This window comes from Nicotiana sylvestris, chromosome 10, assembly GCF_000393655.2.
Source record: "Nicotiana sylvestris chromosome 10, ASM39365v2, whole genome shotgun sequence".
NCBI classification, from domain to species: Eukaryota; Viridiplantae; Streptophyta; class Magnoliopsida; order Solanales; family Solanaceae; genus Nicotiana; species Nicotiana sylvestris.
Genome location: NC_091066.1, coordinates 16,150,423 through 16,222,511, shown reverse-complemented (window position 1 = coordinate 16,222,511; position 72,089 = coordinate 16,150,423). Strand labels below are relative to the sequence as shown.

The window sequence follows — 72,089 nt, the reverse complement described above, 5'->3', positions numbered from 1 at the left end:
TCTTTGAAGTTGCCAGTGCTGCCGCACTACACTTTGGTGTGAGATAATGTGAGGACTCTCTGAAGTTTGCCACCGCGGCTGCATCACATTTCGTGCGGACCGCGGTGGACCTCTGCGTCCGCGGTCTGTTTTGTGCGGATCGTAGAGGTTGCCTTCTCAGTCTTTTTCTAAATAAAACCCAGCGGACCGCGGTCCAGTTTGTGCGGCCGCGCTGGTAGGTGAGTATGGTCCTAGTAGTTTTTCAATAAATAGACCCCAGGGACCCCTGTTTACACTTTTCGCAAATTTTACACTCATAGAGACTAAACACTGTTCATCTTGAGCCTTGACCATGATTGCTTGTTTTCATTGCCTTGTTTACATTCTTCTTACAACCTGGTACATTAACTTTCCCCTTTGCTTGTTAATTTTGTTTATTATAGTTAATCCTTCAATTTTTTTCTTTTCTTAGCATGTATTTCTTCCATCTCTCGTATCCTCTTCACTAGATTAGTTAGATTAGTTAATTGCTAATTTAATTAGGCTTAGATAGTACAAAATGGACTAGGTAAACATATGGAAACATCAATTAGGGACAAATTTAGGCTTAAAAGCAAAAATCTTGAACCCTAACTCAGTTCCATATTTGGGCACCCTCTGCGAACTGCGGTCGAGTTTGTGCGGTCCGTGGTGCCCTAGTACGGTCCGCATTACCACTTTGTGCTGACCGCGGTGATGAACTTATGCAAGGTGACCTTAAGCTCAGTGCCACTGCATTTTATGCGGTCCGCACTGGCCCACCGCGGCTACGGTACTACTTTGTGCGGTCCGCGGTGGTCAGATTCTGAGGAGGGTATTCTAAGTCCCACCCCTGTGCGGACCGCGGTTGTTTCTGTGCAATCTGCGGTGGTCTTAGTGCGGCCACACTCCTTTTTGTGCGGTCCGCACAGGCCATGTTCTGCAACTATTTCTGCAATTGTGTTATTCTGTTCTACAATTCTTACTGCACTAATATCTCACTGTCTCTGCTGATACTAACAAAGTTAGATGCTTTTGCTTGCAAACAATGGTTACTCAAAAAGGAAGAGGCTCAAAACAACCCGGGATAGGTGAATCCTCCCGGAGAGGCAAGGGCCAGAAGATGATCCAATGCACTTCCCAAGTGAGAGAAAGTATTAAAAAGTTGCGGAAAGCTATAAAAGCTACTGATAGAGCTTGTGACTAGTCGGGGAGTGAGTAAATACCTTCCCAGGATTTTTCCTCGGATTCTGTGCCCGAATATGTCCCTGATTGGCCCAGGAGAATGAGATTGACTGATGATACTCCTCCACACACACCCACTGCCCAAACAGCAGATCATGTCTCCACTGAGTCATCTGAGGGCTCAGCAGCCGGCAGTGGCGAGTACTCCACCTCCCCCACAGCTTCATTATCCGGGGAGAGTGTAGGAGGATGTGATGAGGGAGATGAGGAGGTACTTAAGGGGGTGAACCTCAGGTTGGGGGGATTGCCTGTACTAGGAAACTTGAAGTGTGGGAAGACAGGTTTGTAAGCCAAGTAGAATACCACAAATTGAGGGAGTGGTGGCCGGTGCGAAAACAGATTTTGGAGAGAAGTTTCATAGATAGAGATATTCTACCCCTAAACCCCGATGTGCATAGACAGTTTAGAACAAGAGTGAGGTGGGAGCACTTTATAGATGACTGCGGGGATGCAAATGAACACTTGGTCAATGGGTTTTAATGTAATGTGGCCCACATCGTCAAGGGCTCCAAAGTGACTAAGGTTCGAAACAAAAAGGTGTTGTTCGACGGGAAGTCTCTGAATGAATATTTGGGCTTCAATGAGGAACATGAGTCTCTCTATATGGAAAAGCTGGAGATGGGCAAGGAGGTCCGTCCATGGTTAGCTCAGTACCTGGCAATCCCAGGTACCTTTCCGGAGTGGTTGACTATTGGGGTAAAGATACTACGGAAGACTCTTAACTTTGAGGCGAGGGGTTGGGAGATGTTTATATGCAGCCGATTGGACCCCACTACCCATGATCAGACTCTACCTCTCCACCGGGCTGTCCTAGTTGCTTCCATCATGGCAGGGTACCCCATCAATGTGGGGAATGTGATGTACCGCATCATCTCTCTTGTGGGTACTCAGACTGACAAGAACTACCCTTTCCCCAACACCTTGACCATGTACTTCAGAGATTTGAAGGTAGAAAAAAGGCGGTTTGACATCAAGGTAAAGGCTACAACCCCATTCTCATGGTATAGTCTGAGGGGACCAGACAACCCCAAGGACAAGAGCTACAAGGCACCCGCTTCTGCCCCAATTGGCCAGTCTGAAGAGCCAGTTGTGGTAGAGGCCCCCATTGAGCCTGCCTCCACCTCTATTGAGATGCCTCCCGGACCATCCACTTCATATATTCCTCCAGGCCCTTCCACATTAGCGGGCCCAGAGATTCCATCTACTTGGGCCCATCCTATCACTACCCACCGGCTGAGCCAGGCGCTTCAGAGTTTAAACAACTAGATGTATACTACGTCATCCAAGTTGTCTACCTTGACCTTTACCATTGCAACTCAGTCAACCTCTCAGCCAGCACAAGTCCCACAGTCTATAGAGGATGCCTTGAAGAAGATAATTGAAAACCAGGAGAAGATCCTCAGTACCCAGGCTGATTTGGCAAAGGTAGTGGATTCACATGGCAAGGCTCTGAAGGAGCTTGCCAAGGAGCACAAGAAGGTGCGCAAGACATGGGCTTCCAAGGAGTTCGTGAAAGAGCTAAGGGCGGATGTGGATAGACTGAAGGCAGGCCAGCTGCCTTTAGACTTATTGTTTGAGGACCCAGCTCTAGCAGCAATGCCAGCAGTAGAGCCACAGCAGGAGCAGGAGCAGCGACCTCCGAAGAGGAGGAGGATGATCCCGAGCGCAGATGATGCCATCATCTAGTTGGCGGACCCACCAGAAGCTTCCTCCAGTCAGCCACATGATGTATCTGATACACAGCCTGCCCAGGTCCAAGCCTAGGTCCCAGCAGCTGAGCAGCAAGATACCGGGATCCAGTCTAAGGTTCTCGAACATACAGAGGACCCAGGGACCACCCATGATCTGATACAGGCGGACACGGATTAGGGAGTCTTCATATCCTTCCTCTATTTTATTTTTGGTGCTTAGTTGATTTAGTTGGCATTGAGGACAATGCTAGCTTTTATTTGAGGGGGTGCGCCCTTTATCTTTGGATAACTGTATATATATTGATTTAGTTTATGCTTTCTTGATTTTCATTTGGACTGTATATAATCTTACACTTAGTTATTTTTATCGCACTTTTTATTTTTCATTTGGTCTGTATATAAAGTTACATCATTGTATATATTCATTCCCCATTGTATATTCATATCCCGTATTGTATATATTCTTTCTATTTTCGCAAAATTTTTCATTTTGTTTCGTTTTTGGTGCTTTCAATAAACCTTTGGTTTTCTTAAAGCCACGATTCTTTCCAAAGGTGGAGTATTGTGTGAACCGAGTGACTCTTCCCGATGATGGATGGCGTGACAATCTTCTTATGGATTTGAGTCTGTTTTGTTTTTGTTTTTGGTAGTTTATAGTTAAGGGTACCTCAAGCAAAGCATCACTTGGGCCTAACATAATTGGCTTTGATCCCATGGTCAAAGACAAAATGTTGTGTTTAGGATGGTGAAAGTCATGACCTTGAGACTCTTATGTTAACCAACAATCATCAAGCCGTCTTTCGGGACCATTGTGTGCTCAAATCGTATCTAAGGTTGTTGTGGGCCTCCGACTATATGTCTTTAGCAATCATTTAGCTCGTGTGGTGAAAAATCGAATTGCGAGTCCAAGTCCCGAGTCATTGGTCTAGAACTTGCCTTGAATGTTTGTTGAGGTGAAATCTTAGGTGAAATATGACTTGAGAAGTGATTATAGGCTCTCCTTGATCCAAATGATAGTTGAACAATTCTATAGCCTACCAATGATATGATCCCTAGTAAACCCTTTTGAGCCTTAAACCTTTTTCTTTCAGAAACCATGATACAAGCCTATACCCTTTCTAAAAGATACCCTCTCTTGGAACCCGATCTTTCCTTGAGCACATGGCAAAAATATAAGTTTGGGGAGAGATACGAGGAAGGGAACGAAGTGGTAAAAGTAACAAAAGCGAAGAAAAGGAAAGGCAATGAAAAAGAAAGAAAAGAAAAAGACAAAAAGAAAGCCCAATATGAAAAAGAAAAAAAAGGGATTCAAGAAAAGCAAAAGAGAAAAAGGTGTGAAAAGTTGAAAAAGGAGAAACGTTTTGAATTGCATGAGAAAGAGTGACAGTGTGTCTCTATAACCCCTTAGAAAGAAGTAAGATGACTCAAAGAGTCAAGAGAATTGTGCCAAATGAATCAAAAGAAGTGCTTAAGGGAAGATGGAACCCACTTAGATCTAAACATGTCCTACCCTGAACCAAAAGGATTCACAATGACTCCACAAAAGCCCTATATGATCTTGAGTTGAATGAAGCTTGCATTAGTGGATACTTACATGAGGGGCAAGCATATGGTACTTAGAGCTGGACTTGTGACCTTTCCTTGAGAGAGATGAGTGAATTCCCATTGACCTCGGTTTGTGTGCTAATACTCTAAAAGGTGAGGTTTGCTTAGGGAGAGTTGAGGATATGTGAGTTTGGATTCCACAATGACCGAAGTAATTGAGAGAGTTTTTTGATGTAATAAGTCAACTCTTGATGTTCTTGTGTCACACTTGATCCATGGTTTATCAAAGGTTAAATGTTGTTAATGATTCATTCGCATTGAGGGCAATTGTTAGTCCAAAGTGATGCTTGTTGAGGTTACTTTAGGATAGCTGAAAATACTTGGATTTTTCCTTAAGGGGTGGGTCTTATTTTGTTTGCTTGAGGACAAGCAAAAGCTTAAGTTTGGGGGAGTTGATAACTAGGTATTTTGACGTGTTTTATGCTCTTTCCTACTTACGCTTTAATTATAAATTCTTACAAAATAGTCCCAAAAGGCTAATAAGTTGTGCTTGATTGCAAGTTTGATCGACAAAGTGACGAAATGTCAAAGATCGACTCAAAAGGAGTGAAACCTTCTCAAGTACCAAAGACTAGGCAAACTTAGGACAAAAAGGCCTAGCGCGGCCGCACTAGGCCTTGTGCGGTCCGCACTAGGGGATTCAAAGAACTGGCAAATTAAGCTTCAAGGCAGTGCAACCGCATTCAATCTTGCGCGGTCCACACTGAAGGCTCCGCGGCCGCACTACCATTTTGTGCGGTCCGCGGAGGAGAAAATCAGAGAAATGTCCAGTGCCAACTTCAAACCCATACGGTCTGCGGTCATGTTTGTGCGAACCGCGCTAGTTTCCTCCGCGGCCGCAGCCCATTCTACGCGGTCCACAGAGCCTGAGTTCAGAGAGCCAACACTTCAAGTCCAAGAGCCTAGTGCGGCCGCGGTCTATTTTGTGCGGTCCGCACTGACCCCGCAGGGGCATTTTTGTCCAGTTTTTCTAACTTAGTATAAATAGAACATTTTTCCTTTTTTAGGGTATTAGTTATTTCCAGAACAAAGCTGCGCTCGTGAGAAGCTATTGTGTAGCCATTTTTGGCATCTTAACTTAGATTTAACGATAGATTCTCTATATTTACATTAGCTTTTAATTAATATGTCTTGTTCTTCATCTATTTCTCTATTTTCTTCTTCAAGCATGAGTAGCTAAACCCACTAGCTAGGGTTGTGACTCAACCCTAGTGTGGGTAATTGATGGGTGTTGTGATTTAAGGTTAGATTGACTATGGGTGTTTGTTATTTGAGTCAATTTTATGGTTTAATCTATGAATTGGTGGTTGCCAACACTAGTTTATGCTAAGTTGACTTGGCTCTTCTTGAGAAAGAGAGCCTAAGTCTCCAAAATTGACACAACAAGGAATTGGGATAGACTCAAGAGAATTAATATTCCCAATTAAAGGGTTAAACCTCGAGAGAGTAATTACCCGACTTGAACCCTAGTTGCTTGAGCTAATTTGCCTACCCATTTAGTCTCGAGAGAGTCAATTGGGCAAAATCACTCTCTCTACCGAGAGGTGTGAGAGTGGGTAAAATTGTGCAATGGTTATAGTATATTTCCCCAATCATGTAATCGAGCCTTAGAAGCATTTACCCGTCAATTAGACACCTAGGTGAAAGTCACTACCCTAGTGCCTTTCTACCTATTAGATACAACTCTAGCAATTTTCTCATTAGCATAATTTAGTTCTAATTAGTAATTGATAATATTAGTTTGTTAAAGAAAAATCAAAAGATGTTTGGAAGTGACATTTGGAATAATTACACAATCCCAATCTAAATAGATACTCGACTCCATTCCTAGCTCCCTGTGGAAATCGATCCCGACCCACAAATCGAGTAAAAGCTATTGAGACCCTCTCTTCCTACTTTTTAGTAGTGCGGAGTAGGTAGCGATCAGGCACTGCCTAATACGATTTGAGCACATGGGCTTTGACAGCCCGAGCCATCTGAGTTTGCCTTGGACGATAGTCCCTGAGTGGGGTTGATCTTTTGGATTCGGACAGAGTTGGCCCATGGGCCCGATGTCCTTAAGGAACAAAATGCAGTAGTTTTTAAAAGACAAAATATGTATATGCAAGGTAGGAACTTTCTTTTATTTCTGTGCACAATATACCAAATTGCAAATGTGTACAAGCTTCATGTTATGGCTTAAGTGTTCTATGTGGGGATGGTTCATTTGACCGTTTGGCCCTTACAATAAATCCTACCCATCAAACCCAGACTGTTCAAACACAGAGTTCCCTTCCATGCTAAAATCATTATCCGAGGGTGATGGACCCCCAATATTTGAGGCCGATCATAGAAAGGGCTCAGTTTCTGTTGATGTGATCCTTGGCTCCGGTTCATAGCCGGTCTTCAATTCTAAGTTAGCACGATCCACTGTTGCCTCGTTAAAATCTTTTATAGAAAACTCATTTGGGATAAAACCGGTTCAAGGAAAAAAGAGTAAGACGCGTGCTTTTAGGCCTAAAAGTCGCATCATTCCTTGAACGTTACCTGCAAGTGTCAGTCTAATTCGTAATATATGTAAATAAAAGAAATGAATGGGGTCGTACTTAGTAGTACTATCATTTTAAGTGGGTTATGTTCCAGTTGTTTGGTAGCCGCTCACCATTCACTGCTTCGAGTTTGTATGATCCTTTGCTGGTGATTTCGATAATTCGATCTGGACCTTCCCAGTTTGGTCCAGTTTCCCTTCGTTCGGGTTCCGGGTGCTCAGTGTCACCTTTCTTAGCACCAAGTCCCTGACATTGAAGTGTCGAAGGGTGGATCTCCGATTGTAATACCTTTCGATCTGTTGTTTTTGGGTGGCCAACCGGATGAGGGAGACCTCACGCCTCTCGTCCAACAGTTCTAGGCTCGTACTTAAGGCTTCGTTGTTTGACTCTTCAGTTGCATATTGGAACGTAAGGCTCGGTTCTCCTACTTCGATTGGTATTAGTGCTTCGGCACTGTCGGCCAACGAGAACGTAGTGTCCTTGGTATTGAATCTCGAGGTCGTACGATATGCCCATAGGGCTTTGAGCAAAATTTCCTTCCATTTTCCTTTGGCGTCGTTCAACTACTTCTTAAGGTTTTGGAGTATGGTTTTATTCGTAGATACCGCCTGGCTGTTCCTACCAGGGTGATAAAGTGTTGACAATATCCTTTTGATCTCATGGTCCTCGAAAAATTTGCTCACCTTATTGCCAATGAACTATTTCCCATTGTCGCACACGATCTCGGTCGGCATTCCGAACATGCATATTATGTGGTTCAAAATGAAATCAATAACTTTTTTCTCCCTGACTATCTCAAATGTCTAGGCTTCCACCCACTTAGAAAAATAGTAAATCATAAATAATATAAATTAAGCATTATTAGGCGCCCATGGTAGGGGACCAACGATTTCCATTGCCCATTTCATAAATGGCCAGGGTGACAAAACCGAATGTAGTAGCTCCCCTGGCTGGTGAACCATCGGTGCATGCCTTTGACATCCATCACATTTTTGTACAAACTCCATTGCATCTTTTTCCATGTTGATCCAATAGTAGCCGACTCTGATTACCTTACGAACCAACGATTTGGCACCCGAATGGTTCATGTAAGTGCCTTCGTGGACTTCTCTCAAAATATATTCGGTATCTCCCGGTCATAGACATATGACGAGTGAACCATCAAACGTTCTTCTGAATAAGGTATTATCTTCGGATAGGCTGAACCTGGTCGCCTTTGTGCGCAAAGCTCTTGATTCTTTAGGATCCGAGGGCAACTTCCCAGTCTTTAGGTAATCTATATACTTGTTTCTCCAATCCCAGGTTAATATTGTTGAGTTTATCTCGGCGTGGCCTTCTTCCACTACCGATTTTATGAGTTGTACGACCGTTCTTGAGTTGAATTCATCATCATCCACCGACTATCCCAAGTTAGGAAGAGCATCGGCTTCACTGTTTTGATCCCGAGATACATGTTGCAAAGTACACTCTTTGAACCGATGTAACCAGCTATGGCCACTAGAAGCCGGAGACGCAACCGTGGTCGCGGTAGGGGTAGAGGTGTGGCCCTCACAGCAGCTAGGACTGCACCTGCAGATCCACCAGCCGCCCCAGTTCAGGATCAGGTCCCAGTTGTGGACGCTCCAGTAGCACCAGCTCAGGCACCAGCTATGCCCATTGTGATTCTGGGTCTTCAGGAGGCCTTGGCGTAGATTCTATCAGTTTGCATTGGCCTAGCTCAGGCGGTCTCAATTACTACAGTCGAAGCTACTTCTCAGGCCGGGGGAGGCACTCAGACTCCTGCCACTAGCACAACTGAGCAGGTCGTGCACGGACTTCAAACACCGGGGGCACATCCAGCCTAGTCAGTTGCAGCTGCTCAAGACTATGTAGTTCCTGCCATGCCAGAGGACGAGCAACATAGGTTGGAGAGGTTTGGTAGACTTCAACCTCCGACCTTCAGTGGTGCAGAGGGCGAGGATGCCTAGGGTTTCTTGGATAAGTGTTAGAGGATTCTTCATATAGCAGGTATTATTGAGACCAGTAGGGTCGCTTTCACTGCTTATCAATTTTCTGGAGCTGCCTTCACTTGGTGGAGTCTTTTGAGAGGCGTAGGACTGTTGGTGCCGCACCCCTTACCTAGAAGCAGTTCTCCGTTCTCTTTCTGGATAAGTATGTACTATAGTCTCGCAGAGAGGAGCTGCGCAGGCAGTTTGAGTGGTTGCGTCAGGGAGAGATGACTGTGACACAGTATGAGATGAGAATCTTCGAGTTAGTTCATCATGCTATTTGGTTGGTTCCGACAGATAGAGAGAGGATTAGAAGGTTTGTTGATGGCCTCACTTATCAGCTTCATATTCTCATGGCCAGGAAGAGGGTGACTGGTGCGACTTTTGAGGAGGTTGTATACATTGCTCTTGAGATTGAGCTAGTTCGTTGCTAGGAGTGAGAGGAGATAGAGGCCAAGAGGCCTCGAGGATCTGGTAGTTATAGTGGTGCTCCTTCGAGAGATCAGTTTCAGCACGACAAAGGCCATCCCTTCAGGCATGTTCAACCAGCTTGCCTAGGTTATCGTGGGGCATCATCGGGTCATGGTTCTCACAGTTCTCATCATGGCTAGTTATCACTTAGTGCCCTTCCATCTTAGAGTCCGTCCTGTGCTCCATCAGTTCAGGGCTCTTCTATGCCAGGTGCATCTGCTAGTCATTCCGGTGCTAGGGGTTCCCTTCAGTCCCCTTCTTCAGCACCCGGGAGTTGCTATGAGTGTGGAGAGATGGGTCATATATGGAGTCAGTGTCCTTGTCATCTCGTGGGTCCATCTCAGCAGAGCGGTCAATCATCGGCTTCAGCGCTAGTTACTTCATTATCACCCACCCAGCCAGCTAGGGGTGGAGGTCAGGCAACTAGAGGCCGTCCCAGAGGGGGAGTTCGATTAAGTGGAGGTCAAACCCGTTTCTATGCACTTCCAGCTAGACCCAATGCTATTGCTTTCGATGCTGTCATTAAAAGTATTGTCTTAGTTTGCCACAGAGATGCCTCTGTATTATTTGATCCCGGTTCCACCTTTTCTTATGTGTCATCATACTTTGCTCGTTATTTGGGTACGCCTCGTGAGTCTCTTGTTTCACTTGTTCATGTATCTACTCCGGTGGGCGATAATGTTATTATAGACCGTGTGTACCGATCGTGTGTGGTGATTATTGGGGGTTTGGAGACCCGAGTTGATCTTTTATTATTATGTATGGTGGATTTCGATGCTATTTTAGGCATGGATTGGCTATCTCCGTGTCGTGCTATTCTGGACTGTCATGCCAAGACAGTGACATTAGCTATACCGGGTGTGCCACAGATTGAGTGGCGAGGTCTGACTAATTATGTTCTCAGTAGGGTAATCTCATTCTTGAAGGCCCAGCGTATGGTTTGGAAGGGTTGTTTTTCGTATCTAGCCTTTGTGAGGGATGTCGGTGCAGAGACTCCCAATATTGATTCTGTTCTAGTTGTGAGGGATTTTCCCGATGTGTTTCCTGCAGACCTGTCGGGCATGCCACCGGATAGGGATATTGATTTTGGTATTGACCTGGTGCTGGGCACTCATTCCATTTCTGTTTCGCCGTATCGTATGGCACTAGCAGAGGTGAAGGAGTTAAAGGAGCAGCTTTAGGAACTCTTTGATAAGGGGTTCATTCGACCTAGTGTGTCACCTTGAGGTGCGCCGGTTCTATTTGTGAAGAAGAAAGATGGCAGGATGTGCATTGATTATAGGCAATTGAACAAAGTAACAGTTAAGAACAAGTATCCTTTGCCTCACATTGATGATTTATTCGACCAGCTTCAGGAAACGAGAGTGTTCTCCAAGATTGATCTCCATTCAGGTTATCACCGGTTGAAGATCAGGGACTCGGATATTCTTAAGACAGCTTTCAAGATCTGATATGGTCATTATGAGTTCTTAGTGATGTTTTTTGGGCTGACTAATGCCCCAACAACATTCATGCATTTAATGAACAGCGTGTTCCAGCCTTATCTCAACTCCTTTGTCATAGTCTTCATTGATGATATTCTGGTGTATTCGCGTAGTCAGGAGGAGCACACAGAGCATTTGAGAGTTGTGTTGTAGAGATTTAGGGAGGAGAAGCTTTATGCAAAATTCTCCAAGTGTGAGTTTTGGCTCAGTTCAGTGGCTTTCTTGGGGTACGTGGTGTCTAATGAGGGTATTTAGGTTGATCCGAAAAAGATAGAGGCGGTTCAGAGTTGCCCCAGACCATCCTCAGCCACAGAGATTCACATCTTTCTTGGTTTGGCGAGTTATTATTGCTGGTTTGTTTAGGGATTCTCATTTATCGCATCACCCTTGACCAAGTTAACTGAGAAGGGTGCCTCATTTGTATGGTCGGATGAGTGTGAGGAGAGCTTTCAGAAGCTCAAGACAGCCTTGACCATAACTTCAGTGTTAGTTTTTCCATCAACTTGAGGTTCATATACCGTGTATTGTGATGCTTCAAGAGTTGATATTGGTTGTGTATTGATGCAGGAGGGTAGAGTTATTGCTTATTTTTCTCATCAGTTGAAGCCCTATGAGAAGAACTACCCCGTTCATGATTTGGAGTTGGCTACCATTGTTCACGCATTGAAGATTTGGAGGCATTACTTGTATGGTGTGTCTTGTGAGGTGTTTACTGATCATCGTAGCCTCCAACACTTGTTCAAGTAGAAGGATCTTAATTTGAGGCAGCAGAGGTGGTTGGAGTTGCTAAAGGATTATGATATTACTATATTGTACCATCCGAGGAAGGCTAATGTGGTGGCCGATGCTTTGAGCTGAAAGGCGCTGAGTATGGGGAGTTTGGCATATATTCCAGTTGGGGAGATACCTCTTGCAGTTGATGTTCAGGCCTTGGCCAATCGCTTCGTGAGGTTAGATATTTCGGAGCCTAGTCAGGTATTGGCTTGTGTGGTTTCTCATTCTTCCTTATATGATCGCATCAGAGAGCGCCGGTATGATGATCTGCATTTGCTTGTCCTTAAGGACAGAGTCAGCACAATGATGCCAGAGATGTGACTATTGGTGATGATGGGGTGTTGAATATGCATGGCCGGATTTGTGTGCCCAATATGGATGGGCTTCGAGAGTTGATTCCGGAGGATGCCCATAGCTTGCGGTATTCCATTCACCCGGGTGCCATAAAAATGTATCAGGATTTAAGATAAAATTATTGGTGGAGGAGAATGAAGAAAGACATTGTGGGATTTGTAGCTCGGTGTCTCAACTGTCAGCATGTGAAATATGAGCATCAGAGACCAGGTGGCTTGCTTCAGTGGATGGATATTCCAGAGTGGAAGTGGGAGAGGATCACTATGGACTTTGTAGTTGGACTTCCACGGACTTTGAAGAAGTTCGATGCTATTTGGATGATTGTGGATCGGTTGACCAAGTCCGCGCACTTCATTCTTGTGTGTACTACCTATTCTTCAGAGCGGTTGGCAGAGATCTATATCCGGGAGATTGTTCGTTTGCTTGGTGTCCTAGTATCCATCATTTTAGATAGGGGCACTTAGTTCACTTCGCAGTTTTGGAGGTCGGTGCAACGAAAGTTGGCTACTCAGGTTGAGTTGAGCACAACTTTTCACCCTTAGATGGATGAGCAGTCCGAGCGCACTATTTAGATATTGGAGGACATGTTGTGTGCTTTTGTAATTGATTTTGGAGGGTCATAGAATCAGTTTCTACCGCTTGTAGAGTTTGCTTATAACAATAACTACCAGTCGAGTATTCAGATGGCTCCATATGAGGCTTTATATGAGAGGCAGTACAGATCTCCAGTTGGTTGGTTTGAGCCGGGTGAGGCTAGGCTATTGGGAACAGACTTGGTGCAGGATGCTTTAGAAAAGGTGAAGGTAATTCAGGAGAGGCTTTGTACAATGCAGTCGAGGCAAAAGAGTTATGCTGATAAGAAGGTTCGGGATGTGTCCTACATGGTTGGTGAGAAGGTTTTGTTGAAGGTTTCCGCCATAAAGGGTGTTATGAGATTTGGAAAGAAGGGTAAATTGAGTCCTCAGTTCTTTGGGCCTTTTAAGGTGCTTCGGAGGATTTTGGAGGTGGATTATGAGCTTGCTTTGCCACCCAGCTTGTCGAGTGTGCATCCGGTATTTCATGTTTCTATGCTCCGTAAATATATTGGGGATCCGTCTCATGTTATGGATTTCAGCACGGTTCAGTTGGATGGAGATTTGACTTATGATGTGGAGCCAACAACTATTTTGGAGCGTCAGGTTCAAAAGTTGAGGTCAAAGGATATAGCTTCAGTGAAAGTGTAGTGGAGAGGTTGGCCCGTGGAAGAGGCTACCTGGGAGACCGAGCGGGAAATATGGAGCAGATATCATCACTTGTTTGAGGCTTCAGGTATGTTTCTTGACTCGTTCGAGGACGAACGTTTGTTTAAGAGGGGGAGAATGTGACGACCCAGCCAGTCGTCTCATGAGTTACTGCTCCATTTTCTCTATTTCTTCTTTTTATTGCTTTGTGTATCGGTTCTATATGTGATCGGGTTGGTTGGCTCGAGTTCGGAAAGTATTTGGTAAGGTTTGGGATACTTAGTCTCTTTTGAGGAAGCTTAAATTGGAAAAGTCAACTGGATGTTGAATTATGTGTTAGAGGTCTCAAATGTGAATTCTGATGGTTCGGATAGCTTCGGGAGGTGATTTGGGACTTAGGAGCGTGATCGGAATGTGTTTTGGAGGTTCGGAGTAGATTTAGGTTTGAATTGGCGAAAGTGGATTTTGGCGTTTTTCGGTTGATAGGTGAGATTTGATATAGGGGTCGGAATGGAATTCTGAGAGTTGTAGTAGCTCCGTTGTGCCATTTGGGATGTGCGTGCAAAGTTTCAGGTCATTCAGACGTGGTTTGGTTGGGTTTTTGATCAAAAGCGTAATTTAGAAAATTTTAGAAACTTAGGCTTGAATACGATGTATTTTGGTTGATTCGATGTTGTTTGAGGCATTTTGAAGATTTGTACGAGTTTGAATAAAGGTATGGGATATGTTTGCGCTTTTGGTTGCGGTCCCGGGGGCCTCGGGGTCATTTCGGATGGTTGACGGAGAGTTTGGAATTTTTGGTGAACCTATAGATTTTCTGGTTCTATTGTTTCCACACCTGTGGATTAGGGACCACAGGTGCGATGCCGCAGATGCGAAGAAGAACGCCTCACAAGAGGAAAGGGCCTAGGAAGGCTGGAGCAGCAGAAGCAGTTAGGGAGCCGCACCTCGCAGGTGCGGGCAATGTATCGCAAATGCGATTTTGGGTGACTTAAGTGAAAACCGCAGAAGCAGGAATTGGGCCGCATATGCGAAATCCTTGGGCTAGAAGGTATAAATTGTCTCCTTCGCAATTTTTGAGTTATTCCACCATTTCTACGTCGGTTTTGGAGCATTTTTGGCGATTTTGAAGAGAGAATTCAAGGGAACTTCGTTGAGGTAAGGATTTTGGACCTAAAACTCATTCCTATGGTATTATTTCACGGATTAGAGCTATAATTAATGGAATTTAAAGGTTAAAATTGGGGAAACTAGGGTTTGGTATTGGAGACCTAGACTTGAGGATTTGAGGGACCATTTGTGGTCGGATTTTGGTACTTTTGATATGTATGAACTCGTGGGGAGATAAAGAATCTATTGATGTAACATTTATCGAATTCCGAGACGTGGGCCCGAGGGTCGGGTTTTGGTAATTTTGGGATTTATGCTGTAAATTGATTATTTTCGCTTGGGCTTCGTTCCCTTAACATATTTTGACGTCGTGATTCTAAATTTTGGATAGATCCGACCCGAGTGGAGGCCTATTCGAGGCATCGCGGGCTAGAGTTTAGACCGGATTTGAGGTGAGTAATGATTGTAAATGTTGTCCTGAGGGTATGAAACCCCAGATTTCACATTATTGTGCTATAATGAGGTGATGCACACGCTAGATGGCGAGCGTGGGGTCGTGCACTATTGGCGATTGTGACTTAGTTCATCACGAATGATTGTTTTACCGCGTATTTGATTGAAAACTGTTTGTTATTATCATGTTTTGGGCTGAATGCCATATTTGGGGCCTCGTGCCAACTATTTGAACCCTTAGGAGATTTTTACTAATATTTCCTCGTTGTTTTAGTTTTATACTTGAACTCAGTTATGCTATAGTCTACTGTTTTCATAACTCAGCCATGTTTACTCTGTTTTAGCACTTAAATGATATTCTGGGTTGAGCACCATATTTTACTATGCCTGAGTGGCTTGTGAGATTTTGACTGAGTAAGGCCGAGGGCCTATGTTGTGAGGAAATATTGATTATGATTATGAGGTCAAGGGCCTGAGATTTGTACGCCACGGGGTGGCTTGTTGATATGAGGCTGAGAGCCTAGTGATGATGCCACGAGATGGCTTGATATTGCGCTTGGGCCGTAAGGGGCCCCTCCAGAAGTCTGCACACCCCTAGTGAGCGCGAGTACCTATTGTGATGTGAGATATAGCCCGAGGGGCTGGTGTTGTTCTATGATATTGCCCGAGGGGCGATCCTTTATGTGTTCATCTTTCCTAATTGCCTGTCATTTACCTGCTTAATTGTAAAAAAGGCATTTCATGAAGTTTAAACTGAACTAATATGACTTTATATATCTTCACTGATTCACTGTTTTTACTAGCTTTTACTGCTTCATTATAGCCTGTAATGTGCCTTACGTGATTTCATATTTCTCAGTCTTTATTTATGATTATTACTCACTAAGTTGGAGTACTCACTTTACTCCCTGCACCCCGTGTGCAGATTTAGGTGTTGCTGATCCTACTTGCGAGGGTTGAGAGCTCCTGACAGATTTCGGAGTTCACGAGGTAGCTGCTCGGCGTCCGCAGCCCTGTGCTTCTCCCCCTTTATCTCATTTCCTTTTTATTGTTAGTGATTCTATAATAGATTTGTAGACGTTTCAGACTTGTAGTATATTGATATATGCTCATGACTAGTGACACCCCGATGTCGGGTTGTGTTGGTGTTATTTTCCGCAACTGTACTGTTTCACCTTATCTATTTGGGATATTTATTATGTTTAAGACTTACTTGCATTATCTTAACTTCTTAAAAATGAATTGGGAATGTGTCGGCTGGCCTTGTCTTCACGAGAGGCGCCATCACGACAGGGTTCGGGTTTAGGGTCGTGACAGTTCAAATCAGTTTATACATAACCAAGTTCAAGTAAAATCAGATATTCAAGAAATTTTAAAACTGTGACATATAGCAGCTAAGTGCAACAACAAATGAAAGCAAATACAGCCTCTCAGGGCAACAGTCACTCAACCTTCTCAATAGCTTGATCACTCGGCTCTTAGTCCTCAACACTCACACTCAATAGGTACCTGCGCTCACTGGAGGTATTCAGGCTCTGGAGGGGCTCCTTCAGCCCAAGCGCTATATCACTGCAGCGTGCAACCCAATCCATAATATATAAATAGCCAAAAGGCTTGTTGTGGCGTGCAACCCGATCCACACACACACACACACACACACACATATATATATATATATATATATATACACAAACCTAAGGCTCGTTGCGGCATGCAACCCGATCCATATATACACATATAGCTCATAGCTCTGCACTCAGGCCTAACTCAGCCACCAACCTCTCCAGTCTCTCAGGCTCTCGAAATCATACAAATCAGCCCAAACAAAGATAATAAGATGTATCAACAAGAAATAAGTAGAGACTAAGATATGACACGCAAGTAAAAACAGTAACTGAGTACAAAACATCAAATAGCAGATAATTCAACAAGAACACGACCTCTGCGGGTCCCAATAGTGTCATTATATAGTCTAAGCATGATTTCTAACATGATTTGCAGTCAAATATCTATAACACAGGGAGAGCATATAGCTAACAACAAGTTATTCAACTTTATAGTTCCACGGAATGGACCAAGTCCCAATTTTTAGGGTGCACGCCCACATGCTCATCACCTAGCATGTGTGTCACCTCCAAACCAATCACATAACGCATAATCCGGGGTTTTATACCCTAAGGACCAAATTTGAAACTGTTACTTACCTCAATCCAAGGAAAACTTCACTCCAAAATGCCTTTGCCTCGCGAATCGGCCTCCAAATGACCCGAATCTAGCCACAAGTAGTACAATACAATCAATATAGGCTAAATGTATCAATTCCACAAGAAGAATACAAAAGTATAACCAAAATCCGAAATTGGCTCAAACCCGGCCCCCGGGCCCATGTCTCGAAATCCAACAAAAGTTACCAAACCCTAAAGCCCATTCACTTATGAGTCTAATCATACCAAATTTACTCAAATCCGATAACAAAATACCATTCAAAACCTTAAAATTCTAGCCCAAGAACCGTTCCTCATTTTTTCCAATTTTCCACCCCAAATAACAAATTAGATGATAAAATTAAAGGTATAATCATGGAACTTGACCAAAATTAGATATGGATGTGCCTTCAAGAACTACCTATAGAATATTATGATCTAAATATACTCCAAAAAATTAGAGGCACAATTGGCACAGTCCTAAAAATTGACAGTTTACGACACATACAACACGGGGAAGGTACACCATACTATGCATTTTAGCACCACTGGGTAAGCCTTTACCTAGGAATGTTATTATCACGAACCAAACATAACATTTCGTGATGGCGCCTATCGTGGTACTAGGCAAGCCGATATTTCAAAAATACTTCCATCAATTAACAGAAAATGAATTGAGAAATTTAAAATAACCAGAGTTTTCATAAAAAAGGGTAGCAACCCAAACACAAGTGCGGAAACATAACTCCCAAATAAGGGTGTCACTGAGAGCATGAGCATCTATATAACCAGTCTAGAAAGAACGGTCTACAAGAGTCTGTATGAAAATATATTTAAAGAAAAGACAAGGAAGGAGAAATAAAGGGCTGCGAACGCCGAGGAGCTACCTTATAAATCTCCGACGATCAACCAAGCACGAGATCAATGCCCACTGTGTCCAGAAACACCTGGATCTGCACACAAAGTGCAGGGTGTAGCATGAGTGCAACCAACTCAGTAAGTAACAATAATAAATAAAGAACTGAAGGATAGTGACGAGCTACATAGTTATAGTTCATTTTCAGTAATCTCATCAAGAAAGTAGACATGATTTCAAATCCGACAATTTAGGTCAAATCAGTTTATACATAACCAAGTTCAAGTAAAACCAGATACAATATCTTCCAGAAATTTAAAACAATGACACATAGTAGCTAAGTGCAACAACAAATGAAAGCAAATACAACCTTTCAGGGCAACAATCACTCAACCTTTCTCAATAGCTCAATCACTCGGCTCTCAGCCCTCAACACTCACACTCAATAGGTACCTGCGCTCACTAGGGGTGTACAGACTCCAGAGGGGCTCCTTCAGCCCAAGCGCTATATCGCTGTGGCGTGCAGCCCGATCCATAACATATAAATAGCCATAAGGCTCGTTGGGGCGTGCAACCTGATCCATATACATACATATACATATATATATATATATATATATATATACACACACACACACAATCCTAAGGCTCGTTGTGGCGTGCAACCCGATCCATATACATACAACCCCCAGGCTCATTGCGGCATGCAACCCGAACATATATACACATATAGATCACAACTCGGCACTCAGGCCCTAACTCAGTCACTAACCTTTCCAGTCTCTCGGGCTCTTAGAAATCATAAAAATCAGCCCAAACAGAGATAATAACATGTATCAACAAGAAACCACTAGAGACTGAAAAATGACACGCAAGTAAAAACTGTGACTGAGTACAAGATAGCAAATAGCAGATAATTCAACAAGTACACGACTTCTGCGGGTCCCAAGAATGTCATCATATAGCCTAAGCATGATTTTTAGAATGATTTGCAGTCAAATTTCTACAACATAGGGAGAGCATATAACTAACAACAAGTTATTCAACTTTACAGTTCCACAGAATGGACCAACTCCCAATTTCTACGGTGCACACCCACATGCTCGTCACCTAGCATGTGCGTCACCTCCAAACCAATCACATAACGTGTAATCAGGGGTTTCATACTTTCAGGACTAGATTTAAAAAATTTACTTACCTCAATCCAAGCAATATTCTACTCCAAAATGCCTTTGCCTCACGAATTGGCCTCTAAATGACCCGAATCTAGCCACAAGTAGTACAATACAATCAATATAGGATAAAGGAATCAATTCCACAAGAAAAATACGAAATTATAACCAAAAGCCAAAATCAGCTCAAACCCGGCCCCCGAGCCCATATCTCGAAATCCGACAAAAGTTACAAAACTCGAAAGACCATTCACTCACGATCTAATAATACCAAATTTTCTCAAATCCGATAAAAATCCCATTCAAAACCTTAAAATTCTAGCCCAAGAACTCTTCCTCATTTTCCCCAATTTTCCACCCCAAATCACAAATTAGATGATAAAATTAAAGGTATAATCATGGAATTTGACCAAAATTAGATATGAATCACTTACCCCAAACACCCACGCTAGAATCTCTCCAAAACTCGCCTTCTACCGAGCTCCCACTTCAATTTTATGATATGAACTCGAAACCCTTGTTTTGAATCTTTTGAATCTGCCTAGATGCACCTTCATCGCGAACACGACCTTCCTCTCACGTTTATGTAGACCATTCTGCCTGCCTCTCAATTTGACACTTCACGAACATGACCATAGCTTCACGAATGCGAACCTTTGCCAACTCCACTCTACGCGAATGCGATCTCTGCCCCGCGAACACGTAGACCAAGAGCTTGGTGTCTCCGGCTTCCTCAACATCTCTTCACGAATGCGTTAAACTTCTTGCATTTGCGATGCCTCCACAGACCAAACCTTCGCAAACGCGGGCTCCTCTTCGCGAACGCAAAGAACAAACTTCCATTAGCCTACAAGTACACTTCGCGAACGCGAGACCTTCCTCGCGAACACATAAGAGGAAACTAGATGAGTAAAAACCAGCAACTTCAGCTATTTCACCAACTCAAAACCAAGTCCGTTAACCACCCGAAATCAACCCGAGCCCCCCCGGACCTCAACCAAATATACCAACAAGTCCTAAATCACGATACAAAATTAGTCGAACCCTCAAATCACCTTAAACAGCATCAAAAACATGAATTACACACAGATTCAAGCCTAATGCACTTTGAAATTTCCAAATTCTACAAACGACGTCGAAACCCACCAAATCACGTCCAATTGACCTCAAATTTTGCACACAAGTCATAAATGACACCACAAACCTACTCCAACTTCTGTAAATCCAATCTGACCCTGATGTCAAAAAGTCTACACTCGGTCAAACTTTCAAAATTTTAACTTTCGGCATTTCAAGCATAATTCTACTATGGACCTCCAAATCACAATCCAGACATGCTCCTAAGTCCAAAATCACCTAACGGAGCTAACAGAACCATCAAAATTGAAATCTGAGGTCATTTACACATTATTTAACATCCGATCAACTTTTCCAACTTAAGGTTTCAATTAAGAGACTAAGTGTCTCAATTCACTCTAAAATCACTCCGGACCCGAACCAACTAATCCAATAAGTCATATAACAGTTGTAGAATACAAAAAGGAGCAGAAAATGGGGGAACATGGCTACAATTCTTGAAACGACCAGCTGGGTCATTACATCCTCCCCCTCTTAAGCAAATGTTCGTCTTCGAACGGGTCTAGAAACATACCTGGAGTAACAAATAGGTGTGGATATCTGCTCCGCATCTTCCGCTCGGTCTCTTAAGTAGCCTCCTCAATGGGCAAACCTCTCTACTGCACCTTCACTGATGCTATATCCTTTGACCTCAACTTTTGAACCTACCGATCCAAAATGGCCACCGGCTCCACATCATAAGCCAAATCACCATCTAACTAAACCGTGTTGAAATCCAAAACATGAGATGGATTGCCGATATAGTTCCAGAGCATAGAAACATGAAATACTGGATCCATACACGACAACCTAGGTAGCAAGGTAAGCTTGTAAGCCACCTCCCCAATAATCTGAAGTACATCAAAAGGCCCAATGAACTGAGGGCTCAACTTGCCCTTCTTCCCGAACCTCATAACACCCTTCATGGTGAAACCTTCAGTAGAACCTTCTCCCCCAACAATGTAAGACACATCAAGGACCTTCCTGTTGGCATAGCTCTTCTATATAGACTGCGCTGTGCAAAGCCGCTCCTGAATTAATTTAACCTAGTCCAAAGCATCGTGAACCAAGTAAGAACCCAATAGCCTAGCCTTACCCGGATCAAACCAACCCACCAAAGATTTACATCGCCTCCCATATAAAGCCTCATACGTAGCCATCTGAACGCTCGACTGATAACTGATGTTGTAAGAAAAATCTGCGAGCGGCAAAAATTGGTCCCATGAACCCCCAAAATCAATGACACAAGTGCGTAGCATGTTCTCCAATATCTGAATAGTGCGCTCGAACTGTCCGTCCGTTTGATGGTGAAATGCTATGCTCAACTCAACCTGAGTGCCCAACTCCCGCTGCACAGCTCTCCAAAACTGCAATGTAAACTTCATGCCTCTATCTGAAATAATGGAAACTGGCATACCGTGAAGGCGAACAATCTGTCTAATGTAAATCTCAGCCAACCGATTTGAAGAATAAGTAGTATCAACTGGAATAAAGTGTGCGGACTTGGTCAGCCAATCCACAATCACCTAAATAGCATCAAACTTCCTCGAAGTCCATGGGAGCCCAAATACAACATCCATGGTAATCCGCTTCCACTTCCACTCTAGGATCTCTATCCTCTGAAGCAATCCACCCGGTCTCTAATGCCCATATTTTACCTGCTAACAGTTGAGACACCGAGCTACAAACCTAAGTATATCCTTCTTCATCCTTCTCCACCAATAGTGTTGCCTCAGGTCCCGGTACATCTTCGTGGCACCCAGATGAATGGAATAATGCGAGCTATGGGCCTCCTCAAGAATCAACTCCCGTAGTATATCTACATTGGGCATACATATCCGGCCCTGCATTCATAATAATCCATCATCTCCAACAGTAACATCTATAGCATCATCATGCTGAAAATTGTCCTTGAGGACAAGAAAATGGGGATCATTATACTTGCATTCTCTGATGCGATCAAATAAGGAAGACCAAGAAACCACACAGGCTAGAACCTGATTGGGCTCCGAAACATCCAATCTCATGAACTGGTTGGCCAAGGTCTGATCATGAACTACGAGAGATCTCTCCCTAACAAGAACGAGTGCAAGACTACCCATACTCACTACCTTCCTAATCAAGGCATCGGCCACCACGTTGGCCTTTACCGAATGATACTAAATAGTAATATCATAGTCCTTTAGCAGCTCCAACCATCTCCACTGCCTCAAACTTAGATCCTTCTATTTGAATAAGTGCTGGAGGCTACGATGATCAGTAAATACCTCACAAGACACACCATAGAGATAGTGCCTTCAAATCTTCAGTGCATGAACAATGGTAGCCAACTCCAGATCATGAACAGGGTAGTTCTTCTCATAGGGCTTCAACTGGCATGAAGCATAAGCAATCAATCTACCCTCATGCATCAAAACACACCGTAAGAACCAGAAGCTGATAGTAGAACTAGAACTGGAGTTGTAGTCAAGGAAGTCTTGAGCATCTGAAAGCTCTTCTCACACTCATCCAACCACTTGAAAGTAGCACCCTTTTGGGTCAATTTGATCAAGGGTTATGCAATAGACGAGAAACCCTACATGAAACGACGATAATAACCAGCCAAATTAAGAAAGCTCCGAATCTCCGTAGTTGAGGACGGTTTGGACCAACTCTAAACTGCCTCTATCTTTTTCGGATCCACCTGAATACCCTCACTGGACATCACGTTCCCCAAGAGAGTCATTGAATTAAGCTAAAACTCACACTTGGAGAACTTGACATAAAGTTTCTCCTCCCTCAACCGTTGCAACACAATCCTCAAATGATGGGCATGCTCCTCTTGGATACGAGAGTATACCAGGATATCATCAATGAATACAATGACACACGAGTCGAGATAAGGCTGAAATACACTGTTTATCAGATTCATGAATGTTGCTGGGGTGTTGGTCAGCCTAAAAGACAAAACAAGGAACTCATAATGACCATAACAGTTCCTCAAAGTTGTCTTAAGAATATCCAAGTCCTAAATCTTCAATTGGTGATACCCAAACCTCAAATCAATTTTGGAGAACACCCTCGCTCCTTGAAGTTGGTCAAATAGATCATCAATGCGTGGCAAATGATACTTTTTCTTTATTGTGACTTAGTTAAACTGCCTATAATCAATGCTCATTCTTATAGTGACATTCTTCTTCTTCTCAAATAGAACCGATGCACCCCAACGTGACACACTAGGCCTAATAAACCCCTTCTCAAGGAGTTCCTGAAGTTACTCTTTCAACTTCTTTAACTCAGCCGGTGCCATACGGTATGGAGAAATAGAAATGGGATAAGTGCCTGGCACCAAGTCAATACCAAAGTTAATATCCCTATCGGGCGGCATACCCGGTAGGTCTGCAGAAAACACATCCGAAAAATCTCGCACCACCGAAACATAATCAATTGTAGGGGTAAGAGCACCAACATCTCTCACAGAAACCAAATAAGATAAATAACCCTTTCCAACCATCCCCTAGGCCTTCAAGTATGAAATCACTCTACTGGAAACATAGTCCAAAGAACCTCGCCACTCAATCCGTGGAAACCCCGGCGTCGCCAAAGTCATAGTCTTAGCGTGAAAATCCAATATAGCATGATATTAAGACAACCAATCCATACCCAATATCATGTCAAAATCAACCATACTAAGCAGCGAAAGATCAACTCTAGTCTCCAATCGCTAGTAGTCACTACGCACGACCGGTACACATAGTCCACAATAATAGTATCACCCACCGATGTAGATACATGAATAGATGAAGCTAAAGACTCACGGGGCATATCCAGATAATGAGCAAAATACGATGATACCAAATAGGTTGAACCAGAGTCAAATAATACAAAAGCATCTCAATGACATACTGAGACAATATCTATGATCACTGTGTTTGAAGAAATAACATCTGGTGTGGCAGAGAGTGCATAGAAATGGGCCTGACCACCACCTGATCGGCCTCCCCCTCAAGGGAAACCCCTAGCTGACTGAGCTTCACCCCGAGCTGGCCGGGCGAGTGGTGAAGTAACTGGTACTGAAGTCGTAGGCTAGCTCCTCTACTAAGTTGGACCTCCCTCTAGGCGGGGACACTGCCTCCAGATATGATTAAACTCTCAACACTCGTAGCAACTCCCCCGTGTTGGTGGTGGAGACTGAAGGGAGCCCCGAGTACCAAGATACTACAATATAAGGAATAGAGCAAGAGACTCCAAGAAAGCAAACTAAATCATAGATACAAAAGTTTCCCTACAAAGGGGCTAGCTTCAACAACCCATAAGGGACAGCTTGCCAAGCTACACAAATAGTTAATTTGTTTATAGTTGCAAAAGTTTTCCTACAAAGGGGCTGACTTTAACAACCCATAAGGGACGGTTTGCCAAGCTACACAACTCAGAACACTTTTGTACTATAACCAACGCTAGATGTTTATAACTCAAAAAACTTTCGTACTATAATAAGCTAACTTTCAAAGAGTATTCTTACTTTATTTTCATACATAGACCGGACTTTCCATCCATTCGAAAGAAAGAACAAGAGGGAAATTTAGAAAGCACTCATATGTAATATATCACAAAAGATTTACAAAGGTTACAAGATGATCTTCCAACTACTACAAGGCCTCCTATATAGAGGACTAGGAGGTTATTACAAGATAAACTTACATAATAAAATAAACCTATCTTACATGACAAACTTATCTACATATGGGTCCTTCTTGGCATGCGAAGGACTTTAGGCAAAACAACTAAAAAGCTCCTGAAAACATGTGAAAGTGGTGGAATATACATGGTGTAGCATGTGAAAGTATGAGGGAGCATGTGACTACATGTGAAATTGGGGTGCTGCATGTGACGAAGCATGTGGAAGCATGTGAAAACAAGTGGAAGTGGGGCCCGGATAGTATGGAAAGATATGGGAATTTGTCTTGGCATGGGTAGGATATTTTTGAGGTTTTTTTTGTAGGTAATGTAGGATTATGGTGGGATTAACAGGGATTTAGATAATTATCCTTCATTGATTCTAGGGTTGTCTTCTAGGCATCTTTTCAAAGACCTAGTGTATTAATGCCTGGAACTTGACGGTCCTTCTCCGCTGTGTTCTTTCTCCTTTGGATTGAGAGATGTAATCCGTAACTTTAATCTGGAAATGTCGTGAGTGATCTTTTCTCGGATGACTTAGTATGGGGTTTGATATTCTTTTGCTACTTCACGGACTCTTTCCCAGTGAGGATGAGTATTGGTATAATTCTAGCTTGCCCAATCTTTTAGCCATATCTCTCTCGGGATGCACCTATTTTGTTGGAAAATGATTCTTTGTGCCTCGCTATATTCTTCCTCCATTGATAAAATGGGCACGAGAAATTTCCACCAGAATGATGCTTCTGCTTGCACCTGGACTTTTCCATTAATGATCTTCACTGGCCTATGGAACATGAATATCTTTGCTGCGTAGGAATCGCTGAAACATTTCATCCAATATCTTCTAGGCTTGAACCATAGTAAAAATACTTTAAGAGCTGGTGCAATGTTATCAAAATGTTGGAAGACGTTGCATTTGAATTCCATGAAAATATAATACTGATGGCATAGGTACCATAAAAACCATAATATTTCTTGTGGAAAATCCTTAGCTTGAGCTATGAATATATGGCAGAACGGATATTCTGGATTGACCCCATATGGCTTGAGAATTGATCCTCCATGTTGCTAGAAAACTTGGAGCTCATAATACATTCTTCTTTCCATAATAATTGACGGATCAAAGGGATCCATGAGGTTGAAAAACTCCGGTGGATGGTCTGTTGGCTTTGATGAACTTGTTCCTGGTGTACTTGAAAGTATGAAGATGTGGCTAATTAGCTTTTGCTTTGACTTCAGTTTTGTTGGGGAAAATCGTTTTGAGAATGCTTCCGGTCGAGACAGAAAATCTGCGAGAATATTATCTTTTTCTTTCAGGTGCTTGACTTGAAAGTTGTATGGAGAGAACCATTGAGCCCACCTGAGAATTTGAGGATTGGGAATAATTTTTCCATTTAGCTGAATCATCTTTGGGAAGGCCTCCATATCCATCTCTATTAGAAATTCTGTATGGATAAGGAAGAAATTGAATTTCATGATTCCATTCTTTAATGCAAAAATTTCCTTGAAAGTGGAGCGGTAATGTTGCTCGGTATCTTTGAACTTTCCATTGGCGTATCCACATATTTTTCTCTGGCCATCTTTTTCTTCAAATAGAACAGCACTCCAATATTCATGGCTGGCATCTGTTTGTAGTATCTTCTTTCCATCTGAAGGATGTAGAGAGACTTGGCATGTTTAGATATCTCTTTTATTTTTCTGACTGCTTCATCCTATTTCTCTCCCCATGATGGAGGATTTTTCTTGAGAATTTCAATGAGCGGTGAAATGTATGTAGAGATATTTGGGATGAAATCTCTTACATTATTTATTATGCCCAAGAATTGTTGGATCTGTTTTGTAGTGAGGTTGTTATCCGGGAATTTGAGTAATTCCCGACATATATGTGGTCCTGGACTGTATTCACCTTGGGCAAAATGCAGTTCGAGAAAATCAATCTCCTTTTGAGTAAGAATCATCATTTTTGCATAAAGCATGATCTCGTACTGTGCTACCAATGCCTCAAATTGACGAAGCAAGTTGATATGTTCCTCCAATGTATCACTAAATAATAGGATGTCATCTATATAAACTAAAGAGGTATGGAGGATGGGTTGGAATATTTTTATCATGGCTTTTTGGAACAAGGAGGGTGCGGTTTTCAATCCGAAGGGCATGACTTTCCATTGGAAGTGATGATTGAGGATGCAAAATCTCATCTTGCGTCTTTCTTCAGGGTGGATTCCCAATTGCCAAAATCTGGATTTTAAATCAAACTTGGAAAAATATTTGGCCTTGGCTAATTGGGAGAAAAGGGTGAGTTTATTTGGGATAGTAAACTTATCATCTTGGAGGAAATGGTTAAGTGGCTGGTAGTTGATGACTAACCTGAGTTTTCCTCTTGTCTGTTCAGCTCTTTTGTTGACATAAAATGCTTCGCATGCCCATTGTGAATCTGATGGCTCTATCAGATCAAATTCCAAAAGTTCTTCACATTCTTTCTTTGCAAGCTGAAGATGGTCTGGATTCATCCCTGAATTGCTGGCTTTTGTTGGATTGATATTTTCATTCTTCTTGAAAGGGAGCTTGATAAAAAACCATCATTTTTCCATAACGGGTGTTTCCCTTTCTTCATGAAATCCTTCTGGGATTCAGTACATGAATGTTCAATGGGATTTTACTCAATCTCTTTGATTTGTTCGTCGTCGGTGATTTGGAATTGCCTCGGAATTTCAGAATAAGGTCTGAACATCTTTTTAAAAGCTATCCCGTTAGCCTTGATCTGGAGTTGATCTCTAAGTTGTCTGTAAATGTCGGACCCAATAATTAGATCCTTTCCTGGTACATCAGATCCTAGAAACTTGGTTCTATACTTCAATCATGGAAAGAACTCAATTGTGACTGGGTGCTTTGTAACGACAGTTGTGGTCAAGATTGCATTTGATGTAGTGTTGAAATCCTTAAAATGCGGCACCCATTGATCTTCAAGGAGAACAACAGGATTTATGAGTGAAGAAGCAGTTGTGGTGTCGATGAAAGCAATAACTCGAGTTGGTTTATCCCATTTGGATGAATAGACTTTGAGTTCTACTTGAGGAACGACTACGAGAGCATTGATCTCCTCTCGGGCTTCGATCACTGGTTCTAAAATTTGGTATTAATCATTGCCTTGATCTTCATAGATATCAAGAGAGAATAAAGTTTCTTCATTAGGTTCATCATCCACAGAGAATATGGATTCAAGATCCTTCTCTTTTCTAAGATGTATACCAGTGTAATCTTCAATCTCTTCAAGGAGTTTGATAGATCTTCTTGATTGGGGACAATTTTTTGCAAAATGTCCAATGTTATGGCAAATATATAAAGCATTTGTTCTTCTTGTGAAAATTTCCTGTCCTTCTGCGTCTGAAATATTTTCTACGTCTCTTGGACCTTGATTTCCCGTCTGGAATTCTTGGCCATCTGAACCTCCTGAATTCTCTCCTTTGCCTGGATGTATGGCAGGAACATCCTGATCTGGTGATTAAATCAGATTTGCGGCATGCTTTGTCCAGCGCTGGATTGTGCTGGATAATTTGCTTTAGGGCTGAGCGCATTGTAGAAATGTCATCCAATGCGACGAAAATAGCTTGCCTGATATAACCAATTTGTGGGATTGTTATAGACTGAAACCTTTCTTCAATGATGGTCATGGTTCGTCTTGCCAACAACTTTGGAAGGGAAGAGACAAAGTCTTGCTTCATATTGATGTCTCCTCCGGTTTCAAAGTATATCTTCGCCATTTTTTGAAAATGTCTGTCAATGTCATTTCTGTCGAATGACACACACTTCATCTCGAAGAGTTGTCTTCACATTTTCTCCTGTCTTTGGCCAGTATTGCCGCTGAAAACTTCATGTAGGATCTTGATGTTGAAGGCAAAATCTTGGGAAGTAAGAAAAGTATTTTTGTCTTGAATTCCAAGTGAGTTCCCCCAATCTCTGAGGATTCCTGAGAATCGTGAAGTGAGTTCTGACAGGATGATATACTTTTCTTGTTCCACCAAATTTTTGGTCACCATCCAAGTATAGAACTCTTGGATCCTTTGAGGCCATTTTGAAACCTTGACGTCATCTAAGGTGAAAGTGTGAATACCAGTTCCAACTCGTTTTGACGCCATGGGCTCATATTTGCTTTCTGGGTTGGCTCATCTATCATGCCTTCTTGTTCCACATCTACTTCACATACTTCTGGGTTGCTTGGCTGGTTTACAAATATTGGGGGATTGTCGTCTTCAGAACAGTTCGTTGTGGATTCATTGCTTGATTGAGAGCTATCTTCCATTGTTTCATCGTCTGATGAATTCAAAGATTCCGACCATAAAGTATCTTCTTCTGATATGTATCTTGGCTGGGAGACATAGAGGTCAGGAGCCTTCTGGTCAGAAATCATCAGATTTCAGGGTTAGACCCTTTTAAACTTTCTCCTTGGTCTCACCTTTTCTTGGTTTGTTTCTGTGTTGCAAGGGCATCTTTCCTTTCCCAAACCATTTTTCCGATATCAAAATCATGTTCTTATTGTAAGGGTTGGGTGAAAGAGATTGGATTTTGTGAGGTAGATGGGAAAGTAGAAAAGGTGTAGTCTAATTTAAGTGGGGAATATGCTTGTGGAGACATAGGGAATAAGGTAGGTTTTGAGGAGAAAACTAGGGTTTTTTGTGGCTCAAAGTGGTCATTTTTCAGAAGTTGAATTTGTTCTTTGATGGAAATCGTCTCCTTTTGTTGTTGCTGGAAGAACTGGAAAAGTAAAGTTCCTGGCAGACAAATCTCATATTGTAAATTTGTCAATCTTAGTTCCAAGGCTTTGATTAGTCCGGCATGGTGAGACGATGTCTGCTCCATCTTTTTCTCAATTGTTTCCACTTTGCTCATCATTTTGTTTTGTGTATGGGCCACTTTCTTTATGGTGTTGCCTATGTTGTTCAGTACCTTGTTTTGGCAGATGGAGTTTTCTGATTTCCAGTTCATTGTTGCTTCGATGCCGCTTGTTGGGGTTTTTTCTCCAGTAGGTAGCATTATGTTTTTCTTGGGAATTTTTGGAACATGACTTATACCCTCTTTTTCAAAAGGTTGAAGTGAAGGAAAATCTTGGGTATGGATGGAGCTTGAAGAACTTAGCATGAATATTTGTGGTTGTGTGAGATTTATGGTTTTTTGAGTTGGTGAAGTTTCAGTATCAGGTGGCTTTTTGAATTCTGGGGTATGAGCTGATGGTGATTTGGGTTGGGATGTGATTTCACTATCCTCCTAGCTTGGAGTGAATTTTTCTGGTAATTTTGGCAATGCCTGGGGTTTGTAACTGACAAGACATATTTACCTAGACGGCTTAATGAGCCAATTGAAAGATCGTTATTTTCATATTTGGCTTGAAATTGTTTTAAGTGGTTTTCCCCTTTTTCTTGGATTTTGGTTTGGTTTTGTTGAGGCCGAACCTTTCCCAATGATGCTGGTGTTGTTCATCATATTCTCCAATTGGATCTTCCAAATAGTCTTGACAGTTGCAATCAAGATCCCAAGGGCAGTGTCCCGTAAAGGGGATTTGAACCACGAAGTCTTTTTTCCTTCTTTGTCAAAATTTTGACACCAGTCATGTTCTTCCATGATGCTTTATATATTCCAAAAGAACTCTCCATCAGGTTCAGGGTATGTATCTGTTGTATCTTTGGGTTGAATCATTTGGCAAGAGAAGATGGTTTTATTAGATTTTTGAGATGGGAATGGTCAAAGCTTATGCAAACGGTTTTGTCATTTCTTTTGGTACAAGTTGGTTCACCAGATTGTAGGGATTCCTCTGGTTCTCTTAACCTTTCATAATTTATGATCCAGGAATCAGAAAAATTTTGACAAGTTCATCTCTGGAAATTTGTCTGGGTATTTGGGTGCACATGGTGTTTCCTTTGGTAGCATCAATACTTAAGAGTAAAGCATTTTCTCCTCCGGGAAGGCAAAGATCCATGGCATGATTTTGGAGTTGCCACGCCATTTGGTGATGAAGAGTGGCTTGGATGGAATCTTTAGCTTGAGGGGCTCCTTGGATTTGGACTTGAACTTTTAGAGTTTCGGTTAAGTATGGATCATAAAGGGACATGTTGAAATTTGGAAAGACAATTATGAAGACAGTCCTAGCATTCAAGGTAACTTCTGCAGTGCCCAAATTTGCATGTTGGTACTCCAGGTATCTTGTATCTAGAAGAGAAAGTCGAGCTACAATAGGTTGACCTTTTCTTCCGTGATATGTTAAAGCGATTCAGATAACACCAAAATGGATATGGGTAAAACCATGATCTCTCCATTATCTGGGAAAATCATCTGAGATTTGAAGAGTGATAAATTGTTCTTCTCGAGTGGCAAGAATAGGATGCTGGTCAAGTTTTGAGGCAACAACATATTCTTTGACTCCTTTTGGTCTGTGTTGGACTGAGGAACGAATTTGGGTCCAGGGTGCAAATGATATTTTGGCGAAAGTTGAGTAGGGGTTTATGAGGGGTAGTTCAGTGGAGGATACTTTTTGTTCATCGGGCAGGATATCTACTTCATAGAGGTAATCATATTTTTTGGACAAGGTTTTATATAGAGTAGGAGACATATTCATTTTTGAAAGGGAAGAGGATGATGGAAATAACTCAAACATATTTAGTAAACTGTTCCTCCCTCCAAAAGGATGGGCTGGCTCTGATACCACAGTATAAGGAACAGAGCAAGAGACTCCAAGAAAGCAAACTAAGTCATAGATACAAAAGTTTCCCTACAAAGGGGCTGGCTTCAACTTGGCATAGATGAGCCCTGAACCGATGGAGCACGAGACAAACTTTGAACTGGAAGGGCACTGAGAGATGAGTAACCTTAATGAGAACTATGTGAACCATGGCCAGATTATGCACCACGGTCAATCGGACGAGCCGTCTGAGCATGCCTATAGGGGCGACCCCTGATGTGGTAGAACTGAGCTCCAGAAGGAACACCGCTAAAACCACCTAAACCACGAGACCTCTTGGAATCCCTCTCAACCCGCTCATAGCTGCGGACCAACTCTATCTGCCGAGCAATGTCAACAACCTCATCGAAAGTAGCACCAGACACCCTCTTTCTAGTCATAAGCACATGCAACTGAAATGTGAGGCCATCAATGAACCTCCTGATCCTCTCCCTATCAGTGGGAACCAACCAAACTACATGACGGTCCAACTTAGAAAACCTCATCTCGTACTGCGTCACAGCCAAATCATCATAATGTAACTGCTCAAACTGTCTGCGCAGCTCCTCTCTACGACACTATGGCACATACTTCTCCAAGAAGAGAATGGAGAACTCCTGTCATATAAGTAGCGCTGTACCGACTGTCTATCATTAGTCTCCCACCAGTTGAAGGCAGCTCCAATAAACTGAAAAGTAGTCAACGAGACCCTACTGTTCTCCAGAATACCATCTGTATGAAGAATCCTTTAGCATTCATCCAAGAAACCTTAAGCATCCTCTGACTCTGCCCCGCTGAAAGATGGAGGCTGGAGTCTACCAAACCTCTCTAGTCTCCGCTGCTCATCATCAGTCATACCAGGAACCACATGGGCCTGAGCAGCCACCACCGGCTGGTCTGGTAGTTCCCCCGGCCTTTGGAGTCCCTGCATCACCTGCTCGGGTGTACGGGCGGCGAAAGTTTGAGTACCTCCCCCAGCCTGAGATATGGTTGTTGCGGCCGAAACAGAGACCGCCTGAGCAAGACTGGTGCATATGGTCAAAATCTAAGCTAAGGCCTCCGGAAGGCCTTGAATCACGATGGGCACAAGTGGTGCCTAAGCTGGCCCCACAAGCTCATCCAAAACTAGGACCTGCTCCTGCACTGGGGCAACTGGTAGATCTATAAGAGCTACCCTAGCTATTGTACGAGCTACACCTCTGCCCCTACCGCGGAATCTACCGCGACCTCGGCCTCTCGTGGCCCTGACTGGTGGTACTGGTGTCTGTCCATCCTACCCGGTAGTACGTGTCCTCACCACATGTGAAAGAATAGAATAACCAAAGTTTAGTTACCAGAATCAACATATTTGCATGACAACAATTCAAGAATGTGAAATTTTCTAAGGGTTCGACAGCTTCTCGAAAATATGTACAGATGTCTCCATACCGATCCGCATGACTCTACTAAACCTGCTCATGATACCTATGTAACCTAGGCTCTGATACCAACTTATCACAACCCAAACCTAACATGTCGTGATGGCACCTATCGTGGTACTAGGCAAGTCGACATTTCAAAAATACTTCCATCAATTAAAAAAAATGAATTGAGAAATTTAAAATAACCAGAGTTTTCATAAAAATGGGGTAGCAACCCAAACACAAGTGCGGAAACATAACTCCCAAATCAGAGTGTGACTGAGCACATGAGCATCTATACAACTTGTGTAGAAAGAACGGTCTACAAGAGTCTGAATGAAAATATAATTAAAGAAAAGACAAGGAAGGAGAAACAAAGGGCTACGAACATCGGGCAGCTACCTCGTAAATCTCCGGTGACCAACCGAGCACGAGATCAATGCCCACTGTGTCAAGAAACACTTGGATCTGCACACGAAGTGCAGGGTGTAGCGTGAGTACAACCAACTCAGTAAGTAACAATAATAAATAAGGAACTGAAAGATAGTGATGAGCTACACAATTATAATTCATTTTCAATAATCTCATCAAGAAAGTAGACATGCTATCAAATCTGACAATTTAGGTCAAAACAGTTTATACATAACCAAGTTCAAGTAAAACCGGATACAATATCTTCCAGAAATTTCAAAACAGTGACATATAACAGCTAAGTGCAGCAACAAATGAAAGCAAATACAGCCTCTCGGGGCAACAATCACTCAACCTTTCTCAATAGCTCAATCACTCGGCTCTGAACCCTCAACACTCACACTCAATAGGTACCTGCACTCACCGGGGAAGTTCAGACTCCGGAGGGGCTCCTTCAGCCCAAGCGCTATATCATTGCGGCGTGCTGCCCATTCCATAATATATAAATAGCCATAAGACTTGTTGTGGCATGCAACCCGATCCACACACACACTTATATATATATATATATATATATATATATATATACAATCCTAAGGATCGTTGTGGCGTGCAACCCGGTCCATATACATATAGCCCTTATGCTCGTTGAGGCGTGCAGCCTGATCCATATATGCATATATAGCTCATAGCTCTGCACTCAGGCCTAACTCAGTCACCAACCTCTCTAGTCTCTCAGGCTCTCGAAATCATACAAATCAGCCCAAACAAAGATAATAAGATGTATCAACAAGAAACAAGTAGAGACTAAGATATGACACGCAAGTAAAAACCGTGACTGAGTACAAGACATCAAATAGCAGATAATTCAACAAGTACACGACCTCTGCGGGTCCCAATATTATCATTATATAGTCTAAGCATGATTTCTAACATGATTTGCAGTCAAATATTTATAACACAGGGATAGCATATAGCTAACAACAAGTTATTCAACTTTACAGTTCCACGGAATGGACCAAGTCAAAATTCTTAGGGTCCACGCCCACATGCTCGTCACCTAGCATGTGCGTCACCTCCAAACCATTCACATAACACATAATCCAGGGTTTCATACTATAAGGACCAAATTTAAAACCGTTACTTACCTTAATCCGAGCAAAACCCTACTCCAAAATGCCTTTGCCTCGCAAATCGGCCTCCAAATGACCCGAATCTAGCCACAAGTAGTACAATGCAATCAATATAGGCTAAATGTATTAATTCCACTTGAAAAATACAAAATTATAACCAAAATCCGAAATCGACTCAAACCCCTCCCCCGGGCCCATGTCTCGAAATCCGACAAAAGTCACAAAGTCTGAAAGCTCATTCAATCAGGAGTCTAACCATACCAAATTTACTCAAATCCGATAATAGAATCCCATTCAAAATCCCAAAATTCTAGCCCAAGAACTCTTCCACATTTTCCACAATTTTTCACCCCTAATCACAAATTAGATGATGGAATTGAAGGCATAATCATGTAATTTGACAAAAATTAGATAGGAATCACTTACCCTAAACACCCACGCAAGAATCTCTCCAAAAATCATCTTCTACCGAGCTCCCACTTCAATTTTATGATATGAACTCGAAACCCTCATTTTGAATCTTTTAATTCTGCCCAGATGCACCTTCATCACGAACGCGACCTTCCTATCGCGTTCGCATAGACCATTTTTCCTGCCTCTCAATTTAACACTTCAGGAACGCGACCACAGCTTCGCGAACGCTAAGTTTTGCCAACTCCGCTCTTCGTGAACGGAACCCCTGCTCCGCGAACGCGTAGACCAAGGGCCTGGGGTCCACAACTGCCTCAACATCTCTTCGGGAACGCATTACCCTTCTCGCGTTCGCGATGCCTCCACTGAACAAACCTTCGCGAACATGGGCTCCTCTTTGAAAATGCAAAGAATAAATTTCTATCAGCCTCCAAGTAAATTTCGCGAATGCGAGACCTTCCTCGCGAACGCATAGGAGGAAACTAGATTAGTAAAAACCAGCAACTTCAGCTATTTCACCAACTCAAAGCCAAGTCTGTCAACCAGCCGAAATCAATCCGAGGCCTCCGGGACCTAAACCAAACATACCAACAAGTCATAAATCATGATACAAGCTTAGTCGAACCCTCAAATCACCTTAAACAACATCGAAAACATGAATTACACACGGATTCAAGCCTAATGCACTTTGAAATTTTCAAATTCTACAAACGACGTCGAAACCCATAAAATCACGTCTGATTGACCTCAAATTTTGCACGCAAGTCATAAATGACACCACGAACCTATTCCAACTTCTGGAAATCCAATCTGACCCCGATGTCAAAAAGTTCACTCTTAGTCAAACTTTCCAAAATTCTAACTTTCAGCATTTCAAGTCTAATTCTACTACGAACCTCCAAATCACAATCCGGACATGCTCCTAAGTCCAAAATCACCTAGTAGAGCTAACAAAACCATCAAAATTCATATATGAGGTTGTTTACATATAAGTCAACATCCTATCAACTTTTCCAACTTAAGTTTTCAATTAAGAGACTAAGTGTCTCAATTCACTCTAAAATCTCTCCGGACTTGAACCAAGTAACCCGGTAAGTCATATAATAGCTGTAGAATACAAAAGGAGCAGAAAATGAGAAACGACGCTACAACTCTCGAAACGACCGACCAGGTCGTTAATGTTATAATTGGCAAGCATCTACAGGAAATACACTATGAGGAACCCACTTAGCACATCTTGTAGATGCTTGGTCCACAAACATTATAATGTTTGCAATGAAGATCTACCCAACAAACAGAGCAGACAACCTCAGAAGCACAATCATCCAAGGTTGGTGGAAAACAGTCACTTACACAAACAAAAGGTACGCTACTAACAATGCTTTAAAATTAGATAGTAGATGGAAAACAAAGAGACAAAGGGAATACACCCACTAAAAAGTCCAAAGAAATCGGTAAAGAAAAAGGAAAAAAGAAAGAAAAAGAAAACATGAAAAGGGAAATTAGAATGGAGGAAGAAACGAAAGAAGAAAAAGAAAAAGAAAAAAAAGAGATAATTTTTACATCAGCAAGTGATGTTACTAGCCATACCAACTTTACGTTGGAAAAAGGAATGAAAATTACTTTGGGCCCAAGAAAAAAGTAACTGGAAATGACTCTTCAGATAACTACACACTCTCACTTCCAGTTCACATCAACTGCATCTACAGTACCCACGAAACAAAAGCTTCCTAAGATGAAAACCATAAATAGAAAATCTCTTGAACAAACAACAACTACAAAAACTATTTTTCACGGACCCCACCAAGCAACACCTCAAACGATCAGGGCCCAAAACCCTATCTGTCCAATCTACCCCCTCTTTTGGTCTATACATAGAAAATCACTCCCATCACATTTAATGCACTGACCGCTACCCTTCCACCTACCCCTAACACCTGCCAATACCACTCATTCCTCTTCTATCACCCCTAACCCAACCACTATATCCAAATACCAAACCTCTCGTTACCACCCTCCCCCCCCCAATTATAATTCCTCTGACTGACTGCCCATTAGAAATGTCAAATAAATTTATTCAACTATCCCACTCCCCGAAAATCAACACCATAGTAGATAATGCCGAGGCAATACCAAAATTATCGCTAGAACTACTACTACCAATGCCACCAGAATCACCACTACGGACGCCACCAGTGGGAAGAAGAAGACTACTAACCCCAACCACAAATAACCAACTACAACTTCCAAACAACATTCATCCCCGTCCCAACAGACATCATCTTCCAAATATACTACAACCAAATAAGCAACTACATGTACGTGCTCATGAACCAACAATGGTCTACACCACGCCACATTCAGTAGGATCACACCACCAACCACACGCATGTAAACCAGAATCTAGCGACTCCCACCCAACAATAGGCGACCATGATCATGGAAACAATACAAGAACTAATCCAGATGATAGAACAAGGTATTTACACCAACGAAAAGGCAACAACAGTACTATAATCACTCTACACTAGGAGATAACAGCCTTGGACCTTGTCCAACAGCTAGGCGACCAGAACACACACCGGTAGCAGGATCCATCACCTTCTCCATAGAACCAGGAGGAGGTTGCATCCCCAAAAGCCAACTGGTTGCTCTTGTTGCCAGAATAGATACTACCGGAGAATCTAAACATCGAGGATCAACTAACACCACTAGAGTTATTATCCCCTTTGAACATGGAGGAGGTAGTGTCTATGGTGCTCGAGCTCGAACAACTGACGGCAAACATCCTCGATCAGATTCTCCGGAACATCACACTGTAAGAATCACTGTCAATGACCCTCAACGAAAATAGAGAAAAAAGGTGCTTCATAACAGTCCCAACAAATCTCCTGAGGATCACAATGAGCATCTGCTCGTACCCACTCTTAACACTCTACAAATATATTTTCCTAATAATTCCAACACTGACAGTGAAGGATATTCACATGGACAATAGGGTGGACCACCCACTGACCGCTCACTTGAGCATGTCACTAGCTCCGGGAAGGAGTTCGAGGATCGTCAATGTGCCCTAGATGAAGATACTCCTTTGGAACTGTAAAAGGTGAAATAGCCCTCAGTTCAGGCAAAGCTTCAAGGACCTCGTGGACCCGAACAAACCCTCCATCATCTGCCTTACAGAGACACGCATGCAGAGTCACTACGACCTCATGGAGTTTGTCAATTTCACTGATCTACTTGAGCTTAGTGCAGATGGGTACTCTAGATGTGCTGCCTTAATCTGGAAGCAGGAAGAGCTTGTTGCCAACCTAGTCTCCACCATAGATCAGGAGATCCACATCAACATCTAGTTTAGAGGAACATCCCACCGTTGGCTTTTGTCCTTAGTTTATGCAAGTACGGATTTAGCTAATAGAAATTTTTTATAGAATAACTTAGAAATTATTGCTAAAAACCATACTATGCCTTGGCTTTTCTGTGGAGATTTTAATGAAGTAACATCTTCTTTTGAAAGTTTGGAGGATGGCCAAAAAATAATACTAGGATTGCTGCCTTTCTATAGTGCCTAGAGAATCTTAATATAATTGACCTAGGATTCACGAGACCCGGATTCACGTGGACAAATAAAAGAAAAAAAGTGGTCACCAAATTCTAGAAAGATTAGATCGCTTCCTCGCCAACCCGGAATTTAACAAAAGCTTATATGAAAGCACATCCACCTATTCCTCTTTCAAACAATGTGGCTAAGCCACCCTGATTTTAATAATATTGTTAATTATCACTAGACAAATAACATAAATTACAGGAATGCCAGATCATCTTATACGTAACATGTGAAGTCTTGGAACAAGAGAATTTTTGTAAATATTTTCAAAAAGAAACAAATCTTAGAAAATAGAATACTTGGTATCCAAAATATGCATCCTATACACAAAAGAGACTTCCACATATACCTTGAGGAGAAACTCATTTGCGAATACAATGGAATCCTAAAAAATAAAGAAGATTTCTGGAAATGAAAATCTAGAGTCCAATGGCTAAATGATGGAGATGGCAATACTAAATTCTTCCACATTTCGTCTATCCAAATAAGCAGGAGAAACAAAATCCTAGGGCTCAATGACTTGGTAGACAACTGGACTTTCGACCTACAGAATATACGAAGCATTATCTTAAAGCACATTATAGGGATCTACACTAGTGAATTACTCTTTTGTTCTAAACACGTTACCCATAATCCAAGCACTCTCAATATACTCAGTGACAGTGATAAAGAGTTCCTTAGTAGAGATCTAAATATACTTGAAATTCACAAAGCAATAAAGTATTTTAAGCCCCTCAAAGCACCCGGACCAGATGGTATTCACCTAATTTTTTTCCAGAAATATTGGGTGGACACAAGTCCCTCGATAATAAACACATGCTCACAAGCTTTCCAAACCCTCACAATTGACCCTGAGATAAATAAGACATATGTTTCTCTCATCACTAAGATAAACAAGCCACAATACATCTTCCATTATAGACCTATTAATCTTTGTAACACGATCTACAAGACAATTATAAAAATCATTGTGAATAGTATACGACATTTTCTTAACAAAATAATTATCCCTAATCAGTGGAGCTTCATCCATGGAAGATGTGTTATTGACAATGCTATTATAGTTCAGGAAGCTATTCACTCTTTCAAAAGAATTCATGTGGTAAAGGAAACATTATGCTTAAATTAGACTTAGAAAAAATATTTGATTGCCTAACATGGTCCTTCATTAGAAATTCCCAAAATGACCTAAACTTCCCTGTCAAACTGATCACTTTGATTATGATCTGCATCTCAACATAATCTACTTCTGTCATAGCCAATGGTCAACCAACAGAATTCTTTGAACCCTCTCGTAGCATACACTAAGGAGACCCATTATTCCCCTACCTCTTCATCATCTATGTGCAATCAATTACTAGATACATTGACCATGCAGTGAACATTTGTCAATGGAAACCTATCAAAATTAGTCGAACAATTCCTATCCCATCTCCTATTCGCAGATGACCTTATCCTATTCTTTGAGGCAAATGCAATTAATGTTGCCTCTATCATCAATATCTTCAACTCCATTACCTAACAATCTAGCTAGCGGATAAATTTCACAAAATCAAAAATCCTCTTCTCAAGGAATGTGGATAGTAATACCAGAGCACGCTCTTCACAATGCTCAACATTAAGGCAACAAACTATGTAGGGGAGTATCTTGGCTTCCCAATCACCAATTTAGAACCAAAAATCTCTGATTATCAATTTATACTTGATGGAATGAATACAACGCTAAAGGGATGGAAAGCAATGTTCCTAATTCAAGCATGGCGAACCACTCTTATTCAGTCGGTTTTGGAAGCTATACCAACACACCCAGTGACACTCAATACCTGCCTACGTTTACTAGAAAATATATAGATCGTATTCAACGAGACTTCCTATGGGGTGCAACCGTAGAAAAAAGGAGGGTCTACCGTTTTAATTGGAATACTGTAACATCCCCAAACCAAGAAGGAGGACTAGGTCATTTTCATTCCAAGAGCAAAAACTTTGCTCTCCTTTGCAGTATTTTTTGGCGCCTCTATTACAGTCCAAACAGTATATGGTCACAGAAGGTAAGTAAAAAATAAAAGGCAAGACAAGAACACAAAGATTTTATTGCAACCGCAGCTGACTCTTATGTGTGGAAAAGCTTTGCTAAAGCTCATCCCTTCTTTGTAAAATGATTAGTCTGGAATGTGGCAAATGGTAACCGCATCAACCTTTGGAAGGACAAATGTATCATCGCACAACTACCTCTGAGGTCTCTCATCACTAACATACGGACTTGGGGACAAATCTCTCACACATATTACAACTAAACTCTTGGGATCTAAGCAAGTATCCTTTGAAATCCCTACAGATATTCAATCATTAATTCACACCACATACATACCATTCTCTAACTTCCAAAGATATTGGAAACCAACCATCGATGGATCCTTCACTACCAAGTCAGCCTACTCTTTAATTAGACATTGCCTATCTACACTTTAAACACTCCTGGATATGAAAAGCCAACTGCCATAACAAACTAAAACACTTCATGTGGCTATTAAGCGCCTCCCTACAACATCCATGATATACTACAAGAAAATAATTCTATCCCCCCTTTGTCCCCACTGCAATGTTATGGAAGACAGAGAACACATCTTTCTACATTACTATAAGGCCCTGTGAAATTTTGCCTAAAATTCGGGATTTCGTGGTGCCCAAGTTAGGCTTATGTGTTAGAGATTATAGAGCCGCAGAATGGACTTAGAGTGAGGCTGTCACTTGGGCCATTTTTGGTGTCATTTTGCGGCCCATTATGCGACCGCATTTCGCTGGGCCGCAATTTTATCGCACATCATTCCTTGAGATTTGTCAGATAGAGGTTCTGTGGTATGACGCATTGTGCAACTACAGAACATCAGACTGGTCGCAAACTGAAGCAAAAATATTAGTCCTGGAGGGCCAATTATGCGGCCTATTTTGCCGATCACAGAAGCATTATGCGGTCGCAAAACCTGTTCCGGAGCTTCATTTTTTGGGTTTTAAAACCCAACCCTACTTCGTTAAAATAGATGTAAAGGGGTCATTTTTTAGCAAACCCCGATACATTAGAGTGAGAGAAAAAGCCCTAGAGTGAGAAAGTGATCTTCATCAAATTACTCTCCAATTCTTGCTTAGTCCTTGAAGATTATCAAGAAAAGTCCTCATCTTAAAGGTAAGAATCTATGCCCTAACTCTCAATTTTGAAATTCTACTAAAAATGGGTAATTAGCAAGACCATCGTTGGATAAGGGAGTTGCTTATCTTGCATGCATGTGTGATAAAAGAGCGTAGGAGGATTGTATGCTAAAAATGGTAGAGAATGTGGTGTGGGATGATGGAATCCTTCACAAAAGGGCTTTAAAAACGTAATGCAGACCTAGTGTTTGATGATATGCTCAAATGAGCTAGAATCATGATCATCTTTCTAATTTTTGGTTCAACTTGTTATATTCCTTTAATATATTGAAGCAGCTAAGAGTTCCGGAATATAGTAGAATTTAAGGAAGCTCTATTGAAGTATGTATGGCGAAAACCCCATTTTCTTTGAATAAAGATCGTTATGCCAAATTGTATGAAAAGTCTTTATGCGTCTTAGATTCTAGATTGTTCATATGTATAAACAAAGTCTGGAATGAAAAGCCTTGTTGTGGCTGTTGATGATAATAATGTTGGGATGTGAAAACGAACTTGACTTATGAAATGCGGCCAAGAGCCAAGTATGAAATAAGATGATTGATGGAAAATGGTAATGTCTTGGGTAAGACAGCCCAGCTGATCGTGCCGTGAACTGGAAATTCAAATTGAGATTGTGGTTGATATCTCAAAAAAGACGGCCTAGCCAATCGGGTCATGATCGGACTCTGTGTAAGCATACGGTAATAATTATGTGAATAATGGTATATTGGTATTCAAGATCTCCTAACCGAAAATCATGGAAATTACTTGAAAGATTATGCGATTCTTAATTTGATGTTATGGTATTGTTTAAGGTTTCTATTGATTTCATAATTATCCCCTCTTGTATCATTGTTCATTCTAATGAGAATGTGTTTAGTTATACATATTAGTACCGTTCGAGGGTACTACCGTCTCTTTTTCTGGGGGGTGCTGCGTCTTAAATGGATGTAGGTGGTTCCATTGCAGGCAGTGTTGATCAGCGTTAGCGGTACATCCTCCTCCCGGCAATCTTGTTGAGCTTCATTTCATTTCGGGGTCGTACATCTTTTGTTCCTTATGTATTGTACTTGAGGTATAGCCGGGGCCTTGTTGGCGGCACTTTTGTAGTACTCTTTTGTATCTATTTAGAGGCTCCATAGACATAGTGTGAGTTGCATGTATATGAGTGCTGGGAAAGTTAAACGAATCATGTTGTGTTTGGATCATTTATTCCACATCATACTATGAAATGGTGTGTATTTTGAGCATTAACTAATGAAGTAACTAAGTAAAAATGACTTAGAATTGTATTCACGATCTCCTTAATATCTAATTAATGAAAATGTGTTTTCTCTTAATGCATGAGCAAGTTGGGTAGAAAGAATCTAATAGGCTTGCTTAGCCAGGTTCACTCGGTTGAGCGTCGGTCATACTCCCCGAGTTTGGGGCGTGACAATTGCACACGCAACAACCCTACCTAGAACATCTTACATATACACTTTAATCCACCAAATTCCAGTACGTGGATGAAAGAACTATGTACTTTCATTGTATCTATAATTCTACCCAACATAACCCAGATCCCATTGTCCATTATCACCCCCATTACTCTATGGCATATATGGCTACACCCTAATAATAACCTATTCCAAAAAACCTCCGCAACCATCACTAGTAACACATCAATTACCCAAGAAATTTAATACCTCTAACTCATAAACCAAAGAACAGCTCATCAGCAAACCACAAGAATTCAAGTGTGGTGGGTGCTGCCAATATAATACATCTATAAACTCAACATAGATGGTGCACACAGAAAAGACTCCAACTATAGAGGAGCAGGAGGAATCATTAGAGATTCCCATGGAAGCGGGATAGCAGGGGTTCTCCAACCGTGTTCTGGCCACTACGCCACTCCAAGTTGAACTTACAGCCCTACTAAGGGACTGGAGCTGGCCTTTACTAAAAACATAATGCCACTGGTTGTGGAAACTTAGGCCTCATTTGTTTGCACTTAATGGAGATCTGAATCTTAATCGTTCAAATCCAACCATTAAGTGCATTTGTTTAATTAGATCTTAACCCTACTTATTCAGATCCAACCCATTAAGTCTATTTATTTTTTCTCTTTTAAAACCTCTTAATAAGTGTGAATGCATCCCACAATAGTCCTAATGGCGCTCAGACTCTTAAAAACACGGTAAACGTGATTTTTCCAATTATTCCCGCAACAAATTTCGCAACTATTCACTCAACGATAAGGCTATATTTTAGCAAATTGCACGCTTTCTTCTTCATCTTCCGTGCATAAACTTATGCCTCTCTCTCTCACTCTCCATTTATCATCGGCTATCCAATTCTTTTTCTCTTGAACAGGTAAGATTCTAACCTTTAGAAAGTATTTTGCTATTATTTTATGAACTTCGCAATAAGCTTGCCTATTATTTTGTAAAAATTATACTTGTATGAGTTTCAAGATCTCAAGTATAATTTATTGGCTCTAAACTTCTAAATTGTTTCTCGGATGGTTATCCAAGGTTTAAGCCAAGTTTGGCCGTATTTGTTGCTAGCTTTTGCAGAAGTACTTTTTTGTTGGATCTTCTGAAAATTGTTTGTAAAACAAATATATACGTATAACTTATTCACTAAGTGTTTTGTAGAATAAATTTGTAAAGTATTTTTACGGTGTAATTCAGAAAGCTAACGTCTTGTAGCCTGAAATAGTGTCTAACTTTTAGGCCTAGAGGAATTTTAGAAGCTCCGTTTTGAGCTAAAACTTGTTCAGATTAAACTCTTGATGAAGTGTTATTCATGTTGAAAACACAATTGCTCAAAAAGGACATCTGGTTAAGGTATGTTTGATATGTAAACTTGCTCAGTGACTTTTTAAACATGTTAACTTCAATTGACATGCATCATCGTAGTCTTTTCTTGGTCATAAAGACATATTTTATGAGCACAATGGCTTTACTTCGTCTTGTCAACTCCTCTTAGCGAGAAGTAATCATGATTTTCTATTGTCATTCCGAAAAAGAAGAAAAGGGAACATTAACTTGTCAACAATGCAACTCTTCTTTTTTCTATTTAACGTCACTCAGTAAGCCTCTCGGCTTTGGGTAGTATAAAATCTGGTGGTGTGGAATATCTGGTTCAACGGTAGAGTTGAATTCATTCCTAAACAACATTCCTCAGCAATAATCTGTTGCTTTAATAGGAAAGGATAGAGATTACCCTCTAATTGTGAGAAAGTCTATTTTACAGTTGCAGTTGTATTTGTTACACTCATTTGTTCCATAAAAAGTATATACAGATATCTGTTGAATCCTGGTGAGTACTCACATAGAAAGTTCATGAGGGTTTTGTGAAGCTTCTCGCTCACACTCTCTGCTTCTTTTTGCTTTTATTATTGTGTCTTTCCCTTTCTCAGTTGGCTCATCCTTTATTTGTTTTTACAATATAGTTTCTGCACCAGCAGGGTACAAACAACATAATAATCCGGTGTTAAGAATATTGAACCATGAGTTACTAGTGGTTAAGATGGCTAGAAGTGCATAATAATTTACATCATAATATTGCCTAATTTTCTTATAGTTATCATTTGGTAGTGTGATACTGTGAGTGAGTCAGATGGTTAATTCATCTTAGGCCGATAACTCAAATTTGGTCAAATAAACATATATATGAATTCCAGTTCTTTATCATACTACCATGACCATGTATAACATGAACATGTAATAGTCTAAAAGTGCACTCTTGCCTCAACAGTTCATTTTCAATAATTATTATTATTTTATATTTCAGCTATGGAACAATCTAGTAAAAATTCAAGAGCAAGTTGAAAAAATATGGATATAGTAAAAACCTTTTTAGAAACTGTATTCAAGAAATATCTTTAAACGGAAGACTTGGAAGTAGTTTAAAGACAGATTCATGGAACAAAGTTAAACTAGTTTTGGAGACTACTCATGGCTTTAGTGTCACACAAAAGCAGACGAAGAATCATTATGATTATCTAAAAGAAAAGTATCAAGCTTAGTTGTCAATAACCAAAAAGACCGGCAATATTTATGACCCAACATCTAATACCATTCTATTGTCTAATAGTGAGCGGGATGAGTACATAAAGGTTAGTTCATTATCAAGTAATTCAACTTTTCCTTTTTTTTTTCTATAAAGGAAAAAGTTTGACATACATGTTAAATATCTCTTTACTATAGGCTCATCCAAAAGCAAAGGCATTGAAGACTTTGCCTCTACCATTCCCAGATCATTGTACAAAACCTTTTGAGGGTTCTACAGCAACAAGAATTCATGGTTGGAGTCCAAGTTGTACATATCCCCGACCTGGTGTATCTTCAGTAACTACTGCTATATATGTAGATACACTTGATAGCGTCGAAGATCTAGTTGGTAATAAGAATGATGGAGCTCCTACTGATTATCCATCTCAGTCTGCAGTTCCAATTGAAAAGAAACCTTTGGGAAAGAAAAAAAATATGCATCGTCTCAATTGGACATTGAAGAGAAGATGAGTATTGCATTAGAGTTATTGGTTAAAAAAAATAGCGGGCCTGACGTTGAAGAGTGTATGGTAAAACTAGAAGAACTTGGATGGGAAAAAACTATTATACAGTGAAACTGTTAATATACTTTGCGAAGGTGACAGCTACAGGAAAGCATGGATGAATATTATCGAGGTCGACAAATTAGAGAATTGGATTAAGGCCATGGGGAAGAAAATGGGGCTTATTTGATTTTTCTAATTAGCTAGATTATTAATTAGACGTTATTAATATGGAACCTTCTTTATTTTTTCCAACTATTATCGATTATGCTTATTTAATATTTTAATAAAATATTATGCTCGTGGAACATTTTTAATCTGTGATATACCTATTTGAAATGTCTTATTTGAAGTATGTTTGATGTGCATGGTATTGTTTTACTAATTACTTTATTTTGGTCATGTAACTTTTTATATTTTTCAAATACATAATGTGGTTTGCTTATTATTGTGTATTACACATCCTCTTTGTTACAACAGTTTAGAAATGGACATTGAGGATCAAGTATTAGCGTTGATGAGCTTGTATTGGTGTAAAAATTATTTTAGACTCAAGATTATCCAAAGAAATAAAGATTTAACATCATCTTTATCTGGTAAAAAGTACACACAAGAATTGTTGTCCGGCTCTAGTCGACAGTGTTTAGAATTGATGTGCATGTCTCGTGATGCATATGTTCGGCTATGTCAGCATTTTAGACATAAAGGATGGCTCATAGATAGCAAACATATTTCCATCGAAGAAAAGATAGCAATATTTCTGACCATTCTAGGTCATAATGAGCGTTTTGTGGTTATGAAGAGATGATTTCAACATTCTTCGCACATGACAAAAAAACTGGAATCAGCTACGAACGTCGCCGCTAATCTGTCGCTAAAACGCTCGTAGCTAACAGAATTTTTTGATAATCCGTCGCTAAATGAGATTAGTGACGGATTTTTCCATTTAGCTACAGATAAGTACTATTTATGTGATGCGGCATATCCTAATACTCGAGGATTTCTAGTACCATATCGTAATATTCGATATTGGTTAGGAGATTATCATCATAGACAAGTCATAAATAAGGAGGAAACGTTTAACCATGCTCATGAACAACTCAGAAATGTTATTGAACATGCTTATGGAGTTTTAAAAGCAAGATTCTCAATATTGGACAAGATGGCTCCATATTCTATTGATGTCTAAAGAGATGTTGTTATTGCATGTTTTGCAGTTCATAATTTTATCAGAAAAGAGCGACTAAATGATGACTTGTTTAATCAATATGATTTACCTCAAGTAATATTTGAGGATGAAGGAGAACACAAAGAAGTATTGGATGAAACAAATGGACCTAGCTGGACAACTGAAAATTCGCAATTTATGAACAATATGCGTGAAGAACTTGCACTTCAGCTAATGCAAGGAAGAGGAAATGCTTGATAGTTTTATATTTTTGTTATTAGAAATATGTTTTTAATGCTTAAACATTAGAATTTGAAATAATATTAATTAACTATTTTATTTGAATTTTATTATGCTATGTTTAAATATAGATAAATTGCACATATTCGGATACTAAAAACAAACAATCTTAATCATTGAGTGTTCAGATCCAGAGACAACATATTAATTATTTAGTTTTGTATTCAGATTCAGACGTCTAAATCTTAATACACATTTCATATTCAGATGTGTATTCAGATTCAGACGTCTCAATCTTAATAAAAACAAATGAGGCCTTATTGTCAGGTATTGTCCATACTTATACAACCTCACATGACTAATGATGCTCACACAACTTTACTGAAAGATTGCAAGGTCCTCCTCGTAGAAATGAACCAGCCACCAATCATGTCACGACCCTAAATTTTCATCCGTAGGATGTCGTGATGGAACCTAATTTCTAAGACTAGTTAAGCCTATCAATATGCGGAATAATTAAAAATAACAATGAGTACTTTTAAAAATCAATAACTCAATTATATAGAAATTCCCAAAAACCTGCAAAATATAAGTCACAAGCTCTAAAGAGAAATATTGAATATCTCTATACATAAGAGTCTAATGAGAATAAGGAAATAGCATAATAAAGATAGAGGCGGACTCCGAGGTCTGCGGACGCTGGCAAATATACCTTGAATTCTCCACGTACGGACTAGCTCACTGATACCTGGTCTGGTAGGAAGTATATGAATTTGCACAAAAAGATGTATAGAAGCTTAGCATGAGTACACCACAGTAGTACCCAGTAAAGTGTGAAGCCTGACCTCGGTAGAGTAGTGATGAGGTCAGGTCATGGCCCTACAGAAAATAATAAGGAGCAGGGCAAAAAGATTTAACAATATATAATAATAATAATGATAATGGAAATGAAACACGTAAGGAGTATTCCATAATTTAACTACACAGAATAAGGGCCGATGACACACCACAGAAGAAAATAAGAATTTACATATTAAGGAAAAAAAATAATTAAAGACATGTACACCAATGAGAAATATCAACAGGGGCACTCCCGAGGTACTACCTCATAGTCCCAAATCGTAAAAAAACACACAACGAAAACATATCAACAAGGGCACTCTTGAGGTACCGCCTCGTAGTCCCAAATCATAAATAAATTCAAAATCTTTTCATCTATCACAGTGGGAGCCTTCAAATTCAGTTTTAAAAATTATTTTTCCTTAAATAGCATCTCTCAATTTAGCCCACCTTATTACACCGCATGACTTCTAGTAGTTCCCCTACTAGCCACGCGTATCAAGCCCATCTTATCTCACCACATGTGTTTCAACACCCATACCTTATACCACAACATGCGTATCAATATCACAATATATCACAATTCACACCTCAAGTGCCCAATTATTTCAACTTGCCAAATAAATCAACAATAACATTATTTTCAACAATAAGGAGCTCACGGCCCAACAACAATGTATACAAAACCTCAACAAAATAGCTGGAAGTGTACAGTTCAACAGAATAGTACTTCATAATTTAATACTTAGTCTCAATGTGTTTCACGGCCTATATATACCATTATCAATTTCAGCATTAAAAAAAATCATAATTTAATAATTTCAAGTAAGAATTTCAACAGTAAAATAATGACTATATACTATAGAAAATAAAGCTTTAACTAACAAGTTGAGTAATTAGCCATAAAAAAAAGGTAATGCAAATAGGATATATGAAAACAGACAAATGATACGAATATGACATGATAAAATGACTCAATGAATGTTTGACAAAAATCTACATATTAAAAACCAATTTTTTCACATTTAACCTATGTACATACTCGTCACCTCGTGTACACGACTTTCACATATCATAATTATCATATCAACACCAATCCTAAGAGTAATTTCCCCCACACAAAGTTAGATAAGTCACTTACCTCGACTGGCGTTAATTCAATCTGCTAGTAGACCTTTTCTTTAGTTATCCAACTCCAAATGGCTCGAATCTAGCCAAATAAATTTTGATGTATTTAACACAAGTTATAGGAATAAATTCCATATGAAAATGCTAAATTTCACAATAAAATTCAAAAAGTCAACTAAAAGTCAACAATGGGGCCCACTCCTCGGAACCCAACAAAAGTTACATAATAAAAATGCTCGTTCAACCACGAGTCCAACCACACCAAGTTTACCAAATTCCGAGATCAACTCGACCTCCAAATCCTCAAATCTTATTTTCAAATCTCTAGGCCCAAATTCTCGAATTACACCTCAAAATCTCGTAATCTATTCGGAATATTCGATGATAATTTGATATTATTGACTAAAAATGGTCACAAGTGACTTACCTTAATAATTCCCGTGAAATCTCTTTGAAATATCGCCCCAAACCATGTTTTTTTCGTCCAAAAATGCCAAAATCCCACAACCCCTTTAATTTTATTCTGTTAAGGGGTTTTCGCATCTGCGATTCACTTGATTGCATCTGCGGTCTCATAGATGCGAGTGTTTCCTTTGCTTCTATGGCTGCCAGCGCTCTACGGACTCGCTTCTGCGGTTTCAATATCGTTTCTACGAAGCAGCCTTCCTTCTGCATTTCTGCTTCTGCGATCGACTTGTCGCTGGTGCAAAGCTGCTTCTACGGTCAGAAGTGAGCATCTGCGACCACTGCCTTCCTTGGCCCAGCATCACTTCTGGGATTCCAAGCTCACTTCTACAAGCTTGTGATAAGTGGAGATTTTGACTGCTTATTAGCGCCATTTAGCTTTCGTTTTAGTCTAAAAGCATTGAATTATGCTGCCGAAACTGATCAAATTATGCAAAATTGCAGGAATGATGGAAGTTGAGCTCTTGAGATGAAATCCAACTCAAAAAGAAGTTTCCAAGGTACAAGGCAATAAAGGGCACAGGAGCACAACTGTGCGATCCGCAAAAGGAATTCTGTGGTTGTAGAAGATATTGCAGACCGCAGATTTCCATCTACTGCCACAACCAAAGAAGGAAAACTTATGAGACATCTGCACAAATTGCGGACCGCACATAAATTATGCGGCTGCAAAGCTGAGCGAGAAGTTAAAGATTAGCGAGTGTGCAAAAAGATCAAGTCCATAGCAAGAATTGTGTGGCCGCATGAGAATGCCTTGCGACCGTAGTCCTAAATCTGCGGACCGCAGAAGAGTTGCCTTGCGGCCCCAATTCAAAAATGTGTGGCCGCAGAACTCCATTTCCTGTCAGATGAAGAAATTTGCAGAACCCACATGGAATTGTGCGGCTGCAGAACCTCCCGAAAGGCATTTTTGTCCGAGATTTCCAACTTTGTATAAATAGACGAGTTTCACAAAATTAGGTCAAGTTTTGAATATTTTAAGTACTGTAGCTGTTTTCTTTTGCTGTTTTAGGAAACTTTAGCTTATTTTGGTGTTTTGACATTAGATTTATCTATTTTAATCTTCCAATATGAGTTTTATTATCTTTTCTTCTTTGTTTTATTCTACACCCACTACGAGTAGCTAGATTTTACTAGAGTTGTGAACCAACCCTAGTGTGTAAACCTTATGGGTGATTAATTTTATGCTTGTTATGATTGGATGTTTATTATTTTGCTTTGTTTGTGCTTCAACTGTAGAATTAATGGTTGTAAACATTGATTCATGCCTATTTGACTTAGTCTCTTCTTGATAAATAGGGACCTAGTCTAGCTTAACTTAGCTAATAAGGAATTGGGTTAATCGAGAGATTGATTAACCCAATTAAAAGGTTCAACCTAGAGATAGTAATAATCCGACCTGAGCTCTTATCAACTGTTTTGGTTGATACCCATTTGGACTTGAGAAAGCCAAATTGGGCAAAACCACTCTCTGACCTAGAGGTCTTGAGTGGGTAATATAGAGTTATGAGCTATAATACACCCCAATAAATAAAACGTGCATAAAAGTCTTTATCCAATTAGGCAAATACCTAGGCCATGGTCACAGCCCTAGGCCTTTTATATATTTGGAAAACTCTCAAAAACAATTATCTCTAGTCTTATAGTTTTCATTTGCATTCATTAGATTAATATTGAATTTAGAAATAAAAATCTTGTTGTGGAAGTGCAACATAGATACTTCACTTGCTTATTCCGAATATATATTCCTAGCTCCCATCTTAGCTCCCTGCGGATTCGACCCCGACTCCTTGTTGGGATTTATTATTGCAAACGACCATATCATACCTTTTTTGAGGCGTGCATTTAGATGTGATTAATTTTTGGCGCCGTTCCCAAGGAGCTAAAAATGGCGTTAGCTATATATTTGGGTTTGTATTTGAATTATCTTCTTTTCTTCGTGTTACTAATTTGTGAGAATCCATTGTAGGTACAACTATGGCGGCGAACAACAATGAACTCGGAAACATGCCTTTGGGGAATGTTTTCATGCCCCAAACCTGGGGAGGCGTGCCTAGCATCCGGTGTCGTACTGGCCCGAGCGAACCACTTTGTAACTCATTTGTTTATTCTGCAAATATCATGGGCTAACATGGCCACAACTCCTAATGTATAACTATAAGTTGGCAAACACTGTATCATTGAACCATCGTTCATAAAATATGAGTACATATGGGCTATCAAGGCCTTTGACATACTGTACAAAATGAACATCTGTCTACAAATCCTCTAAGATTGTTTGACATCAAATGGGACAGGGTATCGCCCTACCCATAAGTCTGTAGCAAAACTCTGACACGATGACAAATAGACTCGGCTGCACTCCATATGAGGTAGAATCTTACTGATCCTTCTCTGAATGCTAACCTCGTCTGCTATGAGGGCTCATCAAACTGATTATCTATACCTGCAGGCATGAATGCATAGTCCCCAATAAAAGGACGTCAGTACGAATAATGTACCGAGTATGTAAGACATGTAAATCAATATATATATAAGGACATGGAATAAGCATGGAGTAAAAGACTCAACCTGTAAGTCTGGATAGCTCTATAAATCATGAAATAATTATAATGTCATGCATATGCATATAAATGTCATGTAATGCATAGGTCTGTAGGTACATAACATCATCAAGCCTCTGAGGGCATCCCATCATATCATCTTGGCCACTGTGGGCAAAATCATCAATGTATACCAACTGATCAGGTGGTGGTGCGTATATAACGCTGTTACCCTTTCCTATATCCCATATACATATATACGCGTATATAACACCGTCTGGTCATGGATCAATCCACATGTATAAATGAATGCAATGCATGAGAAATACGTCAATAAAAGCTTTCGGAATATCATAAGACCATTAGACCTCTAATTAATATCATGAATTAAACTTCATCAACTTACATATTTTCTAAGACTCATGAACAGACGATAGAATAATCAGACATATAGGGAATCAAGAACATGAGAACCTCTAGTATTTATATGAATAGAGTCATTTATGGAAGTTTTGCATTTGCTTGTTTTGTTTATATCGTATGTATCATGCCAAAAAGAAAGAAGAGATAGCCTTAACATACCTGTAAAAAGCCAGCACAGAATATATCCTAAAATTAATGTTTTGCGACAAGCTAAAACTTCCCACCAGAAACCCATATAGATGTCACTGAAGCAATCTCCACCAGAAAATAACTCTAGCACAACACTTTTAAAAACTGTTACCCAAAAAAAGTAGAAAGCTACGAAGGAGTTCCAATCACCTAAGCTCTTGACATACATCATCTACCAAGTACATACGACTATGCAGGAGCCAAATTTTCTGCTCCTTTATAAATAAGATAAAAGATATCAAGGAACATCGAAGTAACTACAAAGTGAGGCATAAACATCACCCAAGCAAACAACTTGTCCCTCTATTAAGTAGCCTAAGTTCCTTCACTTGCCAAATTAACCAATCCATTTGGGACCATATGAAAGTTACTTCCAAAGCCACCTCGCCTAATTGGGGAAAAAAAAAAACTTGGCAGATTTCACTTATTAACTATGTATAAAATTTTTGGAGATCTTTAACCTTGTGAGTGGGCCCCACTTATTGGCTTAGTTGACTAAAGACTTCTCTAACTTTTGCCATATTTTATGTGAATTCAAGAGTCATCTAAATTTTAAGGGAGGGATGCCACGTTTTTGGCCTCTTAGGCCATATCCCAACACCTTAATTAATCACCCACTAATCCTTAATTTACTAGGTATTTCTCCCATTAACAATAACAACCAATTATTCACTTAATTAAAAATTATCTTAACTTTACTTAAAATACTACTCACTTTTAACATACTTTATACATCATACTATAATGGTCATATGGTACCATATAAAATAAATACATACACTATTATTTTATTAATAGTCGAATTATGGAGGTCGAGTATTAAGGTTGTAGGTTAAGGGAAAATTATGAATATTTCTACAGCGCAATAGAGTGAGACTAGCTAGTTAGGAGTTAGACTAAGAATATAATTGGTCGTCTATTGATGCAGAGCTTTACCTGCTAGTTTTACTATACCGGCCATTTATTTCGTATTTCGTATTCTGTATTTCATATCTCTTATATTGCTGTTATTGTATTACGCATTTTTATGGTACTAATATATCGGCTCCGGTTGCTTTTTTTGAGCCGAGGGTCACCTGGAAACAGCCTCTCTACCCTTCGGAGTAGGAGTAAGGTCTGCGTACATATTACCCTCCCCAGACCCCACTTGTGGGATTATACTGGGTCGTTGTTGTTGTTGTTGTTGTATTATTTTATTAAAATATCCATGTAAAAAATTGCACATATTTTCTCATCTTCTAATTTTTCTAATCTCATATAAAGAGTAATAATTTTTGTATGCTTAATTCTTAAAATGGTAAAAAGATAACCTTCTTTTCTTGTGAGAAAATAATTTCTATCTTTACAATAAAGAAAATCTCATAAACTTTCTTATAGTATGAGTATAATTTACCATATCCGAAAATAGTAATAATGGTAACTATCCAAAATTATACTTATAAAAATTTTACTAAAGTACTCCACTTAAAAAAATACCACACTAACATAATATCTAACAGTATCAAGGTTGGTAAACTTACGGGGTCTTACAATAACATAGTCACAAATCCTCCATAATCTCATGAATGGTGTTAATCCCTTCAAGCTCATATGGATTACTACGACTTATCCTAATATTAAAGTACGGGATGTATCCCCTTTAGAAACATTCGTCCTCGAAGGTTAACTCTTAGAGATTTACAAAATTTTCTCTAGGATTTCCTCTGTAAATTAAACTAAAACCCAAACTATATCTGAAGTCTCGACTATTCACAATCATTTATACTTGAGTATCTCGTATCTTCTTCACCTTTACCTTACTTTTCTGTCACATATTGTATCTTCTGTTTCTTTCATAACCTTCCTTCCACATAGGTGGAAATTATGCTTTAAAGCTCTACTGTGATACCTGTACCTCTGGTGCATAAAATATCTGGCGAAAGCTTCATACTGACTTGTTACGATTCAGCTCTATGGCACGATCTGGAAACAAAAGAAGGGTAACATTTCCTAAATGCCTTATAACCTCTCAGTTATAAATGTGGCGCGCAACACACCCATAAGTAAGACTCTACCAGGAACGACTTTGTAGACTCCCTAGGATACGACCCGCTCTGATACCACTTTGTCACGCCCCAAACCTAGGGAGGTGCGGCTGGCACCCGGTGCCGTACTGGCCCAAACGAACCACTTTGTAACTCATTTGTTTTCAACAACTATCATGGGCCAACATGGCCACAACTCGTAATGTATAACTATAAGTGGGCAAACACTGTATCATTGAACCATCGTTCATAAAAAATGAATACATATGGGCCGTCAAGGCCTCAACATACTGTACAAAATGAACATCTGTCTACAAAGCCTCTAAGATTGTTTGACATCAAATGGGACAGGGTACCAGCCCGCCCATAAGTCTGTAGCAAACCTCTGACACGATGACTCAGAGACTTCTGCATTCCGAATGAGGTGGAGTCTCACCGATCCTTCGCTGAATGCTAACCTTGTCTACTATGAGGGTTCATCCAACTGATTATCTATACCTACAGACATGAATGCAGCGTCCCCAACAAAAGGACATCAGCAAAAAATAATATACCGAGTATGTAAGGCATATAAATCAGTATATATAAGGACATGGAAGAAACATGGAGTAAAGGACTCAACCTGTAAGTCTGGATAACTCTGTAAATCATGAAATATTTGTAATGTCATGCATATGCGTATAAATGTCATGTAATGCATAGGTCTGTACGAAAATAACATTATCAAGCCTTTGAGGGCGTCCCATCATATCATCTCAGCCATTGTGGGCAAAATCATCAATGTATATCAGCTAATCAGGTGGTGGTGCGTATATAATGCCATAACCTTTATCCATATCCCATATGTATATATATATATATATATATATATATATATATATATATATATATATATATATATATATATATATACGCGTATATAACGTCGTCTGGTCATGGGTCAATGTACATGTATAAATGAATGCAATGCATGAGAAGTACGTCAATAAAATCTTTCGGAATGTCATAAGAACATTAGACCTTTGATTAATATCATGAATTAAATTTTATTAACTTACGTATTTTTTAAGACCCGTGAATAGATAATAGAATAACAAGACATATGGGGAATTAAGAACATGGTAACTTCTAGTATTTCTATGAATAGAGTCATTTATGGAAGTTGTGCATTTGCTCGTTTCGTTTGTATCGTATAAATCATGCCAAAAGGAAAAAAGAATAGCCTTAACATACCTGTAAAAAGCAAGCACAAAATATATCCTGAAATCAATGTTTTGCGACCAGCTAAAACTTCCCACCAAAAACCCATATAGATCGTCACTGAAGCAATCTCCACCAGAAAATAACTCCAGCACAACATTTTTAAAAACTGTTACCCAAAAAAAGTAGAAAGTTACGAAGGAATTCCGCCCACCTAAGCTCTTGACATACAACATCTACCAAGTACATGCGACTATACAGGTGCCAAATTTTCTGCTCATTCATAAATAAGATAAACTATATCAAGGAACATCGAAGTAACTACAAAGTGAGGCATAAATATCACCCAAGCAAACAACTTGTCCCTCTTTTAAGTAGCCTAAGTTCCTTCACTTGCCAAATTAACCAATCCATTTGGGACCATATGAAAGTTACTACCAAAGCCACCTCGCCTAATTGGGAAAAAAACTTGGCAGACTTCACTTATTAACCATATATAAAAAAATTTGAGATCTTTAACCTTGTGAGTGGGCCCCACTTATTGGTTTAGTTGGCCTAAGACTTCTCCAACTTTTGCAACATTTTATGTGAATTCAAGAGTCATCTAAATTCATAGAGAGGGCCGCCACGTTTTGGGCCTCTTAGGCCTTATCCCAACACCTTTATTAATCACCCACTACTCCTTAATTAACTAGTTATTTTCCCCATTAACCAATAATCAATAAATTACCCACATAATTAAGAATTATCTTAACTTTATTTAAAATACTACTCACTTTTAACATACTTTATACATCTTACTATCTTGGTCATGTGGTACCATATAAAATAAATACATACACTATTATTGCATTAAAACATCCATGTAAAAAAATGCACATATTTTCTCAACTTCTAATTTTTCTAATCTCTTATAAAGAGTAATAATTTTCGTATGCTTAATTCTTAAAATGGTAAAAAGATAACCTTCTTTTCTTGTGAGAAAATTATTTCTATCTTTACAATAAAGAAAATCTCATAAACTTTCTTATATTATGAGTATAATTTACCATATCCGAAAATAGTAGTAATGGTAACTATCCAAAATTATACTTATAAAATTTTTACTAAAATACTCCACTTAAAAAAAAAATACCACACTAACATAATATATAATGGTATCAAGGTTGGTAAACTTACGGGATCTTACAATAACATAGTCACAAATCCTCCATAATTGCATGAATGGTCTTAATCCCTTCAAGCTCATATAGATTACTACGACTTATCCTAATATTAAAGTACGGAATGTAATTGATGTGGACATTGAGGATGACCAAGTTGAAGAGGTTCCTCTTGAACCTCAAGCAAATAGAAGAGGTTGGGCACCTCAAGACAATGTCCTAGTTCCACCCCCACCTCCTCCACGAGCGGCTAGCACCGAGTGTTGTCCAATGTAGGGCATGCAAGTGCTATAGTCCCACCCCGTATTAGGGCGGGCAACTTTCAAATCACCAATGTGATGCTCACTTTACTAGAGCAACGATGTTTCTTCATTGGGGCTCCGAGTCAAAATGCGTGAAAATACTATACACGGCTAAAAGCGGAGAGTCCGATTTTGTGATCATTATTACATTCTGTAGCCTGTCTCCAGAAGGCTCGAGGCACATCTTGAGGTTCGACCCCGAGGGTTCCCTATGCTCAATCTCGGGGAAGCACAAATCGATAGCTATCATGGACAAGCGGGAAATTCCCAAGGCACGTGATCAAAGCTGACAATGCCTGCAAGAATAGTACAAGTCCGTACCGGACCATTAAATAGATGTACCAGCTACATTTCTTTGTAATAATTATATATATACCATCTTGGGATTCCCCCTATTGTATAAAGGGGACTATTGTTATTTCTTGCACACATGATATTCAATACAAGAACATTCTCTGCTCCTTAACTTAAACATATTCTATTGTCGCTCCTTTGATTTTATTGCTTATATTTATTGTGTCTTACTTATTGTTCTTCATTTATTACTCATCATTGATCATAAAGAGCCATCATCAAGGTCGTTTGAACTATTAGTTCTTCGTCGATCACCCCTAGTCTGGCACTTTAGCTCGACCTCTAGGCCTAGCGTAGGCCAGCTCGAGACCCCGATTCACGGCCATTCGATTTGCATAACATATTGTCCTCAAGCTCTTATCTCATTTTCCTAACTCACACTTAGCGTCTATCGCTTAACAACTAGTATTAAAATAAATTACATTTTTTTAGAACCACAAAATCAAATTTAATTGTAATTACCATTTTCAAGGTAAAAAGTTGGTTCCCACCATGGGGCTAAAAATAATAGTGATTGTTTTAGTGTTGGTTTACCGAAAAATGCAAGCTATTCTTAGCACTTCTTCTTGTCCAAGAATCTTTGATTTCAAGTCAAAATGTCTAACTCAGTGAATGCACATGAAAACAACGGTCCTCAGGACCATGGAGAGAATGATGCAGCTATTCCAGGTGCCGGTGTACCACTGCGAAACCCTGAAGACGCACCAGAGACAATCCCTGTGGATGTGGGCTCACCCAACGCCCAATGCATCGACAGAAGCTCCTACAATAACGGGAGTATACGCCAAGAAATCCAACAAGAAGCTCAAAAACTCCAGCCCGGGAGGGAAGAGAGGCAGACAGGAGGAACGGAACAGGAAAACCTTAGCACGTCGTTCATATGATCATTGGAGGGACCGACGTTCCTCAAGGCCTCGTGATCAAGCGGACAAAAGTTTTCGCTGAAACAAAAAGGCAAATTTGGGGTTGCATGCCCGAGGACATCCTTGCATTCAGTGAAGAGGACTTCGAGACCTTGTCTCATCCACATAACGATGCACTAGTAATTTCATTTCTCTTCAATAACATTTAAATTGAATGTGTACTCATGGATCCAAGTAGCTCGGCCAACGTAATTAGGACGAAGGTGGTAGAACAGCTCGGACAGCTCGATCAAATCATACCTACCTCCCGAGGCCTCAACGGCTTCAACATGGCCGGCAAAGCAACGAAGGGTGAGATCACCCTCCTGGTCAACATGTCTGATACAATTAAAATACCAAATTTCATGTCATCGAAGGTGACATGAGGTACAATGCATTTCTTGGAAGGCCATGGATACACAACATGAGGGCAATACTGTCAACTCTTTCTTAGATGATAAAGTTTCCAACAAAAGACGGTATAAAAATGATATATGGAGAATAGCATGCAACGAAGGAAATGTTCGCGGTTCGCAGGGAGGCACCAACTTCCATGCCCTCCACCTCGGAGGAGCCGGAGGGCAAACAAACCCCTGAGGATGATGAAGAAGACTTCCTCGCTCCCCAAACCTTTGTTTCCCTCGAAGAATCGAATGCAACAAAATCAACAATTGAAGAACTGGAGAAAGTTGTTTTGATCGAGCATCTCCCAAAATAGAAGGTATACATGGGTACAGGACTAATCCCCGAACTCAGGAAAAAACTCATTTAATTTTTTATTAATAACATTGATTGCTTTGCTTGGTCCATTTAGATATGACAGGGATCCCGCCAAAAATAACCACCCATCGACTAAGTGTCGACCCCAGGTTCAAACCAATGAAGCAAAAAAGGAGACCTCAGTCCGAGGTAAAACACACGTTCTTCAAGGATGAGGTAACAAAACTCCTCAAAATAGGGTCTATTGGGAGGTAAAATATACTGAATGGTTGGCCAATATGGTGGTAGTTCCCAAAAAGAGGAATAAGTTAAGAATGTGCGTAAGATTATAAAGACTTAAATAGATCATGCCCTAAAGATTCATTCTCGTTGCCCAACATCGACCACTTGATTGATGCCACGACCGACCACGAGATCCTCACCTTTCTCGATGCCTGCTCGCGGTACAATCAAATTCAGATGAACCCCGAGGATAGGGAAAAGACTTCGTTCATCACGAAGTATGGTACGTACTGCTACAATGTGATGCCCTTCAGGCTAAAAAAATGCAGGAATCACGTACCAACGCCTAGTTAATAAGATGTTCAAACATCAAATAGGCAAATCCATGGAATTTACATTGATGATATGCTAGTTAAGCCGCTGCACACAGAGGACCATTTGACTAATTTGCAGGAGACATTTGACATCCTCAGAAGCTACAACATGAAACTCAATCCCGAGAAATGCGCCTTCGGAGTGGGTTCGGGCAAATTCTTAGGCTTCATGGTGTCAAACAGGGGGATTAAGATCAACCCCGACAAAATCAAAGCCATCAAAGAAATCGCGGTGGTAAACAATTTGAAGGCCGTGCAATGGCTGTCACACCTCCTTTTTGCGCGCCCGAGGGGGCGCAGGGGAGTTTTTTCCAATTAAAGGACAATCGAAACGGGATTGGTTTATTTATTTCAGAGTCGCCACTTGGGAGATTTAGGGTGTCCCAAGTCACCAATTTTAATCCCGAATCGAGGAAAATAATGACTCTATATTACAGTCTGCGTACCAGAAATCTAGATAAGGAATTCTGTTAACCCGGGAGAAGGTGTTAGGCATTCCCGAGTTCCGTGGTTCTAGCACGGTCGCTCAACTGTTATATTTGGCTTATTTATCTGATTTTAAATACAATATGAACTTATGTGCAAATTTTAACTGTTAACCGCTTTATTATTATTGTTTTTACAAGAATGTGAACATCGCTTAAAACACGTCTTTGGACTGCGTCACATGAAATGCACCCACAATCCGGAACGCATTTTATTTGATGTTTTGAGATTTGGATTTGGGTCGCATGAAATGCACACCCGAGTTTAAGAAAGTAAATTATTAAACGCGCGCCTAAAGAGACTATCGCGTTATTATTTTGCGGAGGCCGTGAAATTCGCTAAACGACCCTCCCGAATTCTAAGTAATTTTAAACAAGTATTTACTGAGGGCCCCGCAATTTGTATTTTTATTTGGCGAGGCTCGTCCCATTTATTATTTTAAAATGAATTCGCAACGTCATGGAAATGCATCTCAGACCACGTCACAGTCAATGTACCCGTGATTAGAGACACATTTCGATTTCGTTGAGATTTGGATTTGGGTCACATAAATGTGCACCCGAGTTTAGGGAGATAACATTATTAAAGGCGCGCCTAAAGCAACTAGCGCATTATTATTTTAGGTGGGGCCGTGAAATTTTCTAAACGGCCCGTCCCGGAATCTAAGTGTTTAATACATATATTTTGTGAGGACTCCGCAATCTGTACATTTTTTATTTTTGGCGAAGCTGGTCTCGTTTTTTTTGTTTATTTATTTATTCTTTTATTTTATTTTTTTTATTTTTTTTTTTAAAAAAGGGATGCTGTTTTATGCCTTTAACCATACTAAACCTTACAACTTCTTTACGACCAGAGTCTCATAACTTGTCAAAAGTTTAATAAAAGAAGTTAAGCGAATGAGTGTTTCGGGCGTAGTAACAACAGGTACTAATACTAATTTTGTCCAAATAAACTAAGGAAACGAAGGGAAAAACGAATCAACGTCAAACTGTGTCCTAGAACTCCTAATACAACTAAATCAAATGACATCAAGTAAACAAGAATAACATAACACAAAGATGAACCAAAATGCATACGGTGAAACATAAGCAGAAAATTATCATACCAATTTCTATATTGCATCTTCGAACATTTAAAATAGCGTTTCTTTGTCTAATACACTGAGGTTCACTAACCTGAACAAACCGAAACATATAGAGCCATGGACCAAACCTCGACAGCGACCTCAACGACCAACCTCGACGCACCGGACCTCGACGCACCGGACCTCGGCGAACCAAAGACGACCTCAACGACCTCACCCCGGACAGAGCTTCTGGGCTACTTTTCGAATGCTTTCGGTTAAGTTTCAGCAGGCGTGTGCGTGTGTTTTTTGGTCAGTCGTGGCAAAGAGGGAGGGGTCGCTTGGGCAGTAGCGACGGGTAGGTTTTTTCTGGTTCTTGGACGTGAGGGTGGTGGTATTTGACGATGGGTGGTTGCGATAGTAATGGTCGAGGGCTATGGAGGTCGTGACTGTTTTTTTTTTTGGGTTTAACTTGCTTGGAGGAGAAGAACGAAATGCAGCAGCAGCATCAGCAGCTGCTGCTCGACATGGTTTAATGGAGGATCGAGGAGTGGTAGGAACGGTGGTTTAGGCGTTGGAGGGGACGGGTGGTTTTGACGATGGTGGGGCTGTAGATAGGTTCTTGGACAGTAGGGTTTTCCGGTCGTTTTTTTTGTAGGGTTTTCTGAAGAAGAACGGAAAATGAACAGTAGTTGACGAGGGAAGGGGAACTGGTGGTGATTGGTCGTCTTTGGGTTTGGGACGCTGGGGGAAGTCCGGTGGTCGAAGGGCTTTTTAGTAGGTTTTCTTTCTTTCTTCTTTTGAAGAAGAAAGAGGAACAGTAGTCTGCCCCAATTTTCCAAAAAAAGTCCGTCCCTTTTTCCAGTCCAAGTCTCGTGCATTTGTATGGGTTTGCCCCAAAAAATGAGCCCCACGCGTGGTGGGGTTCGAGATTTATGTCCCCCACGCGTGGTGGGGTTCCCCATGTGTCCTGGACACGGTTTATTGTGGGCTAGGTCCGAAATTAGGCCTAAAACCGGGTAGTTTGAACCCGAATATTATTCTTTTGCCCGGACCCGAGAAATAGGAACACGTTGTTTAACTAGTCCTAGGTAAGCCAAATAACTACCAAAAATAAGACTAGTATTTAAACAAAACTATATATTTTTTAAATATTTTCAAGATTTAAAATAGCTACAAAATATTAATAAAACTATTTTTTTGTAATTTTCATTTTTAAATATTAAGATAAAATATGAGGTAATATTTTTGTATTTTTCAAAGTTAAAAATGACTATAAAATCTTAATAGAACTATATTTTTTGTAATTTTCGAAATTATATAAAGTACAAGAATAAAATGCAATTTTTTTGTATTTTTCAAGTTTATGAGAGATACATAAACTAAAATTTATATATATATTTTTTGAAATTTTTCTTTTTGCAACGAAATAAAGTAAAAATAGTTAAAATAGCTATACTAGACCCAATTTCACATATTCACGCTAAAAATGTGAAAATTCTCGGGGAGGGTCAAAAATCACGTGCTTACAGCTGCCCCTCTTTGACTGGAAACACGAAGAGTTTTCCGACAAAGAACGACTAGACGTGTTTTTTGACCCGACCATTACTTGGACGGACTACACTGGGAGGGAATGTGACTGAGCCCTGGCATCTGAGCTGCCTACATATCCTTGGTTATACAGGAATCAGGCCACGTGTAGTTCGGATATGAGAGAGATGGTAGAGTGTACCGAGGTGAAGAGCCGATCGAGGTTCTGTTCCGTTGAGGTTCCGGTCCGCGGTCCTGTCATTACAACAAAAATAAAAACTGAAAAAGACTAACTAAGCCTATCAGCTACTAGTTACAAGAATTCCTATCTCTTAAGTCTTCTGAAACTTGGTCTTAAGTCTTGAATGGTGCTTCATACAGACTTTGGATTTGAACCTTGATACTTGCTAGTTGTAGGCGCTAGTTCTTGAGCAGATCACATCTGTTCTCCACTTCTGTGCTTTGGATTCATTCATTTTTCTTTTTTTTTTTTGTTTTTGTGACTAGCTTTTGTTGACCCTCTCAGACTGTTGACTCGCATTCTTGGGGCGAGCTTCTTGTTGCTTCTATCTTGGATTGAGTGCTGGGGATTTTTGTTGTAGCCTTCTGCCTTCCAATGGGTTACGGCTTGACTTTGAACGATCCCGCTGTTCTACAGGCGGACCCCTAACTTCTTCAATCTTTGACATATAACAATCTTCTGCTCTACAGGCAGGCCCCTGACAATCAAAACAAACAAAACAAACAAAATTTCCTAACCCAGTTTGCACTGGGAAGGTTTGTGAGTCGTTAGCAAAATCGTAGCCCACTGATACTACTGATGCAGTGCTGAGAGTGAACTAAACACTAGATTAGGATGTATTCCCTTGTTATACAGGTGGGCGCCTAGCAAGAAATTTAAAGACTGAATGTATTCCTCTGTTATTATGGGCGGACTCCCAATTTCAACACCTGAAAAGTAAAGACTGAAATGTATGCCTCTGTTATTATGGGCGGGCTCCCAATTTCAACACTTGATAGTAAAACTGAATGTATGCTTCTGTTATTATGGGCGGGCTCCCAATTTCGATACTAAAAACTGAATGTATGCCTCTGTTACTATGGGCGGGCTCCCAATTTCAACACCTGAAAGTAAAGACTGAAGATTTTGATCCTAGGAGAAGGTTCGTCAGACTAGGTCTCTATCTTAGGAGAAAAATTCGTCAGACTAAGATTTGGATCCTAGGAGAAGGTTCATCAGACTAGGTCTTTTCTTTTTGGTATCTTAGGAGAAAGATTCATCAGACTAAGATTTTGATCCTAGGAGAAGGTTCGTCAGACTAGGTCTCTATCTTAGGAGAAAAATTCGTCAGACTAAGATTTTGATCCTAGGAGAAGGTTCATCAGACTAGGTCTTTTCTTTTTGGTATCTTAGGAGAAAGATTCATCAGACTAAGATTTTGATCCTAGGAGAAGGTTCGTCAGACTAGGTCTCTATCTTAGGAGAAAAATTCATCGGACTAAGATTTTGATCCTAGGAGAAGGTTCATCAGACTAGGTCATTTTTGTTTTTTTGGTATCTTAGGAGAAAGATTCATCAGACTAAGTCTCTATCTTAGGAGAAAAATTCGTCAGACTAAGATTTTGATCCTAGGAGAAAGTTCATCAGACTAGGTCTCTTCTTTTTGGTTATCTTAGGAGAAAGATTCATCAGACTAAGATTTTGATCCTAGGAGAAGGTTCATCAGACTAGGTCTCTATCTTAGGAGAAAAATTCGTCAGACTAAGATTTTGATCCTAGGAGAAGGTTCATCAGACTAGGTCATTTTTTGTTTTTGGTATCTTAGGAGAAAGATTCATCAGACTAAGATTTTGATCCTAGGAGAAGGTTCGTCAGACTAGGTCTCTATCTTAGGAGAAAAATTCGTCAGACTAAGATTTTGATCCTAGGAGAAAGTTCATCAGACTAGGTCATTTTTGTTTTTTTTTGTATATCTTTAACAACCACTTAGGAGGAAATGCATCTCCTATGGGCAAAACAAAAACTTAGGAGGAAATGCGTCTCCTATGGGTAAAAACAAACTTAGGAGGAAATGCATCTCCTATGGGTGAAACTTAAACTTAGGAGGAAATGCGTCTCCTATGGGTAAAACTTAAACTTAGGAGGAAATGCATCTCCTATGGGTGAAACTTAAACTTAGGAGGAAATGCGTCTCCTATGGGTAAAACTTAAACTTAGGAGGAAATGCATCTCCTATGGGTGAAACTAAAACAAACCGAGGAGGAAATGCGTCTCCTATGGGTAAAACTAAAACAACCTTAGGAGGAAATGCATCTCCTATGGGGTGAAACTAAAACAATATTAGGAGGAAATGCATCTCCTATGGGTAAAACTCAAACTTAGGAGGAAATGCATCTCCTATGAGGCGAAACTAAAACAATCTTAGGAGGAAATGCATCTCCTATGGGTAAAACTAAGACTTAGGAGGAAATGCATCTCCTATGGGTGCAATTAAAACGAACTTAGGAGGAAATGCATCTCCTATGGGTAAAACTCTAACGATTTCAAACTAGGAAGTGCGTCTCCTATTAATGAAACCTTCGCTTCCTCTTTTTTTTTTTTATCTTTTTATTCTTTTTGTTTTTCTTTTTATTATTCTTTTTTTTTGTTTTGTTTTTGCATAGCTTCTTCCTTCAAATACTACCTCCCTTGAGAGTCGTGTTGGACCCCTCGCAACTGCTAGGGATAACACTGTTGAGGAATTATTCACTTACCTGTTGGGGGTGAAATGTTATCAGCTGGGGGTACCTGACTTCCAGAAAATTTTCTAAATGGAAGGAAACTTTTCTGCCCCAGTTTGATAATATCCCTTGTGGCATGCGTTTCTGCATCAATGCCGTTTCCTTTACCTGTTTCAAATCAAACAAAATTGTTAGTTTAAAACATGGTGGTTGGTTGTGATACTCCCAACGGGATGGCCTTTTCTTTTTTCCTTCCTTGCTTTGCGTTGCACAACTTGTTGGGGACGATTTTATTTGCTGGGTACAATCCCTTTCTGCTGGGGATATCCCTCTTCTTTTGTGGCATAGCTCGGAAACTGGCATTTCCCCGACCTTTTAGTCTAGTATGGATTTCGCCAAATCATGCTCACTGCTTTCCTTGCTTTGTCCATGGGCCTTGGCCTTTGAGGTTTATAACCTTGGTTTTGGCAAGGATATCCCTCTTGACACTCGTCAATCCTTTTGTCAATTTCCTTTTGCTGGGGATATCTTTATTGACACTGGCCTCGCGCTTGTTCCTTGCTGACTATACCATTTGGATGTACTGGTCAGATCTCATCTTTGAAAAGCTGATGGCATATTTGAAGTCATTCCATACTTGTTCTGACCAGACAGACTCTATTGGGGATTTTCTATGAAAGGAAAAAGATAACAGGGAACAGAATAAAAGACAAAGGAAAACGATGACTCTCTTACAAAAGAAACTATAAATAAAACCCTATCAAATGCAGATACCGACTCTAATGGCCATGACATGCATATGGGGCCTATCCTTTACCGTCAATCATCTTTCGAGATCCTCAATTGGTGATTCCCCATCTTATTCTTAATCTTATTCGACTTGCAGTGCCCAAAAGGGTTTTCACTAGCAAGTCTCTCTCATTTTTGGTTCTTCTCTCAGCTTTCATCTCCTTATGGTGCCTGTGAAGGTTTTCACCGATAAGACTCTCTCATTTGTATCACTTTCCAGCTGGGGATTTGGAGTGTCGCCGGTATGACTCTTTCCGCTGGAGATTAGAGTCCTTTCTGCTGTGGAACAGAATGTTATGTTCGCCGGTAAGACTCTTCATTTGTCTGACTTTGCATTTTTTGAAAACTGATCAGAAGGTCTTTCTTTGGACCGTAATGTGGGTTTTGGATAGGCTAGAAAGAAAGGGTATAAAAGGCTCAAAGAATACATTAATTTTGGGTTATTAATTACAACCTTCGGAATCAGATATATTTACCACAAACGCAATCTTTGCCCCAGTTTCTTGCTTGGGGATATTTAATTTTTTTTTTCATTTTTCAAAACTATGACCGAGCCGTGAAGCGCCTACGTATCCTCTTTGAGGAATCAGGTCAAACGTAGTTCCCACTTCCTCTTTTCATTTGACTTTCTTTTGTTTTTTTTTTTCATTTTCTGTTATCATTTCTCTTTTCTTTTCTCTTTTTTTTTTCATTTTTCTTTTGTCATTTTGCTATTCTCTTTTTTTTTTTTTTCATGTTCGTATCTTCTAGTCGTTGCTACTGATTCCGAACGAGGGGTATGAAAGAAAAGTTAGTAAGGCCAAAAGGGGTAACGAAGGATAAAGTGTTTAGGTAGCAGAACAAAATGCCTTCGTCATTCCAGTCTTCAAACATGCCAAGTGCAAACAACACAATTTAAATTTATAGTCTCTTCTGATGGTGCTTGACTCGGCAACTATATTCAACATCTATTTGTTCATTTGTCACTTCTAAATCACCGTTGGGCGACACTCTCATTCTCATTATTATGAACGACCCTCATGCCAATTTAGGCGAATCTTTCTTTAACGGTTTTCTTTGTGTTTAACTTGCCCCAGTTCCACATGACTCGAGCTCTGAATAATCTCAAACCGTCCTTATTTTCTTTAAATGGTCTGATCGCCTTTCCAGGGTTTTATGATTAACTTTAAAGACTAGGCCCAAAGTGTGTGCGCATGTCATGTCCCTAGAATCGGCATTGAACGAAATGATAAAAGGACTAAACAAAAGACGACTGGAACTAACAAAAGACCGACTTTGTATTAGACTACCAGCGAAATGGTTTGAATAATAAAACAAACAAAACAACCAGAATAAAATCCTAACACAAACTGGACAAAATTTAAACAAACTGTTATGACAAAATGGAAAGATAAGAAGGTTTGACACAGGACAAAATCCCAATTACAACCTTAATAATCTGAACAACAGAAATGACCACAAAATAAGCCACCACAAGCTTCTCTCTTGCTGACCAAGGAACGAAGCGTCCTCCCACTTTATCAAAACCTGGCATCTTAGCCACTGAGCTTTGCATCAATACTTCCAAGACCATTACCCGCTTCAACATCGTCACCCTCTGTCAACAAGTTCTCGATAGGGTTCGAGTGCTCCATGTCACTGTTATTGATCACAATCCGCCCTTCTTGGATCATTCTTTCTATTTCTCTTTTCAAATCCCGACAGCTTTCAACATTGTGCCCCTGGGCATTGGAATGGTATTCACACCTTTTAGAAGGGTCAAAGCTTCTTGCACGTGGGTCCACACGATTTGGAGGAATAGGTGCAATCATGTCATGATTCTTTAATTTCTCAAATAAGCTTTCATAGGACTCTCCTATTGGTGTAAAATTATCTTTCAACCTTTGTTCCCCTTTATACCACTGGCTTGGCTGTGGGTTATAGGGCACCTGAAAATTTTGTGGAGACTTAACTTTGTGATGCTCGTGCTCGCCTCCTGGGGTATTTTGGTGGCTGGACAACATACTGAGGTGGAGCGACAGAGTATTGAGCGTCCTGAGGTGGATAATACTGCTCAGGGGAGCCATAGAAAATTTGAGGAGGCTGCTCATACCCTCGAGATGTTCTCCTGGGACCTCTTCTAGACCCTGATGTCATCATGATTTCTTCAATCTCCTCATTTGTGCCGCTAAGATTATCTGACTCAACCCGGACAGCCTGAGTTGCGGCCTTAAGAACAGCTTGACTTATAATTTTGCCTGTCTTAAGACCATTCTCTACCATTTCTCCAATTTTGATTGCTTCCGAGAAGGTTTTGCCAACTGCGGACACCATGTTTTGAAAGTAATCTGGCTCTTGCGCTTGAAGGAAGACAGTAATTAGCTCGTGGTCATCCATGGGTGGCTTAACTCGAGCTGCTTGCTCTCTCCATTTTATGGCATATTCCCTGAAACTTTCACTTGGTTTCTTCTTCAGGTTTGAAAGGGAAAGGCGGTCTGGGGGAATGTCGATGTTGTATTGGAACTGTCTGACAAAGGCCTGTGCCATGTCATCCCAGACATACCAGCGAGACGTGTCTTGATCCATAAACCATTCGGAGGCTACTCCCGTAAGGCTTTCCACAAAATAAGCCATCAACAATTTTTCATTTCTTCCTGCCCCTCTCAGTTGATTGCAATACCTTTTCAGGTGGGCTATGGGATCTCCATGTCCATCGTACTTTTCAAATTTTGGAGTCTTGAAACCAGGCGGCAAGTGGACATCGGGGAACATACATAGATCTTTGAAGGCAACACTCTTTTGGCCTGCCAACCCTTGCATGTTTTCCAACCATTGTTCTAAGCTTTTCACTCTTTGGGTCATTTCTTCCTGTACCATCTTTCGGGCAGGCTTCTCAGTTTTTGCAGCAAGATCAAACGAGTACGAGTGGTACTCAGGAGAGTGGTACTGCTCTTGTTGTGTCGCAAATTGTGACTCATGACGAGGAACCCTCCGACTCTGAGTCTCTGGAGCACTTGTAACAGCTTCGACGTTAGTTGTCATTTTTCTTTGAGGCACAAACCAACCACCTCAACTTTCTTCACAATTCAAAACCAAATATGTTAGAATGGACTCAGTCGGTCCTTATTATTATCAATATATATATATATATATATATATATATATATATATATATATATATATATTTTTTTTACCTTTGTTTTTTCTTTTTCTTTTTTTCTCTTTTTCATCATTTTTTGTATGTGGTCGAATCTTATGGAGATTGCTTACGTATCATGACCCGCATGAATCAGACCTTGCGTAGTTCGGACCAATAAAAGATAAACAATACTCAACATTTTTCATTTTTCATATTAAAACAAACTGGGTTTCAAAGGTTTAAAGATGACCTACAAACTTGAAAATCAAACAACCCGCCTATTTTAATCAAAAGGTTTACAAACTTCAAAACAAATGGCCAACTTCCTTCTTCCATTTGCTAATTTTAACCAAATGGTTGTTTTTTGCAAACGTGGCCCTTTCCAACTCTCACATGAATTTTGAGGCCGAGGAGGATTATTTTGACACTTTACAAACTTGTCCATTCTTTTACGAAAATAACCTTTCCACAACTGAAAGATACTCTAAGGCTATTTCGGCAAGAACGGTTTAAGACGCGGCCGAAGCTGGCTCGGCTTATTATGACAAATTTCAAACGGTATTCACCTGACCGTCGACTCTTTTTTTTCAAATTATAATGAAAACTTGGTGTTGCAAAACACGGCCCTTCAGCGTCTCGGGGACGAAGCTTTCTTAAGGCTGTGTGGGTCCATATCTCAAAATGACCCAAAGGTGGCTGTTTATGCCAAGTCAGCCTTCCGGCGTCCCTTTCGGGAACATTCGGCTATTTATGACAAAACAACATCACCTGACTTATTTATGACAAAAATTAAAATTTGACATAATTTTTTATTTTATTATTATTATTTGTTTTTGGCTTTTTAACAAAAGGTGGGGTTGGACCCGATGAAGGTTGCCTATGTATCTCACATCCGGTGAGAATCAAACCCGCGTAGTTCGGGCAAATAAGAATAAGTAGGCAAATAATAATAAGCAGATGAACTAACTTTTTTTTGAATTTTCGTTTAAAAGAACTACTTTAAAAGAAGCGAGGAAATATTATTTTTTGATTGATTTTCTTTTTAAAAGAAAGACTAATATTTTTGAATTTCATTTTTTTTTATTCTAAAGAAAAGAAGAACATATTTTCGGAATTTTACCTTTAATATAAGAAATGCTTCTAAAATGTTTTTTTTTTGAATTTTAAATTTTCTAAAGAAGAATCAAAATATTTTCGGATTTTTTTTATTTATCTATTTTATCTTTTGAATTTTGAACTTTCTTTTGAATTTTTTTTGGATTATATATATACTTATTTTTGGAACAAATAATAAAATCACATTCAACGCCGGACTCTTTTTATTTTTATTTCTGGCATTTTCATTGACAAACAAAATAAAATAAAAATATTTTTTTTAAAAAAAAAACAGACTTTTTTCATTTTCATTTAATGGCAAAACAAACTATTTTCTTTAATATTTTAAAAAACACCAGACAGAACAATGATGATTTTTTTTTATTTTTCCTTTGCTTTTAATATAACAAACTAACAAGACATTTTTCATTTTCAAAATTTCGGCAGAGTTTCGTCTCTACTCGGACTTGTATGCTGTTATTTTCTCCTTTTTTTCACGATTTTCTTATATGTGGAAAATGATGACAACATACAAAATCTTTTTGAATTTTCATGCTTTGTTTTTATTTGTATTTTTTTTTTATATTTATTATTTCTTTCAAAAATGTGGCATGGGAGACATAGCGATTTCCAAGACTTCTTGGATTCCGCAAATGCTCCCCATGTGCTTTTCCCAACATATGAAGCGTGGGGGACATATGGGAAT

General features: G+C 40.1%; 1 long non-coding RNA gene across 1 annotated transcript; it reads left to right on the top strand.

The window, feature by feature from the left end:
- The first annotated feature begins 44,039 nt into the window (after positions 1-44,039).
- On the top strand, positions 44,040-46,648 carry LOC104214006 (uncharacterized). Its single transcript, XR_011403213.1, has 2 exons — positions 44,040-44,136; positions 45,978-46,648. It is a non-coding gene; the product is annotated as an uncharacterized lncRNA (long non-coding RNA).
- The last annotated feature ends 25,441 nt before the right edge of the window (positions 46,649-72,089 follow it).